Source organism: Ursus arctos, unplaced genomic scaffold (assembly GCF_023065955.2).
Source record: "Ursus arctos isolate Adak ecotype North America unplaced genomic scaffold, UrsArc2.0 scaffold_3, whole genome shotgun sequence".
In the NCBI taxonomy this organism is placed as follows: domain Eukaryota; kingdom Metazoa; phylum Chordata; class Mammalia; order Carnivora; family Ursidae; genus Ursus; species Ursus arctos.
The window spans coordinates 72,468,740-72,540,828 of NW_026622985.1; positions in this window are offsets into that span (position 1 = coordinate 72,468,740).

Here is a 72,089-nt window from a genome sequence, read left to right on the forward strand (position 1 = left end):
TAAAGTTTTAGTTGGGGTGCCTGGGTGGCTCAGTTGGTTAAGTGGCTGCTTTCAGCCCAGGTTATGAACCCAGGGTCTTGTGATTGAGCCCATCAGGCTCCCTGCTCAGTGGGGAGCCTGCTTCTCCTTCTCCCTCTCCCTGTCGCTCTGCCTACTTGTGCTCTCTATCTCTCTGTCAAATCAGTCAATCAATCAATCTCTGTTACAGTTTGAAGCAAATTCCTTTAAAAAAAAAAGTTTTAATTAACTAATTTTGTGTTTTACATAGTTAAGTCCATAGGAAAATCTTATGAATGCATTCTCTGTAACTGCTAATTATCTGATATTAAGTAGATATATTTTATTATTGTAAAATCAAAAAAAAGTATTATGAATTATATTCATTAAGTAATATCCTGGATTATATATGAGACTAACAAAAGAATATGATGATGAAGGAAGAAAAGAGGAAGGAAGAAAGAAAAAGGAAAGGAGGGTTGACGATATATTGGCCCTTTATACTATTGGCTTATCTTTTAGTGAGATATGATTAAAATCCATTTTGTACCACTTTTTATCCGAGTTAAACAATAATAAGTGTTTAATAATATATGAGACAAAAGGTCTCCGGTGTTTTGTGGTTGGAATGTAGATAAGAATAGCTTATTCAGAGGGTGATTGGACAAATAGTCAACCTTTTCAAGTTACATATATATTCCTATTCTCATGAATTTCTCTTGTAAAAATCTGCTATAAAGATAAATTTTCAGAAGTCCATCAAGATATATGAACAAGACTGCTTATTATAGCATTATTTATAACATTGAAAAAAAAACTGGAAAGAAGTTCATTCATACGGATCAAATTATGTTACTTCTGTAGAATGAAATACTAAATAACGTTAAAAAATAAGGTAGACTTATACATATTAATGTGAAAATGTCAACTTATACGTGATTAAATATAAAAAAAAGCCACTTAACACTTGTATTGAACGATCATTTTGTACCTACTTTAAAAATTCAGCATCACAGATTTGCTCGATATATATACTAAATTTGTAAAAATACACAAGAAAGATTTAATGTCATTCCCTCAAGCATATAGACATTTGAAGGGTTTTATACGTATGATACCCAGACCTTTATGTTTTACTTCATAAACTTTTACAAAGTTTAGCATCAGCTTCTTATTTTCTAAATAAATATCTCAATGGCATATAATAAACATAATTGGTAAGGGGACATTTTCTTATTAAAAATATTTTGTTTTTATGGTTGTTAGTTATTCTCCCCTGCCTAAATTTGGAGATGAGCAAGAAGTCCTTTGATCCTGAATTTAGTTGGCAAATTGTGTCATGTGCTTTAAATAATGAAGATCCATTTTTGGAAATTAGAGTAGAGAATGAAACCCAGAGGTTAAGTGTTCTCATTCTCCTGTTGTAAAACGAAGCTTGCATGAAATAGTCTGAGAACTTCTTAACGAGACCAATGAAAGATTGGTAGAGTAGAGATATTTTGGGGTCATAATGTACAGAATGAACAGTGACCCAAATAGAGCACACTTCCAAAATTTAATTCATTACTAAATGATGCCTGATGAAGCTGAATTCAGTAAGAATGAACATAAACAGAAAGATGTCAGGTAAGTGTAGAAGAAGCCTTTGAAGAAGCGCTCATGACCAGGGTATCCTCATAATTCCTCAAAAGACTGGAGATTCTCCAAAATTCAATAAAAAATTACAGTCTTAAATGTTTAAAAATACATGAAATTAATTAACTTGCAACATTGTTATATCCTGGCTCAGAGTGCTGGTGAATTAGTATAACCAGTAGCCCCAGTAGTGTAAGATGTCAATTTTCTGGACAGAAATATTCCAAGTTTTGAAAAGACAATTCACAGTGCTGTCATGAATAATCCTTTTTTTGGGGGGGGGGAGCTAAAAATGATGTTCCCTGGTCTTGCAATTTAGACACCTCCTTGAACCTATCCACTGGGAGAAATTAGAACTAGAATATATATTTCTATATATAAACTATATATTAATACATTGATTTTCTAATTTTAAGTTAGTTAATTTAAGCATGAACTCAGTGCCTTTAGATGAATGGATGAAGTTGGTATTCTGAATTGGACAAACCTGAAGACCAGTATAAAGCTTAGAATACTTTAATAAGATTGAAACACCAGATGAGACCTGGTCTGAGCAGCTGGTCGAACAGCCTCTCTATTACTGTCAACTTATTAACAGAAAAATCCCAGGCATGGTCCTAGTTGAAGGCTATTTGAGATCTATTGAAACTGTATATAGTTTTTTTTGAGGGGAAAAAAAAAAGTTTCCCTTCATAGTGCTCTATCATTAGATAAATTTAAATTAGCTTGTATTGGGTAAAAACAAGGCTAATTCTACTGCCTGTCTTGATAAACATAGTTATCAACAAATAATGAAATAAAGTAATAAAAAGCTAAAACAAATTATTTTTCATTTTAGTGAGGTAACATGTCCAGTGAATATTTTTAAACTTACTCAAAATCAGATTAAATCTAAATTCTATTTTAAACATTTTATCCCCTCCAAAATGTCAAAAATAAGCAATCTTTAGGGACAAATTTGCTCCAGATATCATGTCCATGAACAAGGGGACATTTTGAGATGTGATATGTGACCAGTAACATTGTCAAATCCCAGATCCCAGTCAATATGTGCAACTCCCACTTTTCTTATATTTTATACTCTGAAAAAAAAAATTGCCCTAAATATAGCAGTTTTCAGATATCCTTTTGATTGGGTGGTGGAAGTCATTTTTTGTGTGTAATGACTTGAAACTTTAAGGATTTTCTACAACCAGAACACTCTAATATTCACTTTATGTGTAATTTTGAATTCTTTCCAATTTGTATATCCTGATTAATCCAAGAAATGTAGTATTGCCTGGATGGGTAAATCTTTACAATTCTAGGTTTCCAAGGGGCGGTCATCTAAAGTAATAGTCCTGCCATTTTTTGCCCATCATATTCTGCCATCACAAATTGCAAACTCAGATTTCTTAGGCCAATATTCATCATAAAGACCAGGTGCCTTTCAGTCATGGTTGTTCCTCAAATAATTATTATTCCCTCAGCCTTGTTGAGGCATCATTCAGAATGACATTAAACTCTATCTTATTCTGTGATAAATACTGGGTATGAATTATGTGAATATTCAGTATTGAATTATATGAATCCATATTGCAATCAAGTTGGAGGTATTAATATCAAATCATGCTTTTTTACCTCAAAGGCCAGTATTGGTGTTAATTAAGTGTAAGGGAAAATAAACTGAACAGTGTATAATAGAAATATGCTTTGATCCTTAATCTTGTAGGTTTTTAAAATTATACTGTTTGAACCAGGTCATTAGATAATTTGATACAGAATAAAGTAAATACATGTATCACAACTACTGAGACTAGAAAAGTAATTTGTTCTTACTGCTGATGCTACAGTTTTATTATCAAACACTGGTGATGGTCAAACCAGATAACCAACACTACACTTAATTATTTCTAGGAAGAGTTACTTAACATAAATTATTTTGAAACCATCTGTATTAACTTTGGTGTATGTCATCAAAACCTAATCAATCCAATTCCAAACCCTTTATAGCATGCAGGATAATTAAGTTGCTTAGAGTTACAACTGGAGCTTAGTTGTCATTTGAGGCCTTCTCAGGCACATATCAAAGCAGTTCATGGCCATGATCAGGCACCAGGCCTTCCTTTACTAGTATATGGGCAAGGGCAGGAGCAAGATGGAGTTCACCAAGGCTTAGAGCAATATGAGTCACCTGGTGTCTGAGTACCAGCAGCACCAGGATGCCACAGCTGAGAAGGAGGGCACATTTGAAAAGGAGGTGGCCTAGACCTGTCTGGTACCCAGCTGTGTAAACTCTATTCCCTCACAACTTGTTCTCTGATAGTCATGTCTCACTGTGTGAGTCACAGTTGTTTTTCTTCTTGTCTTGACATCACATGTTGTACAGACACCACCATTAAAGCATTTTCAAAGTGAAAAATAAAAAAATAAATTTCCACCTTCATGTAATGGGGTTAGTGTGTATCCTGGCCTTTTGCTTTCTGCTTAATCTCAAGTACTACAGAACTACTACTGTCTCAAAGTTGCTAATGCATGCAAATGTCCAGTCCTCTGTATTTATCATAGTCTAGAACTTGGCTCTGGGTTAAATCTTCCTTCCTTCAGTTTGAGTCACTTTAAGGATAGAGGATTCAAGTTTCAATGAAGAGTGGATCTGCTTTCTCCTGTCCCCTGGTACAACTCCAACTGATTTGCTGGTTTGATTGTAGTTCCATTTTCCTATAGGAACCAAGCCAGAGGAAGGTGGAGAGAAAGGGAGAAGAGGGAGATTCTAACTTGGCTCATGGCACTATAAATGTTTCTTCCAAAATTCTCTATTGTTCTACTCTCTCCTCAGCTCTAATGATCTTGGTAGAGGCCTTGTATGACTTTTCTCTGTATCGGCAAAACTCTCTTTTTTCTCTTGAATATCCCATCCCTCCCCCCCAGGCAATCCTGTCACGAAGGACAAGATACAACCACACTCATCTCTCCGTCATTGTCATATTTTGCCCATGGTAAATTTACCCCATGTCTTAAGAATCTCCAGGATCCCAGGCTAATTCCAAAACAGCAGGACTCTTTCAGCTTCCCTGACCCCCAAGCATTTAACCCAACACTTCCTTTACCTTCCATGAAAGGTAGATCCCAGAGATGTTCTTCAGGCTTCTCAGGGATGAATCAGGCACCAATCTGCTCTCTCCACGGTGGAGGGAAGACCTTTCATAACTCTTCAAGTGATTCTCTTGAAACTTCTGTCAGAATCTTGAATGTTAGAAGATACCATTGCCTCAACTATATTTCCTCTACTGTGGGTATGTGATGCAGTACAGCAGTCCTAAAAATAGATTTCTAAACAGTTTTTTTTTTCCTCTTTTCTCCAGTTTTTCAATTAATGCTCAGTATCTCTAAAGGATTCCAAAAACAAGGAACAGTTTATTTGAACCATTTGCAAATTTTGTATATCATATATATTGGAGATGTGTCTTTCCCACATTCACATGGGTATTTTGTATGTAAGATAGGAATTGTGACATTTAAACATTATTTTATATTGCTGTATTTTATATCCCCAAATCGCTTATGGAAAAACATCCACACTGCATTCATGAATTAGAATCTGGAACTACAAAGCCCATTAAAACATGATTAATTTCTGTCCTTGGGGTCTGAAAGATAGATCTATGAAAAAGAGCTATACATGCTATAAAAGACAGAGAGGCAATGCACTATGGAAGTAGAGAGGAAGAAATAGCAAATTCTTAAACGTAGGTAGTTAGAAGAAATTTCAGAAGCTACAAAGCCCACTAGGAAGATAGAGCTACAAACCTATTAAAACATGACTAATTGCTGTCCTTGACATCACGAAAATAGGTATTTGAGAAGGAGCTACAAGTGCTGTAAAAAGGACATGCACAGTGTGTTATGGAAGTAGAGAGATAGTAAATCCTTAAAAGAAAGTAACATTTAAATCTGAAGATAATATCTGAGTTGAACCTTAAAGAATATATAGGATTTCAATGGTGCATTTCATTTCCAGTTATTGGGAACATGGTCCCTCCTTACTTTTTTTAATCGTTTCTGATTAGAACCTACTTATCGAAATAATTCCAGGTAAGTGAATATGAGAGTTTCAAGATAAAACAACCCTTGTGTCTACTTATTTTCAACTACTCTTTTAAGGATATTTAATAATGAAAATTTAATGTTGGTAGGTGAAAAAGAAAGAAAGAGGCCTCATTGTGACTAATTATTATGAAATAAGTCATTACATAATAATACCTTCCCAATAATATTCCCTTTGGTCTATTTAATTACGACTCACCATTACATAAAAATCTGTATATCACTGCTACAATGGTTGTCATATTTCCTGATTTTTTAAAATGCTGATTTTGAACACCTGTGACCTAAATAATGGCAAAACTAAAAGATTCTCATGAAGTTGCCAAGCCATATATATTTACTAGGGATATATATGAAAATAGAGAGATTTTATGTGTGTGTGTGTGTGTGTGTGTGTGTGTGTAATAATGCCTCTCTCTAGAGATAGAGAGGGATTATTATATATTAGAGATGTGCTTATTATTCCTAAGATATGTGCTTTTTTATATTGTTATTGCTTTTTCTCCAATACATCTCTGCATGCTATGTGTGTGGTTAAGGAAGGAGGGTGACAATAACTAATCTTTCTCTTTCTCTCTCCCCCATTATGTGTGTGTGTGTGTGTGTGTCTTTCTCATAAGTGTAACGTCATTTCTATATATTGTCTTTTCCTATCCCAATTCCAAAGTAATACTTACACTGAAATAAGTACTGAGTAAATATTTAAAGGCTATCAATGTGAAAGGCATCACACTATCAGCCTGCCCAAGTCAGCTGTATGTTTAGGTCCATCCCTTTGGGGCAAGACACTTTGCGACCAGGTTACACACCCTACTAAAAATGAGAACTGATGTTAGTCATTAGTGAATTACTACCAAGAATGAAGAAGAGGTCATGACAATTTACTTACTGCAAAAGACAAATCAAACAAACGCTGAAAATGCGTGAAACTCTTCTTGATAGGATAGATAATTTTAAGATAACAATTGGTTAAAGTACAACAAAAGAAACTGCGTGTATGTGTACAAATAAGTACACATTTATTCTGACATTTCAGTAACTCTGGATAAGCTTCATTTTGCAGTTAATCACTGCTGTCATGGAAAACCGGCCTATTTTGTTTTAACAGAAATAAATTAGGAAAAGTCCTTCTTTTATCTATACTCAGAGGATAGTTTTTCTTGCAGAGTAAAATGCAAACTATCACAGGAGTTGGTCCTATCAGTATTAAACAAAAATGGTCTGTACTAACATAAATATAGGTGAAAAATAAAATGAATAGACAAGGGGAATCAAGAAATGTCAATGTCAGCTGCCAGCTCTCTCTGCAGTGGTTAAAGGTTGTCCAGCTTATTTGAAATCTATGATTGATTCTCATTTACTTGGAAGAATTTTATTATACCCAAAGGGAGAGTTAAAGGATTACTGCTCTTATCACAATCAAAAACACCAGGAATGAAAATCCCACTGGGGAAACAAATATTTTAATAATCTATTATATATCCACAGCAGTAACACTGCAGTAAAATGTCATGGATAACCGAGCTACTTCACCCTTTAATTTTCACACTGCTTAGGCTAGCATTCTAAATCAGATAATCAAAGGATCCCTAGAGCCCTGTGCTATTAAAACCAAATTTATTTCCAGAAACTGCATTGCCATAGTTTTACTATTCAAAAAAAAAAGCACTTTTCGACAGTTTGACAGTATTGACATAGATTTTATGGTTTCCTTTCTCTTTCACATGTTCTGTAAGGATAGTAAGCTATGAGTATGACTACACAGACTGATTTTAGCATAAATTTTTAAATCCCTACGAAAGCCATTGTTGAATCGATAAGTCAGTTGCATTAACATAGGCATGTTTATGTGCCAATACTGTTTTAAAAAAAGAAAAAAAAAAGGACAGATTCATTTATTTTCCTGGGAGTAACAAAATAGACGACTATAAAAATTTACATGGAAGAAGACAATAAGTAAGTGTCTATTGGAATATTTAGAAAACCTGAAATAAAAGAATGGGATTTAAAAAATTGTCAATAATTCCTTGAAGGTCATATTTAACATCAGTAAACTAATACCTTTCAAGATATCTGTTCTGGAGAATTAGGAACTTAAATAAAGGTGATAATGTCTTGAATAATGACTTTTACTGTCCTCAGCAAAACATCTCCAAATGTTATTTTAAAGGGAATATCAAAACCCATCATCATCATCTGCCACCCTTTTTGCAAAACAGTGAAACTCTACCTTTTGCATGAAGGAAGACCAATGGTGCAAACACAAGGAATCCTGGCCAAGTAATTAGATTAGGTTGGCATAGGCCAGCAGCTGACCACAGTATTTTGGAAATACTTTTCTGGTTACTGAAACTATACAGAAATGAGCCAGAGTGTGAAATGTGCAACCTTTAACCGGGTCATTTCAAAAGCAAAAATACTGAAATTTAAGAGCAAAAATGTGTGTACCTCTGCTGGTATTGATATTGTTAAGCTTCTCTATATTTGAATGAAGCCACAAAAGAAGTTGATCCCCTAAATCTACTCTGTTTTCTTCGCCAATAAGTAGACACTCGGTTGAACCTGTAATAAATAATTAATTACAAATTCAAGTGCCCCTTGCTTCCTTGCAGAAGCACATAAAGGTGGGTTTGCAATTACTCTTCAGTTCTGGAGTAAGACTGGTCACAGTTGTTGCTGTGACCTGCAGACTCCTCTGCAAGGAAACAGAATAAGATTAGAGATAAATCGAATAATAGGCTTTAACTGTTACCATCAAGAAATTTATATCCATAGCTCAGGGCATGCAATATTCTGGAAAATGACACTCACACTCAAGGTCATCAACATTTCAATAAACATATGAAATGTCATAAACATTTCAAATTATCAATAGCAAGAAAAATTTAAAAATAAATAAATAAGAAAAATATAATAAAATATAAACTTCATTGAGGAGAGACAAATACTTCTCAAATGATGCTTTAGAGTTCTCGTCTGGGATGGATCCCTTTCTAGCTTCAATGAGTAATCTGGCTTATGATGATGTATTGTATGCAGTAGAATCGGCAGTGACACATATTCAACCAAACTCAGTCTATCAGGTCAACTAACAGGCTGATATATCTAAGCGTCAACCATTACATATAAAACTTAAGAACTATTCATACTGGGGCGCTTGGGTGGCTCAGTTGGTTAAGTGTCCAACTCTTGGTTTCAGCTCAGGTCATAATCTCAGGGTCATGATATCTGGATTGTGAGATCAGGCCCCACCTTGGGTTTCATGCTCAGTGTGGAGTCTGCTTGAGATTCTTTCCCTCTCCCTCTGCCCCTCCCCTGCTGTGCCTCTCTCCACCCTCCCTAAAATAAATTAAAAATCTTTTAAAAAAGAGAACTATCCATACATACAATTTTAGAGCATAGATCTTTATAACAGAAATGGAGCCAAAATTTATTAGTTTGACATTTCAACTCAACTCATTTTTAAGAATCTTTAACCCTGGAAATTTGTGGACAGTACTCTGTGGAACTTATAGAAGCAATTAATTAAACTCTATTAAGAGAGTAAAACAGGCATACCAACGGTTAGAGTCATCTATGAAGAGAGTAAACAGCATATCAATGATGCTGTGATCAACTACCATTACTGATATTTATTCCTTTTAGTAACACAAAATTCTGAGTGAAGTGTATATGAAATACTTAACTCCAACCTCTGTTGTTAAAGTGGGACCTTGCTAACTAAAGTAACCAGACCATACTTGAGATAATGGAAAAATAATTTAAATGGTCTATAAGCAGCCAAACTGATATCATTATATCTGTTTCTTCTAGAGCATTTTAACTCTTTGAACAGAAGATTGACCCACTAGTTTCCAAATGCACAACAAATCAAAGAGAGGAAAATTTGCTTTAAAAAAAATTCTTTAGTGGTAATTGAAAGGAAAGATGATTCACCTACTACCTAGGAAAAATTAAATTAAAAGAACTAGTAACATAAATATATTATATGTGCATACATATATACATGTATGTTTTATGTATGTATATGTGTGAGTACATATACATATATTGTGTTACTATTGCCTGCTGGCATAGATTTGCATAGTCTCACTTACCTCAGTTGACTTTATGAATATTGTTATTACAGGAGAGTATATCAGATATACAGAGGCAAAATGTTAAATCATTGATTCATTTACTTATATTTTTAATAAATTTTGATCAAGAACCAATGTGGAAGGTCCAGAAAAATATAATGACTAAGCCACAATAGATGTAACACAGACTTTTGAGGAGCTACTGTTAAGAAACTGGGGAGAGAGTATATTTCCAAATTTCCAAGAAAAATAAAATCCAAACTTCAAATGGATTGAAATAGAATATAAAGACAGAAAAAGCTACAGATCAGTGTGAGCCCAGTTTTGTCTCCTTAAATTTTATCTCATTTGGGGAGATTCTAGATTATAATTGTGGCTCAATAAATATGAACAAAAAAGTCTTCTTTTTTGTTCCTTAGTTTAGCCAAGCAAAGCTGGGACTTTCAAAGTCTTTCCAAATACAAAGGAGAACTAACTAATGGAAAGTGAGCATTATGAATAGAAGCAAATAGTTATTCCAGCTTATGAAATATATCTTTGATTCTCCATAAACATGCCCTCAGAGTTTGAGGATCCTGTGCCAACCCAATTTATATGTATGGGTTTTCCTTTGTCTCCAGAGTTTAGCAGACTTTTAATTAGTTGGGTGCTTCACTTCCAAACTCCTGCTCAGGCTCCATAGTAGAAGTTACCATTTCACCAGTTCCTGAGCTAAAGTTGCATGCTAGATATCTTTATTCTCTAAAGTCATTATCAAGACATTAAGCGTTTCATTCTCCAGATCACTTAGCTCCCTTTCTTAGTTTGGATTTTATACACATTCTTCACAAATGGACCTTTAAGTGATGGACCTCATGGATAATTTCACTTTCTCCTGGGACCTTGACTCCAACAATGGCACAACAGCAACAGAAGCAACAAATGGTTCTTCTCTCAGTACAAAGCCAACAACAAAACTAAAACAGAAGTTACAAATAACCCCTAAAGAATCGTTACCTCCTCACATGAAGATAGATTTATAAACAAGAAACCATCATGCCAATAGGCAGGGAAACATGATAGAGAGCTAGTGGAAGGAGCTGAAGGAATCTTTGCAGAAGATGGACAAACCACTAGATCATTAGGAATGAGTGGGAGAGGCCCTTCAGTAACTGGCAGTGAAGGGCATTCTAAGCAGAGAAATAATATGTAGAAATATTTGAAATATGACTTTAAAAAAATGAGATGCTCAGTAATCATTTTTATAACGGCAGACATTTGGAAAATGGATATATTGCATGTAGCTGGAACGTGGGCACGATTGAGAGACTAATGGAAAATCAAGATTGTCGCATCGTAGTTATTCTTTCGGTAATGTGTGATATATAAAGGTGTTTTCGATTTTGTGTGTGTGTGTATGTGTGTTGTTTGTTTTTTACATTTTTAGCAGATGTATTTTTCTTTTCATATTTTAATTTTTTTAATTCAATTTTGTGTTATAGAAAGATTAGAAGCTGTAATGTTGTGGGGAAATGCTATAACACATTGGAGAGTTAAGGGGTGATAGCTGTAATCCGATTATTATGACCTTAATCAAAGAGGTAATAGAAGAAAATAAAGGCAAAATAGATAAATACACACACACTGTACTCAGAATATGTCATTTAAATAAAGGTATAGATAAAATTTTTGAAAGATTTATATAGTTTGATAATATTTTTACATTAAAGGAAGGCTTTTTGTTATAAGAAAATCTTATACTTATCGTCCAAACTGAGATTAATGAAGCAGGAATATGTTATATTTCTAATAAATTTTTTGAGAACCAGTTACATTTTTCGGACATTGCAAATACAGAATTACACATAAATCCTTATACACAAACACATTTTTATACACACACATGCAAAAGTTGCAAATCCAGGTAAATATAGAAAAAAACCTAAAATGAAACATTAGTTAAGTACAAATATGAAATCATATTTAAATGGGTCATCTTTGCAAAATATAAAATTTATATATGTGGAAAATGCTTATAATTAGCATTTAGTAGTTATTATATTCTGACATGATGTTAACTACTGTATACCCAAGTCCACTACTGATAAAATGACTTACCTTAGAATTCCTGTACAGAATGAAAAAAAAAGATAGGTATACTATTTACATAATCTGATGTGAGCAGATTTTTAACAGTATGTTCTGCCCCATTCATCTGTAGTCTATCCACAGACTGGGTTTCTTTTTTTTTTTTTTTTTAAAGATTTTATTTATTTATTTGACAGAGAGAGACAGCCAGCGAGAGAGGGAACACAAGCAGGGGGAGCAGGAGAGGAAGAAGCAGGCTCCTAGTGGAGAAGCCCGGTATGGGGCTCGATCCCAGAACTCTGGGATCACGCCCTGAGCTGAAGGCAGACGCTTAATGACTGCGCCACCCAGGCGCCCCAAGAGACTGGGTTTCATCATGATGTGCCATCTTCCAGTTTGGATTCTATACTCAATGCTTCAAATACTGAATTATATGGTGTGCGTTCTTTAGGATCTTACCAAATAGTGCATGGGGCCAGGGCGGGGGAGGGGTGGTGGTATGAGTTGTAGAGCCAGCCCGGCGTCCAGTCTCACAAACAGATTCTGCAAGTGATTCGGATGTTTAGTAGATTGCCAGTGGGGCCAAAAACTGTTGCATTAATCAGAATTTTTACTGACTGAAGTTGTCTCCAATTGTAATAGTGGCAGCAAGAACATCTGTATGGTTTGGAATCTTTCCTCCTGCAAGTTGAGCCAATTTCAGGCTTTTTTTTTTTTTTTTTTTTTTTGGTATTAGCTCTGTTTTGTGGCTTTATGTAGAATATGTCATAAAGCTAATTAAGTCAAAATAAAGTGCAGAGGTACCTTGCACATCTAAAAACAGTTCTCTCTAATGATGGCAGACTTTCTTTGGCCAAATCCCAATTTTGATCATTTTAAAGCTACAGCATTGGTCATAATGGCAAACACCCAGAAAAGATGGATGGCTCAGGGTATCCATTTAGTCCACATTACTGGGAAATATTCAGACCACTTAACTCCTAAATTGTGTGTTCCTTGAGGCAAGATTCATCTCTTTTAATCTTTGCATGCACTAACACATGCATATAGAAGACCTTCCTTGAAAAAATAAAAGACCTGTGATACAAATATAAACATGCCATTTATTTCATACAACCTGACTAGTTTCAGGGTATTAATTTAATATGTTCACTATAAATATTTAAATGCAGTTTGTTGCATAAACTATGGCTAGGAAATATCAACTAGATACTAAAGGTGCTTTCTTAATTACTAGCAATTATCAATGCTAGTAGGGGAATGTACTATAAATAAAAGTGATTTGTTCATTTAGTTGGGCTTAACTTTGATTAACTTCTCAAGATCTGAAATAGGCTTAACTATGCCAAGTGAAGTTTGTAAAATATAAGGTATTTCTTTCCCTTCTGAGGTATCTGACTCCATGTTGAAACTGTAAGTTAACAATTTCTACAAGTCCTCTGAGGCATCTGGACTGAGAATGCAGAAGTCAGAAATAAGTTATCCAAGTATAACTGGTATCGACATATAATTTCTGTAGTTCCAAGAGTCTCTATACACTGTGCTATTATCTCCAGTTGATTTCCTTTGTTTCCTTTCTGTTTTTGCTCTTATTAATGTTTTGGTTCACACACGGAATTTATGCTAGGAATGCTATTATTTGAGGAAGTTCAAGGCAATACTGGCTTCTGTACATAAAATATGAGCAAATGAATTGTTCCCTTTAGCTTCCTGCAAAGAAGTCATGTAGCAGTGCTGCTCTGAACAAGAATTTGACTCTCAGTAATGTGCCTTTGTTGTTTATTGAATATTTTATTATGTATGAGGACATGTTCTAACTTTGTTTACCAGTCTGCTTCCTTTGCTAAATTTCACAATCTTGAAAGGTCTTGGGAGTTGGAAACAACTGAACACTCTGTTGAGATTTGTGACTGTCATCCGTCTGGTTAGAATTACTCATAGATCTTGCAAGAGTAGCAGAGATGCATCCATTATAACCGTCAGTCAGGATGGTCATTAAGCACTTTCTGCAGTTGAGATTGCTGTGCCAGATGGTACTTCAGGAACAATAGACAATGCACTCCAAACTGCCAAGCATTTGTTCTGTGCCACTTGAGCTTAGGACTGGTAGAAGAATAAAATAAAGCAAAAGTACCTGTGAGAGTAAAAATCCTGGATGTGGCTTTCTAGCCCCAGGCTCTTTTATTTATATACAAGGACAAATCAGTACTTGTATTTAGAAATGTATATCGTCTAATAATATATACACATCTGTAGAGATCATTAGTTAGTTTACCAGAATTTACTTCTCTTTCTGCTATTATACTCCACTATTTTTCCTGAAGTGTCATTTCATAGTTTAATGAGAAGATCTTTTTGGAGCAACATAAGATTGATTTGCATTGTGATAATAAAGTACCTATGATAGTTCTCCCATAATAAGTGATAAATACTTAATGATACACAATGATGGATAAGTGTTACTTGCCCTTCAAAGGTTTAGTTATGTCTTTATAACCATCTGTGTTTCCCAGAATATGCAGAATCTCTGGACAAGTTAAAAAGAATGAAGTGGGTCTGATCTCATGGGGCCAAGACTTGCTTTCTCACCTGATGATGGCAGCCTTCACTCCTGTGGCTCTAATTCACAGAAGTTAGCTTACTTTCCCTCATTCCTTGGTTTACTCTACCAACTCAATCACATTGTCCAATCAGTATCTTCACTGTAATACAAACAGCCTAAACGAGCCTTAATCACCTTATGTTTTCCTGAGTTGGCTTCCTAATTCTATTATGTTCTCTAAATATCCTACATATTTATTAAGTCCCTTCTTTTCAATGAAGGCTCCTCAATCCCCTTTTCAACTGAACCTTTTTTCCAGACCTATTCATTCATTTTATAACACCTTTGAGGCAACTTATAAACTTTGTGAAATGAAAAATAATTATTTTTTGAAAAGTTAAAAACCAAAGAGAAAAAAGAATGGAAGTCCACTCTGACAGACATCAATTCAATGCTGTCCAGCGGGCAAGATGTCCTCTAGTGTATTTTCTAGTACCTGCACTCTTCCTTCAGAGACCTTCTTCTGTTACCCCAGCTCAGATCGTACCCACCAGATGAGATGCACCTTCCTCTTTGACAGGCTGGCCTTGACTTTTAGTACAAAGGGAAGCATGACATCAAAGTTGGGCAAAAGGCCTTCCCTGGAATATTTCCCTCTTTCGTTCTCTTGTTCTCTTTCTCTCTATCTTAAACTTGCATACAGGAAAGAAAATTCTCCTTTTTAAGTATCTAGGAACATAAGCCTGGAACTATCAGTGTCCAAGTATTCATGGTATAGAGAAGTTAGCCTAGAAAATAAAGTCAGTGTGCCAGAGCCAGAAATTAGCAAATGAGGGACTCATGCCATCCTAGCTCTACTGCTCATAATCCAAAGGATGATTGAATTCTTCCTTTCTCATGGCTTGAGTAAGCTGCTTTGAATTTGGTTCTGACCTTTAGATTTTAAAACCCCTGTATAATACCCACCACAAATGTCAACATGATTTCTATAAATAGTACTTAGAAAACATTTCCTTTATTATGGCAAATGTGTTTTGGAAATTGGAAAACGTAGCTTCTCCTCACTGGCAACAAAACTTGTTCTAACTAAAAGGAAAAAAAAAAAAATCACTTGAATTAATATACGACACATTGTATAATATTGGGGAAAACAGAGTCCTTATTAGAAAGTAATGTAGTAAGATATTTCAAATGCCTGTTTGTTTTAAGGAAGATCAATAATCAACAAGTTAATAAAATGAAAATGTATCTTAGGACAATTTAGCTAAAGTGGCATTTGATATGTATAATACACGCAAACACACACACACACACACACACACACACACACACACATACACACGCCCGGAGTCTCTTCCACTCCACAGTACTATTGCTAGAACCAGTAGATATGGAAACAATGTGTTACAAGTCCCTCCTTGTGTATATTGTTTGTAAATATCTTCTCCCATTATGTTTTTTCACTTTCCTAATCATGTTCTTTGAAGCACAAAGTTTTTAACTTGAAGGAAGTCCAATTTAACTATTTTTTCTTTAGTCATTTATTACTAATTTCTGTATTTAGGAGGCATGCATATATTTATTTTAATGGGTGCATTAGTTTAATATATCTGCTGTCTTTAGCTTATACTAAATATTTTTTTTTTAAAGATTTTATTTATTTATTTGACAGAGAGAGAGACAGCCAGCGAGAGAGGGAACACAAGCAGGGGGAGTGGGAGAGGAAGAAGCAGGCTCATAGTGGAGGAGCCTGACGTGGGGCTCGTCCCGTAACGCCGGGATCACGCCCTGAGCCAAAGGCAGACGCTTAACCGCTGTGCCACCCCAGGCGCCCCTATACTAAATATTTTTAAAGGTGAAATCAAACCAGGAGGAGTTCATTTACCATCTCACATCCTCTACAAACATAACCTATAAAAATAGCCTTACAAAACAGCAAGCTGAAGCCTTAAGGTGATGCTAATGTAACTTAGAGATATTTAGGACTGTCTCTGGAAATTTGGGCAGGTAAGGGGGCTGTAATCAAAAAGCAATGCATATTTTAGGTAGTTTGAGGGTAGCTGATAGGTGGTTTAAGTGTTTGTTAAGGGAAGTAAAACCCTAGGGCTAGGGAGATAAGAATGCCAAATGGTGACAGTTTCCTTGGGTGTCTTCTGAAAATCTAGTACTAATGGTTTTGAAACACATGCAAAAGTCTAAATTAAAAATAGAAGACATGTTTGTTAAATAAATGAATGAATAAATACATTAATTACCTTTAACCTGTCCCCCATTTACCTCTAAAATAACTCCAAACACTTAAGAAGAAAGACAGAGAGAGAGAGAGGAACAGAGAGACAAAGGGAGACAGAGAGACAGAAACAGAAAGAGACAGAGAAGTCAATTAGGCTTTATATGTGTGATAATCTTACTAACCCCTGACGGGTTAGTGTAGTAAGGTCAAAAGACAACCACGCCCCGTTCCCCTTATTAGCTCCAGAGCACCTACTCCTTTCTTGTGCTGTTTTTATCAGATTGATTTCAGAAATATGATCAATTCATATCAATTTAAAACCTCTTCACCATTTTGTGTTTTTGCTTGTTTTTGCTTCTGAGGACACATTTTCATATTTTAGTGTGGCAGACAGGAATTTTGTCCTTTCTATGCACCCCTAGTGTCACCACTGTAGTTAGGTTACATGACAAAAGAAACTGAGTATGTAACTAAGGTTACTAACCAACTGGCGTTAAAAGAGGAGATTATCCTGGATTACTTAGATGAATCCTTAAAGGAAAAAGAGAAAGTCAGAAAAAGAAAAGAAATGAGGAAGATGTGATAGAAGGGTAAGTTGCAAGATTCTAAACATGAGAAGGTTTCTCTGTTACTTACTTGAAGATGGAGAGGGCCATGTGGAAAATGTGACAAAGAAATGAATTCTGCTGATAAACAGTGATTGTGGAATAGGAGCCGAGCCCCAGCTGATACCTTGATTTCAACCTCATTAGATCCTGAACAAGAACCCAACCATGCTGTGTTGGACTTTTATTCTACAGAAACTGAGATACTAATGAATGTCATTGAAAGATGCTAACTTTGTGGTAATATGTCATATACCAATAGAAAACCAATGGAAATGACAACAATTGGAAATGGGTTTTTTATTCTAATCCAGAGAACTTTGTGACAACTCACCTAATGGTGTAGATAACTTTCTGCCTAGGAATTAGGAAGAAAATATAGATGACTGAGATCAAAGTCAATAATTTCTCTGTACTCATTAAGTACCAACCAGCTAGTGAAGTGTCTCTGCAGCCCTATACAGAGATTATTTTATCCCTATGCATGAACCCAAGTAGCTCAAGATGATTGTATTTGTACAATTATATGATAATCTATTAACCTGGTCACAGTTGTTAGAACTAGGGAGAGCATTCACCCAGGCTGGACCAAAGTGCCATTATGAGAATTGGAAAATTATCATTCATTTCAGATTTGGAATGATGGAAATGTAAAATCTCAAGAATTATGACAAATCCTGTCTTAATACGGGTGGATTGGTAAACGAGAGAGAACACTGTTTATAGCTCCTGTAGTTTTTTAAACTTCTGTTCAAATACATTTTTTTCTTTTTTTTTTTTTTTTAAGATTTTATTTATAAGTAATCTCTACACCCAATGTGGGGCTCAAATTTATAATCCCAAGATAAGGGTCACATGCTCTACCGACTGAGCCGGCCAGGCTCCCTCAGTACATTTCCAAAGCCTGACATACTGTTCCACAAGATATTCGATATTCTTTTTTTTAAAGATTTTATTTATTTGAGAGAGAAAGAGCTCAAGTGGGGGGTGGGAAGGGCAGAGAGAGAGGGAGAAACTGTCTGCCCACTGAGCAGGGAGCCTGACGCTGGCTTGATCCCAGGACCCTGGGATCGTGACCTGAGCCAAAAGGCAGACACTTAACTGGGTGAGCCACCCAGGCGCCCCTTGATATTCTATATTCTGATGTGACTAATGGGTCAGTGCACTTTTATACAGGGAGAAATTCCAAAAGACTGCTCACTAACACTAAAAAGGGAAGTAGATGAGTCAGATTTCAGTTATGCCCACAAATGGGAAAGAACTTAAGTCAAGAGCTTGCACATATCAGGGGCTCTAGAGAATATAGTTAGAGAGCCCAAAAAGGTGAAAACAGTGGAGATTCATAAAGGAAAGAAGTCTCAGAGCAACATTGGCTTTAAGTGCTGGATTAGACAAATGGACAGAGAGGTTGCAATTTTGCAAGGTGGTGAATGTAGGACATGAGTTACTGAGTGGGCTTCACAGTCCGTGGGGACTTCTGAGGGGAGGGTGAGTGTATGTAGAATGGTGGTTCAGCATCCAGAGCCCTGAGTAAAACAGAGCACAGCTTCCGTGTAGGTTCTGTCAATAGCTCTGTGTCTTAGGAAAAGCTCTTTAACCTTTCTTACTTTTGAAGTTATAAAATGACAAAAATGATAAAATACTTTCCTGAGGTTTGTTGTGAGAAGGGCAAAGATGTACAGAGTCCTGCACAATGACAAGCTATGAATCAATTATTATAATAAATATGTGAGAAGACTTTAACTTTGTGATGCTTGCAAAAAAAAAAAGGTGTTAATACAAAGTATATGAAAAGGATTATGACTAGTACATACATTTTAATTATTACTTATAATAAATGCAAAAAAGACTGATAGATCCAAATAATGAGTCATATATTAAAATTTTGATCAAAATGTAACTTTGCTGCTCTACAATTCATTAAATATAAATATATTCAGAATGTTTTAGCCAAAGGTTAATTGCAAAGAAAATCAATGCCTACTATCATAATGACTTTTTCCTACACTTTAGCTGTGGAAACAATTAAGAAAAATTTATCTGTATTTAAGGTGACTATAAATTTATCATCCAAACAAGGACACTTAAGAAGTAAAGAACATGCTCAAAACAATTAACAGACCCTAAGTGACTTATTCAAGGGTAAAATGGGAATATTTAGGTCAAAACAATTAACAAATACTAACTGATTTATTCAGGGGTAAAATGGGAATATTTAGGTAAATAGGTGTCCCATCTACAGAATCTTAACTGTTTATAATTGCTTGATAGAGATAATAAAAAGTGAAGTGGTACTGGTCTGACTTGGAGCTTTCCTGGTCTTCAAATTGTTTCAGTACTACCCCCATTCCCAAGCACCTCCACCTTCACTGAAAAGTCATAGGCTGTGATTATGGTCAGGTTTCAGAGAGAAAATTCTTTTGTTTTTTTTAAGTAAATGGGATGCAGAGGGAGTAAGAAGAGGATTCTGTGAAGGTGGCAGCTCAAGTATTTCTTCTCTTTATTTTTAACTCCCAAGAAAGCAACCTGTGACCCCAGCAGAGCAGTGTGCTAGACCTGGAATGTATGAGTGACACCTCAGAGCTTACTGAAATCTAATAGGGAGAAAAAGTGCAGACATTTTTCCCCCTCTCCGGTATGAAGAAAAATGTGAATGTCAGTTAAAGCCCCATAATTTCAGAAAGGAACAAATCATTAGTTTAACCATACCCTCAGAGATAAAATTTTCTTAGGGTCCTTGGTCCCTTGGCATATTGGAATAGAGACGAAGCTCACCAAGTTTACCGTCTTCTCCTCCCTGGCTCTAGAGCTGGGAGATGGCATGAAGACCAGGCAGGAGGAAATCCTCCTTCTTGTATCTGGATAGGCACTGGCCACCTGCCTGCTGAGCAAAGCCAGCCATAGACCATTGTCTAGTGCACTTTCCGCACAACACAGTATAAGTCACTTGACATCAAGACCTAATTTCCAAAGAGCAAGCTAACTAAAATAAAATACATTTTAATTCTGAATAAACATAGTCCATGTTTTTTGTCTAGTCTGCAGCTGGGGCTTGAGGTAGTCATAATTAATTTCGCAGCTGTGTTTCCATCTTGGTTTGGAATCAATTGAGACTAACAAAGAAGTACAAATGGGGACAAAAGTATCATTTATTTTACTAAAAATGCTGATGTGAGAGAATGAAGTTTAGATGTGCAGCAAAGTGGGCATGCTAATGCTGAAATCTGGTCAATGATAAGGCTCTCCTTGTGAAGGTCTGTCTCTGAAATTTGGGATTGGCCTGATGCATCCTTTCTATATGTACCAAACTCCCAAAAGAAAGGAGGATGGAGAGATCTGAGTTACACATACCAGTTATTTCCAATATCCATTGAGCAGGAACTCACTTTACCTGAATAATGAAAGAATAACTGATGGAGCAGTGGGTTAAGGGCATTTAGGGAAAATTCATCTTGGGAATCTGGAAGACCCGCTCCCCCAGCTTCCCACTGCCAATCCAGTCCAACATTTAGTATTTAGAATATATACATAATAAATTTTATATTCACAAATGCCTAAAATGATTAAGAATATATTTAATAAGAAAATCAGAGTGCTTTTAAATTCTAGTGAAAGACAAATACTTAAGTTGAATAATAGTAAAACATAACTTGAATAACATATAAGTTTTTATTGTAATGTAACAAATTCAAATGTAGCAATTTAAAACCATATCCATTTATTATCTCACAGTTTCCCCCTTAGCCCTCCTAGCCCCACTTAATGGTAACAGTGTAATTTTAGAGATGGTGAGGGACAAGGGAGACTTTACTATTGCTTTAAAAGCTAGAAAGATGGAGAGTTTCAGGAAGGAATTAGGGCCCCTACAGTGCATATCTTATTTACTCAGATAACATATTCACAAACAAATTCTTCCTGAGGATTTCTCCATTAAGATAAAGTCAACCAGTTGCAAATGAAAGTCCAGTTCCAGGTAAACAAATCCCACAAAAGAAGGCAGTGACATCAATTATATCCACAGCAAATCATTTGATACAGAACAACTACATTCTGAACATCTTTCACAAGGGCATAGGTGGAAGATAGGAGAAAGGGAAATTGGTGACATCTCTGCCTTTACTTTTACTATACTCAATAAATAGCCCTCTCCCCATGTTATAGCATAGAGAAAAAAAAAAAAACACATAGTTATGTTGAAGGTGAAATAGAAATAAACAAAATATACCTTCCATGAATTAAGTTAGCTCACTTAAACCATCCCAAAAAGTATGCTTACATGGACCATTCGATATTTAATATTCATTTTTTTATTATCATGGCTTTGTACAATATAAATTTGGAATAGAGAAGATCTTAGTCAAATTTCAATCTGCCTCTCAAAATGGAGTGTTGTATACATTACTAGAGACTTAAAAATCCCGTTTTTAAAAAAATCAATCTTACTTAAAAGAGTTTTAGATTTACAGAAATGTTGTGAAGATATATTCCAGAGAGTCCCCGTATACCCTGCACTCAGTTTCCTCTATTGTGAGTATCTGTTAAAAAAATAAACTGAGGCATGTTAAAAATTTTAAGAGTTCATTTCAGCAAAAATCTATTAGAATCAAGGAACCCCAAACCAGAAATGGTTAGAACTCTACTGACAGGAGCTGGGGAGAGACTTTTATAGAGGAAAGACAAAAACAAATTAAGGACATTACTGAGTGGCTGTAACTTAAAGCCAAGTTGCATGTTTGTGATTGATTGTCCTTAGGCTTCAATCCGTGCCTTGAGGCATTTCTGGGCTTGGGCTGTGGTTTGTTTACATGAGCTGCAATGGCATTGGAGCCACCTCAATCTGATGGTCTCCTTGTTTAATTAATTTAACACGTCCTACATTAGTATTGCGTTAGCCACAACAAATCAGTTGGTATCAGTAGATTATTCATTACAGTCCATACTTTATCCATATGTCCTTAGTTTTTACCTAATGTCTTTTTCTCTTCCAAGATCCTATCCAGGATAGCACATTACATTCAGTCATCATGTCTCTATAGATTCCTCTAGATCGTATTTCTTAGACTTTCTTTGACTTTGATGACCTCTGTAGTTTTGAGGAGTATGGGTCAGATATTTGTGGACTGTTCCTTAATTGGGGTTTTTCTGATGTTTATTTCATGGTTAGACCAGTGTTACAGACTTCAGAAGGAAGGAAGGCCACAGAGGAAAGGTTCCGTTCTCCTCACATCATTTCAAGTACACATGCTGTCCAAATGATTTAGCACTCTTGATGTTAAACTTGGTCACCACACCGAGGTAGTGTTCACCAGGTTTTTCCATTATTAAGCTGATTCTTCCATATTGTATTCTTTGGAAGAAAGTCACTATGGGCAGATTACGCATGAAGAATAGGAATTCTGCTCCATCTCCTTAAGGGAGGAGTATCTACATAAATTAGTTGGAATATTTCTACAAAGGGTATTTGTTTCTCTCCCCCATTCACTTACTTATTTAATCATTTATTTCTACCAATATAGGCTCACTGACATTTATACTTCGGGTTATAATCCACCATTATTTACTTTTTTACTCAATTTTATTTTTCTAGCTTTGGCTTTGGGGGAGATTTTTGGTGGGTTCTCATGTTTCTCAATATAACTTCATAATTGTGCTTGTGTTTTTCAGCAATTCTTTACTTTTGTGTAGTAAAATTTACCTTGATTATCCAGGATCATCTTTTATGCTCTCCATTCATTTTCAAAGTTACTTAGGTCATCACCCTTTCAGCTTATACTCTCAGATAAAGTTATATGGAATTTTTGTAGTACAGCTAGTTTCATTTGTCACAGTCGGCATTCCACACTGGGATCCCCCTATCTCCTAGATGACTTTTAAAAATTTGCATACACTATAATTCAAGTCTCTGGGCTGTAAAGTCCTATGGAGTTTGACAAATGTATAGTGTCGAGTATCCACTATTACAGTATCATACAAGAGTTTTAATATCCAAAAAAAAAGAAACAATTTGTGCTTCATTTATTTCACTTGTACAACACCCTGTACCCCTGGAAATCCCTAAACTATTGACAGAGTCTTATGTTTTGCTGTTTCTGGAAACTCATATAGATGGAATTATATAGCACGTAGCCTTTTCAGACTGGCTTCTTATCAACCACAACTAAGATTCAACCATAATAATTTTGTGTAGCTTGATAGCTAATTCTTTTCTTTCTTTTTTTTTTTTTAAGTAATCTCTTGCTGATAACCTTTAAAACAGTGTAACAGTTGAGTTTTTCAACTTTTTTTTTTTACTGAGGTGTAATTGATATGTGTTATATTAGTTTCAGGTGTACAATATAATGATTCAATATTTGTATACATTGAGAAATGATCACAAGTCTAGTGCTAATTTATTTTTATTGTTGTTTGATGTTCCACAGTTTATTTGTCCATCCACCTATGGACACTAAAAAGCCGTTTTCATTGCTTGCAGTTCTTGGTAATTAACAATATGGCTACTATAAACATCGACGTAAGGTCTTTTGTGGGGACATATGTTGTAAAATCAGTTGGGTAATTATCAACTGGGAAGATCGTGATTTCTGTATCTTATAGTAGATGTGTTTTCCTGTTGTTTCACACTAGCAACTGATATTGTAAGGTTTATTTTTATGTTTTAGCCATTCTAATAGGTGTTTATTAATAACTAGTTATTTGAATTTACAGTTCCCTAAAGCCAAATGATGTTACATATACTTTCATATGTTTGTTTGCCACCCATATATCTTTGCTGTGGTGTCTGTGCAAGTCTGGTATGTTATGTTATATATGTTATGTTATATTATGTTATGTTATGTTATGTTATGTTATGTTATGTTATTTATTTATTTATTTATTTACGGTTGAGTTTCAAGATTTCATTATGTATTTTAGATACTAGTTCAGTAAGTGATTTCCAAATATTTCTCCCAGTAGTGATTTGCCTTTCCATTCTTTTAAAAGGGGGTTTTCACAACGCAAAGGATTTGAATTTTAATGAAGTCCAACTTCTCAGTTTTTTAATTCATGAATTGTGCTTTTGTTATTGTATCTAAAAACTCGTCACCAAATCCAAGGTCCCATAAAATTTCACCTAAGTTTTCTTTAAAAATTTTTAAAGTTTTTCATCTAATATTTTACTATATGGTCCATATTGAGAATTTTTATGTAAGATATAACATGTAATTTTTTTTTTTTATTTTGCCTATGGATGTCCATGTGTTTCATCATCATTTATTGAAGACTTTTTTTTCTCTATTGAATTTCCTTTTACCTCTGTCAAAATCAGTTGACTATATCTTTGCAGTTATATTTTTGGGTTCTCCACTCTGGTCCATTTATGTATGTGTCTATTATTTCTACAATGAAATGGTATTTTAATTATTATAGCTTTATATTAGATCTTATAATACTGTAAGTCTTGGAACTTTGTTCTTTTTCCTCAGTATTTTGTTAGCTATTCTAAATCCTTTTCCTTTCCATATAAATTTTAGAATCAGTTTGTCAATATCTACATAATAACCTGTTGAGATTTTGATTGATACTGCATTGGATCTATACATCAAGTTGAGAAGAATTAACATCTTACCAATATTTTTTTTTTTTAAGATTTTATTTATTTATTTATTTGACAGAGATAGAGACAGCCAGCAAGAGAGGGAACACAAGCAGGGGGAGTGGGAGAGGAAGAAGCAGGCTCATAGCAGAGGAGCCTGATGTGGGGCTCGATCCCATAACGCCGGGATCACGCCCTGAGCCGAAGGCAGACGCTTAACCGCTGTGCCACCCAGGCGCCCCACATCTTACCAATATTGAGTCATGTGATTCATAAAAATGACATGTCTCAAATTGTTTAGTTCTTTTATTTTTTATCAGTATTTTATAGATTTTCTTGTCTATATTCTGTACATTGTTAGATTTATACCTCAGTATTAGGTATAAAAAAGATATTTAAACAAAGTTATTTTCTACTTCTCAGATTTTATTTGAAAGTAATTATTTTTTATGTCTAAGCACCAGACACTGAAGATACAATGAGCAAGGAATAATCTATTTTAACTGCGTGGTTCTTTGCCTGACTTCTTAATTGACATGAGCAGTGTGGTTGGTTCATTCTAGAAGAGCTAACTCTTCTGTGCCCATTTTCTTTACAAACGTCAATCAATCAGATAAAGATGACTTACATTCATTTCATGCATTTTTATTTTAATAACCGTAGTGTTTAAGGCACAAGTAATACCGAGGTAAAAAGAATAACTTTTAGTTTATTTTTAAATATTTTTATTGTTGATTATCTATTTTAGAATGTTCCAGTTTAGTTTCCTCTTGTTCTTTCATTAAACCTAAATACACTAAGTCTATATTTATGAAAATACTTAGAAAAATAGTAATTCTCAACAAAATAAGAAAGCTAGTAATTCTTTTTCACAAAACTAATCCAACTTTAGTTTTTCATGTATATGTATATATGTGTATAAAACTTGTTGTGACTTTTTTGTAATGTTTAATTTTAATTTTGTCAGTATTGTTGGAGATTATCTTATGGCTTTAGAAAATCTAAGCACCCAAAGATATTTCAGGCTCTCATTTCTACATATTTAAAAACAATAATAATATAAAGAGAGGATTGAAGTTATGTGTGAACCAGAAATCAAAAGGAAAATAAAAATTCAGTTACCAAAAATTTTGTTTTGCCTTTTTGTAGTTCAAATAAGACATTTGCTGCTCTTAAAATGACTTAATTTAAAGCTGAAAACAGGGGAAAAAAAAGAAGAAAAGTTTGATTTTTGTTATGCAGAGTTTGTTTCTGCTATGATAATGGTGCAAAGCCGAAATGTTTTTCCTTCCATTCATTGACTATCTGAATTAAATAATAGCAAGAATAATATAAGCTTAAAGCCTAGCAGCAGGTCTGTGTATTCTCCGTTGAAAGGTGCAAGTTTTTATTTTTCAAATTTTTTCATAGATCTGTAATTTGTTACAATAGAATGCAGCAATGCAGATGGAATTTAGGCGATGCAGATGGGGTATTGCTATTTGGAAGTAGTCAAGAGCCATTCCACTCATTATTTATTGTGATTCTTTCAGGGTTTTATTTTCCTTCCTAACACTTTTGATCAAGTGTTCTTTGAACTTTATATCTGCTTTATGAGTGTTTCATTCCATCTTTGGAATAACTAATCTGTTCTTATTTCTTTGATGAAAACTGCTGAGGGAAATGAAACTGTCCGTGAACAAATAAATGCAATTGTGGTCTCACTTTTCAATTTATGAGTTGCATTGAACTGTTTTGTTTTTTCAGCCCAGATTTGATAGATGAATATAAAATTATTTATTATGACACTGATGACTTAAATTCAGTTACAAAGAATTAAAATAATATTGTTTATTTCTCAAAATTCATGTCTCAAAAGTCTATTAAAAAACTAATTTTGTAAAAAAAAAAAAAAGCAAAACCAAAAAAACCCCCTAATATTTGTAAAAGCTTACTATTAAAATGAATGGCTTTGATATTAAAAATAGGCAAATAAAGTAAATATGCTTTTCTTTATTTCAGAATTAGCACCAATATCAAAATGTGGAAATGTCAAGATCCCCAGCTGAGTACTCTAAAATCAGAGTACTCTAAATTCATAGGAGTTAGGTGCCTCCACTGTGAGCTAATTTGAAACATTTTGCCTTTAGCTATTATAGCAAGCGTGTGTGATACTGACCAAGCCATTGAGTTTTTTGGCTAACAAAAATATGAGGAGCTAGAACTCTTTCTGACACTTTCCTAATTCACTGAAACATCATTCAGATTACCTGTAGATATTAATTTAATAAACCAGTAGCAAACCACATAATTGAATGAGAATCTTACAATGATGTGGTAACTACATGATTCCCATATGAGTATTTAAAGATGAAACACTACCAAAAATAAATCCATCTTAGAGATGTAGAAATTGCTTGGTAATGAACCTACAGAGCACTAAAAGCACAAAAAAAAATGACCCTGGTGGTAATAGTGATTGTGTGTTTAATCACTTCAGTTGAGTAGCTTTTAGAGAAGATAAACACACCGGGAAATGTGTTTTAAAATGTACCAAGGAGGCATTTTGGTTTACTGAACATAGAACTTAATTTTATAGGATTTTTGAATTAATGTTTGTAGAGATAAAATAAATAATTATGACTAGCCTTCCCCCAGAACAGGATTCCCAAAGGGGCAACATTTATTGCCAGTAGATTTTAAGTCCTTGTATTTTCAAAGCTATTATCTGCAACGTTGCCTAACAAAGATATGGATATGGAACCCCTGTCATACTCATTTTAATCTTGATGTTAAATATAATTAGCATCAAGAAACCATGATCAATGTCTTAAAGTCTAAACTAAAACACAAGAAATTAATTAATTTGGATTTAAACTTTGAACTAGAGGGAAAAGGTAATTCTAAAGAACATTATTACATATTTTAATTAAACAATACTAGAAAAGTTACAAGTCATTATTTCATTGATATACTTTATTACTTTGAGAATATTTCCTTCTGATCCTGGTTTGCATAGAGATGTTTTTGTTTTTGTTTGGTTTGGTTTGGTTTTTTTTATCATGGATAGTGTTCAGTTTTGGGAAGTGCTTTTTTCTTCAGCTATTGAGAAAAATTGGACTCATAAAGTTAATAAGGTCTACAGTTGTATTTTAGGAAAGCTCTTTTTTTTTTGGTTTGAACTTAATTGTGTTGATATGAGTTTATTTAAATTCTCTATTCTGCCTATGTCTGTTTTGATAAATTTTGTTTTTCAAGGTTTTTTTCCCATTTTAACTGAATTTCCAAATTTACTGGCATAAATTAGTTCCCATTATTTCCTTTTTATTCATTGAAAATCTATAGAATCTCTTTTGATAGATCTTCTTTCATCTTTAATATTGGTAATTTGTGATTTTCAGTCCTTTTTTCTTGATCTGTATTGACAGGAGTTCATCAGTTTTACTTCTATTTTCAAATTACCTGTTTTGGCTCCAGTGGTTTTCTTTATAGTTTGGTTGGTTTTATTTATTTCATGTTTTCCATTGTTACCTTGTTTCCTTTTTTCTATTTACTTTTGGTTTAATTTGCTCTTGTTTTTATAGTTTTTTAATATGTAAGTTAATATAATTGATTTTACACTTTTATTTTTATTTTTTTCTAAGATGGGCATTTGAGGCTAGGACATCATCAAATAAATTCAACAAATTTTACATTCTGCCTTTTTTTAATTTACAATATTTTAAAATTTTTCTTGCTACTTTAAATATAAATCAGATTATATTTACAAGTGAGTTGCATGATTTCAAAATATATTGAGATTGGTTTTACTTCCCGATTTAATGCCATTGTGCTCAGAGATTATACTTGCCGTGGTTTTGATCCTTTGATATTTTTTGAGACTCATTTTATGACTCAGTATAACATCTATGGGGTAAATATTCCATGGGTACTTCTAAAGGGTTTGAATACTACTGTTGTATAGTATTCTGTAAATATCAGTAAAGTAAGTTGGTTCACATTGCTATTAAAATCTTATTTATCATATTTTTTCTTATTCTATTAGTTATTGACAAGTGAAGTTAAAATCTGCAACTATTAGCATGGCCTCCTTTATCCCTGGTAAGAGTCCTTAACACTGCAATCTTCCTTATCTGATATGAAAATAGTTATACTTACTATATTATGTGTAGTGTTTGCATATTATATGTGTTTTCCAGACTTTTATATTCATTTTTAACTTAAAATGTATCACTAGCAGACAAGTTGCATATGCTTTATTATGCAGATAGACTTTTTCTGTATTTTAATTACAGAATTTAGCACATTTACCGTTCATATAAATAATGTTATGGTAAAATTCAAGTCTATATCAGGGTATTTGCTTTCTATTTTTCTCACCCGTTTAACTTTTTATTCCTCTTGAATTTTTATTATTTCATTTTCTTCTTCATTGGCTTTCTAGATATACCTTTTCTGGTCATTTTTAGTGTTTGCTCTAGAAAATAAAATACACATCTTAATTTATCATAATCTTTTCACATATTATATTACAGTTTAAGAACCTTATAGAAAAGAAAAAAAAATTCATTTATCCCCTATATGCAATTTATGTTTTGTTTTCCTATCTTTCAATCTGTGTATATTATAAATCCCATAAATTCATACTATTTTAAGTATTTATTATTTTTAATTTTTATTATTTTATATAGTTGATAATCTTTAATATTAAAGTGTGGTTGCATATGAATTAAATATATCTTTTTAATTTTAAAATATCTACTTTATGTTTAATCCTTCTAGTGCATTTCATTTTTTTCTTGGAATCCCAGTTCATATAAGAAATTTATGTTTATAATTTTACTTAATTCCATAATAAGCCATGTCTTCTAAATTAAAGTGGTAATGTTAATATGCCACTCAAATCTTAAGTATTTCTTTTCCTAGTACAGAAATAACTTTGTTTAGTTAAAAAAAAATCTTCATAAAGTGAAAGAATGGGGGAATTTGACTACATTCTTGAAGACTCACCAAGGTTTAAGTGTCTGAGAAGTGTGGGAAGACACATATATGTCTGTGAATATGCCTTTTCTAGGTAATTTTGTGACCCTAGCTTGTATTTTTTGGACTGGTCAGGGGGTTGGAGGAAAGGAAATGTACAGGTGGTGTGTGAGTATGGAACCAAATGGGAGAGGGTATTAAATCTATCTGTTAAATGAAGGAAAGGTATTTTAATAAAGCCTATTCTGTACTGAGAACATGGAAAATGAGGAGGTGGCAAAATTTGGTTCTTGATGCTGGTACAACAGAACAAACTAGTGTATGGGACCCCAAGTAAGCTATCTGTCTTTCAAAGCTATATACAGCCTAGGTGATAGAGTCCATTATTGAGATAGAATACAGAGAAAATATGATGAAACTGAAATTATGTTTATCACCTCTCAAAAATAAAGAGAAGAGGAAGCTGACTCAAATGAGAAATTGCTTCAAATGAAAGCCATCACAAGCAGTGTGCCTAAATCCTACCACAAAGCACTTCGAGGGAGAGGCCAGTAGGCACTGGCATTCTCACTTGTGCAAAACAGAAACTTTCTGAAGTTGACAGTAGACAGACTTTTATTTATAATTAGGAAAAGTGCTAGATATTTCATATCATCTCTCTACTTTTCTTCACTCCATTATGTGTATCAGGAATCTAACTTCCTTGGTTTGTTTCAACTCAGCTCTTTTGCCCTCTCCTACTTGAGTGAAGTCTATGCTAGCAAAAGATCAGAATGAGAAGGGGAAGAAGTGGGAGTATTTATTTTCATACTGTCCTTCCTGGGACCTCAGGTAGGTAGTGGTTCCATGTCCTTACCTCAGGCCATATCTCCTGTCCAAGAGTCTAATTCTATATCTACAATTATGTCTGAATTCTTTAACCACATCCTCTCTTTGTCCTTGCAAAGAACTTTTAAAACTTTAATTTGAACACTAAGTAACCTGTCATAAAATATACTTATATGGATGCTGAGGGAAATAAAGAGATAATTGAGAATTTTAGTCAAAATATTAAAGGATTTTATTTTTATGAATTGTTTTTAATTTCTGTTTTTCTCTAATTTTGTAAGGCTTTCTCTGTTATGACTTAAAAAGAGAAAAAAAAAAAAACAATTTTCTAGTATACACCTGTGAGGAGATTAAGCATTGCTTCTCATTTTTACCATAAATATATTGTACTCATAAACAAGAGAGGAAACCACTTGAGGTTTTATATGTACAAACCTAGCTCTAAGATATTTGTACTAAGATTTAGAAAAGGAACTACATCACCAATACCGTCTCATGAGTATTGTGCTTAAGTGATTGTGTCTTATTAGGAGCTAAAGATGTGCGCTATTCCAGTGGAAAAAATAATTTCTGCATTTTCCTCATTATCTTTCAATTATGGGAGCAGTTAGGGAAAGAAACACACTTTTAAAGATTATGTAACTTTTGTCCCAAACAAATTTTAAGGGCACATCAACCAGGAAACAGGAAGCATTTACAGTGTTTCCTTTATGAAGGGAAGGGTGATCTCTCAAGGAACTAAGTAAATTTTGGGGGAAAAAGATTAAAAAAAAATGAAGGAAAGAATATAATAAAGAGGGACAAGGAAGATAACAAGAAACCATTTTTAAAAAATGGAATATGTGCTATCACCTAAGATCTTATTATCAATTCAGACTCACAGAAATTATAGATATTAACCAGCATCAAACTTCATTAAATAATTTTAATAGGATAATCAAGACACTCTGACAGAGCAGAGGGAAGTCTGGAACATCAAGGGGTTCACCAGGTTCTTCCTTGACCCATTAGATATGCATCTTGGCCCAGAATAGATGAGGCCTCTTCACTGACGTTTGTGGGGTTCCTCACATAGTAGGGAACATTTACATTATAAAATATCTCAATATTTTACACTGTGTAGAACCGCATATTTCAAGTGAGATTTTCCAGGGATTCATGCTTCATTGAATCATAGGTCATGGGTCTCATTTCCTTGATATCATCCTATAGCCAAGGATACGTTACTAACAGCATTTTGCAGAGACAGTATTTTCCTCTTAGCAAGTATCTTTATGCAATTTACTTGGAAGTGCAATTGACAGAAAGATTAGACCAGGTGCTGTGCTTTCTTATTTTGTCTTTCTAGACACCTTTCTCTGGTAGAAGAAATAAATGGATTCCAGTTCAGCTGTATTACTCCTCCCTCCTAGAACATAAAAGAAAATGTATTAAGAATTAAGAATTAAAAGATTTTTCTTTGCCTAGAAAAATATAAATTCATTGCATAGGATTCTAACTATATGGATCCATTTATACTACTTTGTTCAAGAGTAACATCTATCAAACATAACATTGTAATGTGTGATTCTTTTGTTCACAGCAATAAGCCTATACACAAAGCATGACATAGTTAATCGGAGTTATAAAATAATATTTAGGGGCGCCTGGGTGGCACAGTGGTTAAGCGTCTGCCTTTGGCTCAGGGCATGATCCTGGCGTTATGGGATCGAGACCCACATCAGGCTCCTCCGCTATGAGCCTGCTTCTTCCTCTCCCACTCCCCCTGCTTGTGTTCCCTCTCTCGCTGGCTGTCTCTGTCTCTGTCAAATAAATAAATAAAATCTTTAAAAAAAAAATAAAACGATATTTAATTCTGTGATTCCAGAGCCAGTGAAGATAAATACATACCTCCTTTTATATCCCACTAAAATCAACTGAAAAAAACTGGACAGAATTCAGGGACAGCAATTTGAGAACTCTGAAAAATACAAATATGAGCAGGCTGACCAGGGAAGAAAACCAGAATTTGAGGTACCACCAAAATGGTGGGTTTACCATTTGTATCCCTCTGGAACCCTCTGGCCTGAAGTCAGTACAACCCAAAACCCAGAAGTGAGCATTTTCAGGCAGATAAAGTGAGTCCAGTAGAACCTCTCTGGCTTGAGGAGTAATAAAATGAACTCTATAATTTCTAGTTCATCATAACTGCCTTACTTTACCATATCATTATATTTACACTGGGAGACAAGACAGAGCTCTCTTGAAAAACATCAGTTACAAAACCAACCAAACTAAAACAACAAAAAACTTAAAGAGTCATTCCAACAGAGGAAATGTGACTTTACATGGATACAGAATACGTTAGGCAAATGCCCAAACAACATATATTTTTCTCTTCTAAATACTGAACTGGAAAATCAAAACATAAATGCGATGTGGGGCTCTCATTGCGTGTTTTGACCAAGGCTCTGAAAAAAGCAGACATAGGCAATGATAAGTTGTGTTATGTGTGTATGGGTAAACACACATGTGTTTCTAAGTAGGTGCTCATGTATTGGGGAAAAAAGCTGAAAAAATATTTATCAAATTTGAAAAAAAAAAAAAAAACAGTGTCGTTTTCCTATAATGAAAGTAGACATAGTGCTCTTTGATAATAACCATCATATTTTACCCTAGTGTTCTAGAAAGGAGCTAAAATTAAAAAAAATATGTGCTTTTAAACATTAGTGTACACTTTCTTTTCAACTTCAACTTAGGATGCAGAAAGCTGGAAGTAACATCACTCCAATCAATATAACAAGAAAAAAAATCCATATAATCTATGTAACCATATTTTTTCTTAATACTATCAGACACCTGAGGTCATAGCATGCTATGGACTGAATCATGGCCACCCCACCACCACCACCACATTAAATTCATAAATTGAAGCTGTAACCTCCACTATGATGGTATTTGGAGATGGAGCCTTTGGGAGATAATTAAGTTTAGGTGAGGTCATGAGGGTGGGGCCCTTGTGATGAGATTAGTGTCTTTATAAAAAGGCACATTGAAGGCCAATCAAAAGAAGGAAGTCAATCACATAAGACATCGAGACCAACTAGACATAATGTGCTAAAGGCTCATAGATAATATACATGGACACATGGAGGGATTTCCGCACTGCCTCCAAAAACCAGTGGGTTGGATTGAATGGAACAAAAGATCTCTACTAATGCTATCCAATAAAACTTCTTGCGATGATGAAAATATTCTGTAAACCTTCCATATCTCATATGGTGGCCACTAGGCATATGGGGCTATTGAAAATTTTGAATATGGCTAGTGCTATTGAGTAATTGAAATTCTAATTTTAGTTAATTCAAATAGCCACATATGTTCTAGTAGCTACTATATTGGACAAGTCAAGATGCCATCTCTTACCAAAAATCACAGTTCCCCCATTAAACATCGCCTAAAGGACCTAGGAACCAATTGTGTCCAATTAGATTGTTCTCCGAAGTTAAAAAAAAAACTGAAAATTGACCTTTATCACAGTAGGCTGCAAGATGTATGTATTCTTTTTACTTTGTACTGTGCAATCATTCTCCTATTCCACATGAATTTAAATAGAAATTTGCAGAATAGATTGTAGAACATTTGGAATACTAGCTAGTTCTTTAAAATCAATAGAAACCCAATTCGCTAAAAAACATGACTTTTTCATCCCCCTTCCCCCCGCCCCCATGGAATAAACATAATCATAGATCACTGACACAACAATATACCTGCTTTATATTCTGAAGATTTCTCGTCATAGTTTTACTCTTCTTCTGCTTCATCCCCACTTTATTTATTTATCTTACCAAAGCAAGTGATAGCTAAATGCTTTTATATTAACAAACAATACAAAACTTGAGTTTTCCTTTACTTTTTGAATGCAATTTACATAATTAGTATTCAGAAAAATGCAAAAAGAAACAATAAACTCTTCTTGGAGGAAATTTTTTTTATCTTTTGTAGGAAATCATGTCTATTTCATCCAGACAATATTATTTTATTTTTAATTATATATATTTTTCGAGTAGAAAAGAATGGTTTTACTAAAGAATTATATCAGCATATAATGTAAGACATTAGAGAAAATCATGTTTTTCTAGGAGCACGGAACATCATTTTTTCCTATTTAATTATTCAGTACTGTTTCACCTTTCACTATCAATACATTTTACATATTTTGTCAGAGCTGTGTGTAGGGTGTGTGTGTGTGTGTGTGTGTGTGTGTGGTATAGAAAGGTCAAGGAGTATGTGCATAGATGTATCCGGGTCTACATTCTTTTTTTTTTTTTTTTTAAGATTTTTTATTTATTTCTTTGACAGAGAGAGACAGCCAGCAAGAGAGGGAACACAAGCAGGGGGAGTGGGAGAGGAAGAAGCAGGCTGTTAGCGGAAGAGCCTGATGTGGGGCTCGATCCCAGAATGCTGGGATCACGCCCTGAACTGAAGGCAGACACTTAAGGACTGCGCCACCCAGGTGCCCCCGGGTCTACATTCTTAAACAAGCAATATTTCTATGCCCATAATGAATATTGGATGTGTGTACATTCCTGATAGTGCCTCGTCGATGATATATATAATTTAATAATGATTGAAGTTACATTTTCAAATGTATAAAACACATCTTTTTCTTTGACCTTAAAGTTCTTAATGATAGGAAATAACGTGCAATGTCTCATTCATGTTTCTCCTTCTTATTACCTAGAATGCTATCTCAGCCTTAAATTTAATGCCTATAGAACAATCAATGTTGAGGCAGTAGTTTGCAAAATTTTGTCTTAAAAAAAACCTTGGAGACAATCTTGTTCATATGTCTGTCATGAACATAAATTACTTTTTTTGGTAGTTGATTATTTGAGCTTATATACATGCCTACTCAAAAACATCAGTATCCTCTATTTTCCTCAACTTGTCCCTCTTCACCCTTATTCTCCATTATAAGCCATACATGGGTAACTTTTCCCTTCCTATGAATAAATCAAATAAATATAGAAGAATGATGTTCAAAATATTTAACAACAGTAATGGTACAGGCAGGATCTTGTCAAAAGCTCTAAATAACCATAGTGCCAGGCATAAATATACTGCACATACTACTATGTCATTGTATTCCAGCTAGATTTCAGTCCTGAAAACATAAATTAATCAGAAAAAATGGAAAGCAGAAGTTTAAAATGTGTCCAATGTTTTGCAAAATTGTATTTGGTTTTCAAAAAAATCATATTTGATTTTCACAATATACTATAAAGTAAATTTTACTCTTTCTGTTGTCCGTATTAGGACACTTAGGGTTGGTGAAATCCATTTACTTTCAAGAGAGTAACTTTAGAAGATAGAATTATAATGTAAATCTTGAATTAAAGCTCAGCCTATCACATCCAGCACAAGAACTGGTCAAGAAGTGAAAAAATTATGCTAATCCCATAATAGTGAAAAGACACACATCATACTTTTTTTTCCTTTTCTTCCATTTTGATTTTATTTCAAGAACATTTGGAACTGATTATGGATTAAGAAAATTTGTCATAAACATATGTGTACACTTTTTCTTTTCTTGGAGTAGAGTGTCTAGCAGGAAAGGAACATCATTAATGCAAATGAATGATCAACGATTGCATCCGAAAGTGCAGATGAAGCCTATGCAAATGTGGTGGGTGGGAGGACAGTTCTGCAGATCTGGAAATGTCACACTGCACCTGGCCGGTCTGTGCAATCACAAGTCTCTTTGTTCTTCGCAGCCAGGCTTCATGGTGATCCCCCTCCCTAGTAAGGTGTCTGGTTTCAGCCTAGACTCCTCTTACTAATTGCACTTCCGCACAGCCATAGTCCTCATGACGCTTCTCACCAAAATGTTCACAGTTACCTAGCTTGTTATTCCCAACCTCTTCTCAGCATATATTTTATATCTTACTAAAGTTACTCAGTATTTCTTCCCACTGTCTGTGTTCTCCACACTTTTAACTTTTCAGAATTGTAATAAAAATGTATTGCTATGTTTATGCATGTATAATTGTACTTTAGACGTTAAAATCCAATCACCTTTCTAAATATAAACACTAATAGCCTTAAGACATTCACATTAATGTTAAAGCATAAAACAAATTTAAGAATTTATAAGATTAGCAGTACTTAAATAAGCTTTTAAAATAGGCTTAACTTTATTAAAAGTATAACTTTTATAATGAAATTGTGGTGTACACAGTTTCCAAGTTATTGATTTGATTCATCTGCAGAAACCATGTTTACATTATAAAAACAACTTCAAAACTCACTGTAATTTTAGTTCCTTTGGAGCTCTCTAGATCTTGTTAAGGAACGGTGTAGGTCATTTGTTGTATAGTTTTTGGAAGACCCAGATTGGAAAAAATGTCAGAAATAATTTCAAAATTTACCTCCACATTAATCTTACATGCAGTAACTAATGAGATATCTTCTAAAAATAGCCTGAAAACCTGAGTGAATGGCAAAAAAAAAAAAAAAGGGAGAAATTTGTTGATAAATGCCATTACAGGAGAGCATGTCTGTAAATAAAAGTACAAAGTAGACAATTAGGGTAAGAAGTTACAATTCAAGTACAATACAATTAGTTGAAAGGAATTTTCTTTGAAACGATTGAACTACTGATGATTTGGCACCAGAAACGGGACTGGCTGAAGCTTTGGAAGTCCTTGTTAAGCTCTAAGATGACAGGTATATGATCACAAACTCACTCACTCAAACGCACTCTCTCTCTCAAACTGGAGCAAGTCATTTCAGCACCATTATATTCAACAGAGCAATATCTACGTGAATCAGTGTTTAGAAGCATGAGCCAACTCAGTGGTTTTCACAGGGCAGAAGGGCGAGGCTAGGAAATAACCTTTTGTAGCAGAATCCGTCAAAGGGAAAACAACCCATCAGGTGGGAGATATCCCAACCCAATTATTGCAAAATCTCCACCTGGCCAACTCAATAATCATTTTAAAAACAATCAAAAATATTGATATTACCCGTCATTGGTTAATGATTCTATTATAGCTACAAGGCAAAAATTTCTTTATGGAATATTACAACATCAAAGTCACATATTTGCATGCAAATTATGACTTGCACTAAATGAATATTGTAGCTGTCAACTAACTGCCTTTTTTCCTGTAGTTGGCAATGACTTTCTTTTCTGAATTGGCAAAGACTTGCCTTTGTTTTAGCTAATCTAGAGCTATTTATACCAAGTTTATTATTTGCTTTATGATGCTTCACAGAAGGCGATTTTTAAAAAACACAAATAAACGTCATATCTCTGAAACAAAATACCATGTAAAACATAAATATAAATGGTCTTTATTGTTAAAGGAAAAAATTAAAAAGTCAGAGAAATCATTATATTTCAAAATTTTAAAAATTTTATCAATATCCCACTATAATTAAGCTGCTACATAAAACCATTCTAAATTAGATTCGTCCTTCTTAATATCGCTTTGCCCCCTCTAAATTTATTTTTTCTAAAGCAGAGCTTGAACATATTATCTAATATTGAATAACAAAATGACAAAACATCAATTCCTGGAACACCTGCTACTTATACCTTAAAAAAAAAAATGAGAGCAGATACAATGTGTATTCTGATTCATTAAAGTTGGGTAGAAAATATATTCCAAATCGTATATCCAGCTTGACCTCGAGAAAAATAATTTAGTAGTAGACTTTCATATTCTCTTTGGTAAGGGACTTTGTTTTATTTTCACACATTTTGATACAATTTTAGTTAATTACTACATGAGAAGTACTTCCCTTATGTATAAAAGTAGAAAGAAGAAATGAGTCTTGAGTTTATTGCATCATACTTTATGAATCTCATGAGTTTGATTTGTCAAGTTTATGTAAAATGTGTTTTCGTATGAGGTGACCATTCAATAGTAGTTTTCTAATGACCCCTGTCAAATGCTTATCAGGGTGACTCCTTCCTCTCTTTCTCCTCTGTCTTGCTCAAGATATAAGCAGAAAAAAAAATAAGTGAGAAGAGTTTACAGATGCAAAAATCTGTCTCAGGTTTAGGCAACAATGAAATAGTGAATATCAAACTTTCAGTTTTCCAAAGACCATTAGTAAGGAAACGAACAAACAAGCAAAAAGTGAAAACAGTGCACGGTGAGATGGAATATTTACGGACATAGAGGAATCGTGTCACCTTCGCCGCTCTACTACAGTCCGAGGGCTTGAGGTCTGAGGATGAGACACTTGCTCTGCAAAACTGTGATGAAGTTTCACCTTTCCAGCACCTTGTTTTCCTGGATGGATTTGATTCACTAACATTAGCCCTTTTATATTCAGTACCCCCCCCACACACACAAAAATGCACTCTGAATAGCAACTCCCAGCTGATTTTAAGGATTATAAATTGATACCAAGACTTTTTATAATTCTAAAACATTTTAAATATATTCTTTAGAAGTTATGTAAGCTACGTGTTATTTAATATTTAAGTCAGCATCTTTTGGCATGATAATTAAATAGTGAAATATATAAGGTTGTCAGCATACTTTTAGTATTTAAAAAGGATTGCCTGATTTTATAATACTTTGGGTAAGAGTCTCAGTATCACTTAGAATGACTTCACACACCTAAATGTGAATGAAAATGAAATGAGTAGAGAGAATTGTCAACTTTTTTTTTTTTTTACTATGCAACCCACTATGCCAAATGTGACATCAAAATTTCACAAATCAAAAAGTACATTAGACCTTTCCTGACAAGGTGATGCACTTCCAAACTCATAGGCAGAAATCCTTTTAAATATCATCACGACAGCCACTTCATGGAGGCTTACATCATTCTGGTGACATGTCCTGTAGTCTAAACACTCTCCTTGCAGAGCTGTTCTGAACATAGCCTGAAGTACCAAAGTGAGGAAGGACATTTGCAAGGCCTCTGCTGTGTCTGGGGAGAATGAGGTTAATATTTTCCGTCAGCAGTGAGGGTCTGCAGGCCGGTGTCATTGATACACAGACTGCTAGGGAGAGGGAAGCAGTGCTGTGAATTACTTTCTCCCTTTTCCCTCCATGGATGGTATGAAGAATATATCTAAAAGAGTAAGACGATTTAGCTTGGAAACAGGGTATAAGATTAAATTTCTTACTCTCTTTCTTCTCTTTGCAGATTAAAACTCATCTAGTACCTGTAAGGCAGCAACTTGTCTTGGAGATTCGATTCTCTGTTTTCCCTAGGGAAATACAAACACTACTTGATCTTTATTTAGCAGTAATCTCTAAAATGTGGCAGATGTACACAATTACAGGGACTTTGTAGCTGCTTTCAGAGTTTCCTCAGCCCCTACAGAGAATAACATACGTGTTGATATTGAACTAGTCAGGTTACTATCATACCCACTGATCTGTTCATTCAGTAGCATAGTCAGTAGTTCAGCCAGGCTTTAGAATTTTCATTCAGCAAGAATCAACTCTTTGTCATACAGGTTGGGATCTGAGAACAGTACAGAGATAATATATGGTCCGTATCTTAGAGGAAAGGTAAATATGTGAGCAAATAATCATAATATGATGCACAAGTATAATGTTTGGAGTGTGAAAAAATAGAGCCTGAAGCACAGGTTTCTAGATCCTTACATTCTAGCCTCATAGGCCACTTATCTATAAATGTTTATGTATATAATTTCATATATTTTATCATATATATATGAATGACAAGGTCAGGAAAACAAAGTTTGTACTTGGGTTTTTTGACTAACATCATTTTTTTAAAGATTTTATTTACTTATTTGAGAGAGAGAGAGAGAGAGAGAGAGAGCATGAGCAGGGATAGGGGCAAAAAGAGAAGCAGACTCCCTGCTGAGTACAGAGTCTGACGCAGGTTTCATCCCAGGACCGTCCCTGAGATCATGATCTGAGCCAAAGGCAGATGCTTAACTGCTTAACCGACTGAGCCACCCAGGCATCCCTAACATCTTTTTTAACTAAAATCTCAAGATAGACTTTGATTGACATTGGAACATAGAATGTCTCTCCGTGTGGATAGTGGCCACATTGGGGCCAAGAAGCAAAGCAGGCCAGGTAGTCTCGTTTTGCTTGTTTTTGTAAACATACAAGTGGACTTTAGTCCTTTGTATTTCAGCATAATGATAGTGAGGAAAAAAAATCTGCCCTGGAAGAACACACCACACAGAAAGAAAATGTAAACACACAAGAGAGCTAGGAGGCTTTGCCTCTTGCCTTGCACAGTACTGATCAGTTGCTGCCCTGAATCATTAGGACAGAAGGATAGAGCCCCATCTCCAGCCATTTGTGCTTTTTATGTCTCATGGAAGCGGGGGCGGGTGTCCTACAAGTTAGAGAGACACAAGAGCAAAGGAGGGGGGTGGGTAATGAGTGAGAGAGGGAGGGAGAAACTGAGTCTTCTTAGCTGAGAGCAGCAGGGAAAAACTCATTTCTCTGGTGTTCTAGGCAGGGGCGGGGACCAAGAGGATGGGAGGAGTCATTCCAGAGACCACTTGCAAGACGAACCGTGATACTTGCATAATTCAGAGTTTTATTTCTACCTACTTTGGAGTGGAATGAGGTAAGGATGGGGGAAAGGAGAGAGATGTTCCCACTAAAAGCCCACAAGTTGTAACAGAGATATCGGCAAAGTGCTGTTGTAGTTTGGAATAGAAAGGGATTATAAATTAACGTTGTGTAGGGGGATCAAGAAAGGCTCCAGCAATAAGTGATAATTCACAATAGGCTTCCCTAATACTTTCAAAGATACCCTGGAACAGCTGTAATCATCTTGGGAATCAGAGTCTGCTAACTAGAAACATCTCTTTGAAACTATTTAGTAGTTTACTTGTATTGCAGTGTATTATAACTTTTACATTACTTTAAGATACACCAATGTTGAAAACAGGTTTACTAAATAATAAAAGCCACAGCAGTCTGATCTGGAAAGCAGTGAATGGTGTTATACAACTGTGGAGTGCTGTCTTTTCCTTTCATCGTTTTTCATTTGCATTTTAATTAAAGTCTCCCCAGTATTGCTTGAGGGTAAATGTGTGTACTGCTACATAGAGCCCTAACAGCTACACAGAACTACTTTGGCCGCATATATGCACACATGCCATGATGGAACCACTAGATAGACTTTCCTTTGTTCTGTTTTCTGATCCTACCAATTGGATACTTCTGTATATGATGACGAAATGTGGCAGGCAGAGGCTACAGTTGGAATCAGAAAATCTCAATTTCAGCCTCGATTTTTCTAGGTTTGGAAATTGGGTAAGTCATGTAATTTCTCTTCTTCACAAAGTTGTTGTGATCATTAAATCAAAGAAACAAGATACTGGTTTATATGCTCATAAGCTAGTAATATTATTAATAGGAAAAAATAGAGTATTCACACTTTCTGAACTATAAGAAATTATGGAGTTTTAAGAAACTTTGTGGAAGGATGGTATTAAGCAAAGGTATTTGTAAATAGATGAGATTATAAATACATTGTTTTCAAGCCTGTCTTAATATATTTATTCAATATCTATTTTCATTATTCGTATTTCTTTTATTAAGTAACTATATTCTTGTATTCCAGGTCTAAGTAATGAAAAGAAGGAAAGCATAGAGGAATATCCACATTATTGCAATTTTTTATAAATTCTAATGAAACACACAATTCCACATACTGTCTGTCAATTTTGGTTGTATTTTGACTTGCAATTTTTATTATATTTGAGCACGTATTTTTAATTTAATAGTTATTTTTAAAGAGGAAAAAAATGTTTAAATAACTAGGGATATTGTACAAAAATTGGGCAAAAGTCAATAAACTAGAAATAATTACAGAATCATGATAATTCTACCTTTATAAATTTCTGATTATCAGCCAAAATTTTTAAAAATAAGATTTATAATTTATTTTAATGCAGCTGAAGTATATTCTAAATCAGAGTTATGGGCGTCTGGCTGGCTCAGTCAGCAGAACATGTGACTCTTGATCTCAGGGTTGTAGATTCAAGCCCCATCATGGGTGTAGAGATTACTCTAAAAAAAAAATCGAGTTATAACTCCAAATACTAAAAAGTGAGATGTTACTATGCCATCCATAATTTTAAAAGGAAAACAGGCCTGTCATTTCATAAGAAGCTTAGAAGTGTTTAAAAACCAAATAAGTGGATTTCTGGTTTCTGATTCCACATGTAAGGAGTAGAAAGTTGCCAGTCCATCCTAACAGCAAGTAAACAAAACAAATAACTAAACAGGATGAAAAATTAACAATTCTTGGATTTATGGGGGGGGGGGCACCTGGCTGGCTTAGTCAGTAGAGCGTGTGACTCTTGACCTCAGGGTCTTGAGTTTAAGTTCCATGCTGGGTATAGAGCTTACTTAAAAAGAAAAAAAAAGAAAAGAAAAGAAAAGAGCAACAATAACAATGAAATAAAAATAATAAAAAAGGGAGGCCACGGGGCAAACCACTGTGATAGGAGAGAAATAGGTGAATACTGGCGATTCCTGCTTACTGGAGATGAGTATAAATTTCTGCAGGAACCAGTGCCTTGGTAGGAAAAACTGTACTCTGTTTGATAAATTGACAAAAGCTTGGTGTGGATGTCAGTGAGAGTTAAAAACTTCAGGGGGCCCAGTCATAGATGGGCCCGCACAGTTTTGTAAGATTTAATTCCAAGAGCTTGACCAGGTTCTCACAGTAAATGTTACAGAAGAATCCCCTGATGCCAGAGCACTCTGTTCTTAACCAAGGCCTGCCTTCAGGAGAAACTAGTTAACCAAAGCCTCAACTGCTGCTGGGGTGTTTATTATATCACAGCATAGCTGACCTGGAGCAAGGAAAATACCCAACTCAGGTCCACTCTAGCCTTCCATGAGTGAGAAGGGAAGTACCCATCTTCAGTCCACTTTAGCCATCCAGTCCCAACTAAGGGGGAGAGGAAAAACTGAGAAACACTTGTGAAGTTCGCAGTCCAAAAACATAGGCTCACTAAAAAATGGGGACCTAATATAAACTATAGACCGTTGCCCCTACCCCCACATCTCACCACCACATTACTAAAGACCTTGCAGGAACAGTTTCTTTTGCCTGGCACATTATGTCCTTCTATCAAGAAAAATTACAAAGCATACTAAAAAGCAAAGCAAAACAAAAACAACAAACAAACAAAAAAACACCATAATTTGAGGAGACAGAGCAAGTTTAGGTGACCATTCCAATTAACACTCACAGAAGATTAACGTGCATCTCACACCAGTGCATGCCTGTTGGTCAAGTTAATCATACCCTGATTATCCTTGAGTTAATGCTCCTTAAACTAAAGTACTTCGAGCCCAACTCTGCTGAAGTCTTCATTAGCCATTTATAATGCATATAAAACAGTATAGGTATGTGGTCATTGTATTAATTTGCTCAGACTGCTGTAACAGTGTACTGCAGGCTAGTTGGCTTAAACAATAGGCATTTATTGACTCACAGTTCTGAATGCTAGAAGTTTGAGTTCAGGATGTTGGCAGGGTTCCTTCTTTTTGAGAGCTGTAAGGCAAAATCTGTTCCATCCTTGTCTCCTAGCTTCTGGAGGTTTGCTGGCAACCTGTGTCATTTTGGACTTGAAATGGTGTTCTCACTGGGTCTTCCCATTGTCTTCTTTCTATATGTTTCTCTCTCTCTCTCTTTTTTTTTTTTTTTTTCTTTTTCATATGGCATTCTTTGTATACGGACACCAGTCATAGTGATTTAGGGACCCACCCTATTCCAATGTAACCTTATCTTAACCAATTACATCTACAGGGACCTTATTTCAAAATAAGATCATATTCTAAGGTGCTAAGGTCTAGAACTTCAGTATATGAATTTTAAGAAAACACAGTTCAACTCCTCAATCATCTTCATCATTGGCTTGTCACTCAACATATCTTAAAAGTTAGCAAAATGTGCCTCAATTTACTTATATGTTCCAAACCTAAATTAATACTTAAGAGATTACTTTTGCCTTACTCTCACTGATGACCGAATACACACACACACATATACACAGACATGTATATGTAAGTATAATAGAAAATAATAGAATATAGAATTGAATCTGTTACTCTTCTGACCTTAATAAAACTTCTAATGTGCCCTTCAACATTATTTTATTTACTAGAGGAAACAAAAACCATCATGTAAATAAACAAAAAATAAATGAATAAAAATTTGAAAATTGAAATTTTTACCTCATGCAGTACCCTATTTAGTCATTACTAATAGACATGCATGTAATTGTAAGATTTTAATATGACATATATAGTTTTTGTATTAATATCTAGATTTATTTGTTATGTAATTATAATAAAATCTATCATTTCACATATAGAAGAGCTCATTAATTAGCACTCAACTTACTGCCTTTCCATATATATTCACCCTGGAGCTCTTAAATACCTTAGTTATGAGAGTTAGAACATATTAAGCTAATAATTTATTCCTGGGCTCATAAAGTCATTTGATGCCTTGACCTTCAGAACATATTTATTAGTCATGAAGAATATACCAAATACCAACTCCTAGTTATCTATAATACCAAAGTAAATTATTAATAGATAAGACAGATGTTTAATCTACCAACACAATTACATTGTGGTAGTTATTTCATTCACAGGTACAGAGATATAAATACAAATGAGGGGAGAATGTAAATTTCTAAACTTTGAAAGTTTTTTTTTAATATATATATTAAAAGAGCTTTAATGTCCTACAGAATTCACTTCAAGGTTCATCTGTTTACTCAGTCTATTGCCTGAGGGAGTGTGGAAGGAGAAAATTTATTTGAGGAGAAAATTAGATAATCACTGGGGGGAGTTGATTGAATGCTGACAAAGTGTCAGCAAGTTGCTTCTTTAATTTATGGTTTTAATCATAGAAAGTTGGCTAGAGCTGGGAAATGTGCACATACTTTAACCAATATGCCAAGTTTCACAGGACTTAACATTAAACTTTGCTCAACTAAAATTTTAATACTATATTCCAAGTTCTATTTGTTCATTCGTCCATTAAATAATTATTGAATATTTGCTGTGTACAATGGTTCAGAGATCTGATTGCCCCACAGGTTAATAAGAAAGTAGGAGTGTATAGCAGGAGCTTTTATTCTGAAGGACATTAAGGAAGGAAGCTTCCCAGAGAAAATTATGTTTATGCTACATCTAAAGGATGATTAGGATTAGCCAGGTAAAGCCAGATGGGATAGGGGAGAAAATGTTGGATGAGATAGGGAAGTGGATATTTCAAGCAGAGAAAATAACATACATAAAGATCTGAAGCAAGCAAGAATACAGCACATTGTGGTTTCAGCTTGTTAGCATATAGGTTATGAGGTGGAACTTTATGCAAGCAGGCCTATATAACATTTCAGCCATGTTAAAAAAAAAATAGACTGTATAGTGATTGAAATGGGAAACTACAGAGGAGCTTTTACTTGTGAAGTGTGTAAGTAGACTAGCATGTTGCAAAGATCACTTCAGCTACAGACTGGAGAATGTATTGAATGGACAAATAACTAGAGGCTAGAAGACTACTAAGTTGTTGCTGTGAAATATTAATGTGTGCCTGGCAAGTAGGTTAAGAATAACAAAGACAGAGGAAGTAATAGTTGTAGAAGTGCATATTGGGTATTGAATTTTTGTGCTTTTGGTATGGATAAGGAAAGAGAATTGAAGTCAAGAAAGATGAGATACCACTTTTTGATTTTGAAAAGAAGTGATGATTCCATCCAAAACAAGAATGACAAATTAATTCTGATTAATAGGTCATTTCAACCTGTAGAATCAGGCTAAGAAGGATTTTTGCTCATCTGTATCCCTTCGTCTCAGTCTGATTCGGTCTGCTGTTACAAGTACCACAGACTAGATGGCTTATAAACAACAGAAATTTATTTCTCAAGAATCAGTGTTTCTCATATTAGTTGTAGTCCTTGGGTTGATGTCCAGAGTGCTGAAATGAATTTTGTTTTTTGAGTTTTTTTGGTTTTTGTTTTGTTTGTGTTTTGAGTTTTGTGTTTTTTGTGGGGTTTGTTTTTGTTTTTGTTTGGTAAATTTTGTCTATCAGTGTGATTGTTTTTGTAAAAAAGTTTTGCTAACTTCCTCAATTAGACATAGTGAAAAATCCCTCACCAGTACTTTCAGATCATAATTTATGGGCCTTCAGTAATTCAGAGTGACTGAGGTAAATGTTTTTATTATGCTAAAAGTTAAAGAACAGTTACAGGTTTTCCAAGGGCAGAATATACAAGACAGTTCAATGAGATAGAGTCACCTTTTTTGTTTACAACATCTGGGAAACATCAAATCTACCTTTGGATGAACGAGGTTTTGAAAATACTTCTAATTTAGTCACCTAAATTCCTACAACTCTCTCAGTCATGGTACGAATGTCTAGAAATGCTAAATGACATTTAACTTTGTCATGTATTTGGTTGTTAGTTCCTGACACTTGCTTACTTAGTGAATGGTCAATATGATACTGGATGGTAGCTGAAAAAACACCACTTCATTTCTCCAAATACCCACTTAGGCTCAAGTGATCATTGGTTTGTTCTCTGCAGGGGAGTGATAAAACCAGCTTAGGAGGAGAAATAAAGTTTGAACCTGAGTAGATATCAACTGATTTATGCAGCTTAGCTTTTTATACAGATAATATAAATAAATAAATAAATAAATAAATAAATAAAATATAATATAAATATAATTAAATATTATATATATATATGTATATATGATACATCCATCTACAGATAAGGAATAAATGTATGGACAAGGACATCTTGTTTGGTTTAGTCCTGAAAGTGAAGGTGACGATTTTCTGGGAAGATATATTTAACTCATATATTTATATTATTCAAATAATAATTGTTTACTGGCACCTCCCTAATTTATCAGGCATTGTGTAAGTGTTAAAGGTCTGAAAAAGAATAGGATATGATCCCAGTCTTCACAGACTTTATAGAAAATAAAGGACCATGTAAATCTGTTATTGTAATTGTGTGTGTGTGTGTGTGTGTGAGAGAGAGAGAGAGAAAGAAAGAGAGAGAAAGAGAGAGAGAATAAAGCTATAGTAGAGATCTTTCAGAGTCTTACTAGGTAATGAAAGGAGAGTGACCAAATATACCTAGAGCAGGTAAAGATAATCAGCAAGGACTCACAAAATCATGTACTATTAGAGGATTTCTTGTGCTCACATGGATCAAGGGAGTAAGATTTTCTTCACATAGTCAGATCACAGACAACATGGCCATTGTTGACATCATTCATAATGTGTATACCCATGCATGTTGTATATGGAATATAGTTTCTATATAAATTTGTCTATGGCTCAGGTACTTGTAGTTTCTTGAATGATGAAACATAATCTTTCCATTGCTTAGAATTTCCATGTGAAAGTAGTTTAGGTACCAGAAATGCTGTATACTTCACTATTAATTTTTGAGGAAATATTATACTTTATTCCTTTAGCAATACCTATTGGTTGAAGATACAGAAGCTATTTTTGCACTCATTCTCTTTCATCTTTCAAGTCTGCCTACCCCCTTTTTATTTCTGCAAATAAAATAACTTTTTCCCCCAATTTGAATCTTCAGTTCAGCTTCAGTGTGCTGTTCCCCTAAATCTTTGTCACATACATTGATTAGCTTAATATTCAATCAAGGATTCAGAAATGAGATATTCCACTTATTAACCAAATATCGATAAATTTCAGTGATGTTTTACAGCAATCAAACCCACTTGAAAATTATCAAAAATATTTACATTATTCTGACATATTATATCTGATGTTGAACATCCTCTTCCTAAAAAGCAATACTATTTCAACCTGTGAAGTCTATATTCCATTCAACTCAGCATTGTTTTCTATACATTTTCATTAAGTTCTTTAAAATAGTCTGTCACACCTTCTAAAGATGTAGAATCATCAGTTACCAAAGATGATGAAAATTATTTTACTTTAAGCACAGTATTAGGTGATGCAAACCATTTAAAAACTTTTTAGTGAATTGTCTCTTAAAAGTTTGTGTACAGTTTGGATTTCAAGCAACCATGCATTGATCTATTTGATTCCAAGTAATCATTATCAGGAAAGCTGACTTGACCCAGTAAAGTTAGAAATGTGTTAATATTTCAAAGAAAGGCAGACATAGTAAGATTACAATATTTACACCTCAAATAGAAATTACAATTAACACTATGGTACAACTATGCTTCAAGTGATGATACAGACCATTCAAGTGCAAACAATCACTGCAGAAAACAAGGTGACATTTAGCAGGTGAACATGACTCAATGAGCTGTGAAAATCAATTAACTAAAAATAGCTTGTTCCAAAGAAATGAAAGAGATCAAATGAATCCTACTTTAACCTTTAACCCATGTTTGTCCTGAATTGTACCTGCTAGACAATACTCATTTTTTTTTCATATCTTTTCCCCAAAGGCCATTTCTTGAGAGCTGTGTGTAAACACCATCCACACACACACACACACACACACACACACACACACACTCATACACCCAGTACTCACATTCAACTACACGCATTTGTGTTTGAATATCCTTTGTCCAGTAATGCAAAAATGTCTTCAACCATGAGATTTTTATTTACATTTGGTAAGAATCTTGCTCTAAGACTTTATTTACCAAAAAGGGCAATTGGATATTTTGCACTTTTAAAGTTACTGCAAATAGTGTTTATGAATAAGATATTCTGCATCTAACCCCATGCTCATTTTACAGAAAATATAAAACAGACAAGACCATGCACAGTCACTATATTTTCTCCCTTACCTCCTCTTTTCTTCCTCCCTCCCTCATACTCTGCATTTCTTTCTTCTTTCTTGCTTTTCTCTTCCTATCTCCTTCATTCTTAGAATACAGTTTTTAAAAGGATACATAAATTCTCAATGGAGAGATACTTTTTATGGAGATTTCATTGGTAGTTATTATATGTGTAATATTATATAAACAAAAATATTGGGGCCAAAACTGAATAAATGATTGAAATTATCCTTATGAAAAGAGTTTAAATTTAGCTATTAGCAACTGATACATGAAAACAGTAAAAATAAATTTTAAATTATATGGTAACTATTTATAGGGTTGCTTTATATCAGTTGTAAATTTTCAGAAAGTCTTTAATTTCAAGCCCAAAGAATAATTTAAGAAACAGTCATTATAATGTAGAAGTTAGTATTAAATTGTAGGAAAGTCCTTAAGTATGTATAAACCTATAATCCAGGGGCGAAGTAAGGACTCAGTGTTACAGTTGCTAATGACCTGCTAGAATATCTTGCTAGAAAACGTATGGCCAGACTCTTTCATTTAGAAAAGTTATTTCCCTTGAGGTATTTTACTGTTATTGTATTTACAGTCTCTTCAAGCATTAGTTTGTATTTACAGTCTCTTTAAGCATTAGTATCAGTTAGACTGCCTTAACTGCAGGGCAGAGGGTATACATGTAAAGGTAGTTTACTACTCAGGCTAGTTTCTCCCATCATACTAGAAGTGGCTGTTGCAGGGTTGGTTGAACATTTCAGGTTGTCCGTGATGTCATATAAGGTCCAAGCTCTTCCTGGGTTTTTGCCATTCTTGGTAGAACAACTTTCTTGCTAATACTAACACTCATGATTATAAAATGTCTGCCGCAGCTCCAAACATGATATTTGCCTAAAAATGCATCTAGAGGGAGAGAGAGAGAGAGATTGAGAAAGTTTTTCTCTTTATTTTTCCTCTTCTTTCTTGTTTTTTTTTCTTCTTGTTCTTATTAATCATTTTCTTGTTTAATTAGGAATATAAAGTTTTCTAAGAAGTTTCATAGCACATATGACCTATTTATTTTTATTTATTTATTTTTGTCAGATAGTTCTGGCATGCTGTTCATTCAAATGATAAAACTTAAATGCTACTAGATTCTAAGGAGGAAGAAGATATAGGTTGGTAAATAGTACCTGCCATTGAATGCTTTATATCCAAACAAACTTGCTTTTAAAGCATTTTTGTAGTAATAAAGAACAACTGATACGTAATAGCATTATAAACTAATAATGTTAATCTCATAAAGTACAAAAGGCAAGAGAGTGGAAGAGAGAAACATCTGAAAGAGAGTGGAAACAGAAACATGGAGGCTATATTCTGGTTCTTAATAGGTATTCCTCTGGTAAGCTGAGACATGGCTTTCTCATCTATAAATGGAGATAGGAAGAGGGTATGCCTGAAATTAGAAATGAAGTGGATATGGGTGAGGATTGTTAGAAGAAATGTAGAGGGAGAATGAAGGGATGATTTTCTAAGCAACACTTGGGAATTTTGAACAGATATGGGACTGCCATGGGACTAGCGATTCTTCAGTGAGTGCTCTCTTCACAGTGAATTGCTGAGAAACGTGCTCTGCAATCTCTAAAATGCCTTCCAGCAAGAACCAGGGATGGTGTAAATAGCAAATCCAAGCTAATTTAGCAACCAGTGTCACCCGCAGGAGTCACAAAGGGCCGCTGGATTGTTACCAAGAGCAACCGCAAGGACTGCTTGATGGAAATAGTGGTGGCAGTCCCATTGCGGGGCTGAAATTAAGCCTCACTACTCCCTTTTAAATATTCAGAATGTGTTACCTTGAGAATTAATCAGCTTGAATCATATTTGTAGGGGGACATTGAATAGAAAATATGGTTGATATTTCATTGTTAATCTCAATGAGAAGAGAAAATTACAACTACTTAGTAGGAATCCTAGTGGGATGAGAAACCCAGAAACATCTATTGAGGGTTTAGATTATCCATATAGACCATAAAATCTGTTTCCGCTTGCTGGATGGAAGCATGTGTCCTGGGAAAGGGACTGATGTACATCTGAATTAATAGCTTAGTATTATCATCATAATTAGTTTTCACAATTAGATTTATGGTAATATTTAAATATTTTTAATGATTTAGTCCATATTTACATGGACTCTATATGGTTTTCTTGCCTTTTAAAAATATGCACTAAGATGATATTTTTAACAGTACCAAAAGTTTTCTCACCAGGAGGCAAACAAACTTTTAAAATTTTAATTAAAAAATTGAGTACATTAGATCATGTTCATAATACTATTTTGATGAAATGAAAGAGTAAAGGCACAACTATTAATAATATATGTAAGATACCTTAATAACAGAATTAAAAACACACTTGGGGATTAAAAAAATTCACCCTCTTGACAGAAATTTAGGGTCAGCTAACATTAATCGTGCCAAAATACATGCCTTATAAAGAGCTATTTTTTTTTTATTTTGACTGGAAAGAACTTAAGATCATAAATATATTTCATATTGAAAGTACACAGTTTGGTTTCAAGCAACACGGTCTTAATATAATTCTGACCATTGTTCAATTGTAACATTTCCATTTTTTTTTAAGTTTAAGTAAACAGGCATAGCTAAATCTGCCCTACCTTTCTAATGTCTTGCTGCCCTGAAGAGTTCTGGTTAGACCTCAGAAATAAGATATAACATTTCTAGTAAGCAATATACTCTCACACTGTGTGATTGTCAAGAGAACATTCATTTTGTTTGAAATGTCTCTCCCTTTCCAGTACACAAAATAGGACTAAAGGACTTTCACATACCTTTGTCAGGTGAATTTTAGATGGAGATCTTGTAAATTTAATAACACAGCGTACTTATGAGTAGATGCATAATTTACATTCCGGTAATTCAAGTACTAAAACACCTATAAGCGTAAAAAGAAAAAAAAAAATGACATACAATTTGGCCCGTTGAATGTGTAATTGTTGGTAGTAATGAAAAGTCAAGTCTACACAGTTTTGACTAATATAAGATTCCTTTCTTTTTAAAGCTGTTCCATATACATTATATCATTAGCATTGCTGTCATTGTCAATAGCATCAATATTGGACAATATCGATGAAAGCCAAATGTCCAACATTGGAATTTGATCATAAAGAAGCATAACGGTGTTATGTAATTATGCTTACATACACATATTTTACACACGCACATACACACAAGGAACTATAGACTAATAGGAATCTGCTCATTTGTTCATAATTTAGATTAGTTCTTTTTATTTGTGATTGGCTGAATGTGATCTAGTAAACCCCTATCATAGTCTTTAATGACTTAGCAGTTTTACTAATGACCAGTAATCTACATAGTTCAGGCATTGATTAAGTCCATTATTTTGTTTCTGGACAGAATTTTATATGACAAGAAATCTTATTATCCCAATATTCTTCCCCTGTTGATGCTACTGGTCCTCCTCCTTCTCTATTCCCTCTTCTTTTATCATTTTCTTTAAATCCAGTTGAGTTGTTTGAGTTTTCAAGGCACAAGCATATGAGCTGAGCAGACCTGGGGTAACTATAAAACCTGTTCAAGATAAAGACACTCCCCTTCCTTACATATATATGTGTGTGGACCCTAGGCAGTTTCCACAGGCTAGAGTATTTTCCAGATTTGTCCTGGTTTTTCGTTTTGTTTTGTTTTGGTTTTGCCATGAGCCTGGATCCAACACTTACCCAATGCTCCCTCACCGTGATCTCCAGTGTTCCGTAGCTGGCCAACCACTAAGATTGTCTCTGATTCTATCGCAATTTCTGTTAGTGATTTATCTGTCCTAATCTCTGTTCTCAGTCTCTAGCCTGTTAACTCAGTAGTGATTCCCAGTAGGTCCACAAGGGGCAATTTTCTTTCACTTTTTTGACTGTAAGTGCTTATTTATGTAAGCACTAATCAAGTGAGGACCACTCCCTTATATTATTCAAACATACTGTAATAAACTCAAATCTGTCAAGTTTATTGATATTATCATAGTCATTAAAAACTGCCTGTCTAGGATTTAAACTGAAACAGGGAAGATTTTACATGGACTTTAGGGACCCATCATCATTTCTGGAAAATACAATTCAAAGTTTTTAAAACTAAAATATATATTAAGTGGCTGGGATTTAACTTTTTCAGTTTTGCCAGACAACTATGTAATTTACTTATAGGACGATAGAATGATACAGCAGATTTGGGAAGGAACTGACATTTACTCATCTTCTAGGGCTTTGTTGGAATGGGAAGATAGCAACAGGGTAATACGACAAAGTGTAGTCAACTGATTAAGGCAAATCTCTGCTCTCGGGATAAAGGAAATCACAAAAACTAGGTAGTGTTATGATCTTAGATGCTTAATAAAATAGGTCACTTACTAGACCCCATAAGGGACACCAGCATTAAAGTCAAAGTTATGGTTTTATATACTGAGGTGCATAATGAAAATCTGTTCAGGCAACACATTGTAAGAACAAAGATATTAGTCTTTGATACAGGGAATAATGCAGGAGTGCCGTGATTAAAACCAACAAATTGTCTCCTTGGATAGACTTAAAGGAGGAATAAATAATTGGCTTCTGAATTGAGGTTTTAAAAAACTCCTGCCTTAAATGCAAATGACCTAGTCTGACAACTGTAATTTAGCTGAGGGCATGGCTGTGTTTAATAGCTGTGCAGAACCTAGGAAAGGCAGATTCTTGGGTAGTGATAGGATGGGCTGCTAATAGGTCATTTTGAATTTACATCTCTTTAACAGTAGGGTTAGAACTTTCCTACATCTCTAAAACAGTAGGGATAGATATTTACTTTGAAGGGTTTACCAACTATACTTTCTTGTGATGCCTGATATTGCTAATCCTTTCCTCTTCATTTGGCAGTATCTACATAATTAGGTCACCTGTGATAATCAAGCCCAGATACATGTAGCCATGGGTATTTTATGTGCATCTTTTATAAATCCTGATTTCCAAATGTGTTCAATAGAGATCATTAGAGCTCCCATATATAGGGATTTTGTTAAATATAAACGAGGAGGTACTTAATGCCTGACACACAGTTAGCCCTATATAAATATTAACTATGACTAATAGTTTGAGTATATGCCACATGTATTAAAACTAAATTAAGTTATGTTAACAGTGATAAGCTGGCAGGACAGAAAATCAAGATATCTTAATTTCACTTATTAAGATGTGTCTTTTCTGTGTCCTCTGTGTACAACTAAATGTACTATTTTATCAAGAAGAGCATGATATTAAAACATCACAAATCTCATGTAAAGATATTTACCCACTGGAAACTTTAAGAGAATTTTGGTAAATGATGGTTTTGACTTTTTCTTAGGATGATACAACATCAAATAGGAGCTTTTAAAAATGAGATAAAATATTTCATGTATACTGAAAAAGTGGAAGAAAAACTAGTTACACTTGTGATAGTTTTTTTAAAATAAATTTTAATCTCTTCAGAAATCAGAAACTCTTCTAAGTTTTCTATGAAATTAACTTATAGTAATACAGAAGTTATTATGTTAATTATTAGGAATCCATTATATATCTGTGCTTGCAATGACAAAATACACACATTTATATTTCATATTATAAATAATGCTATGATGAATTATTTACATATGAAATCCATCTTGGTTAGAGGAAGGATTCTTAAGCAAACAAAAAGTTGTTATCCAAAGAAATTAAGAGGTCTTAAAATGCCAGATATTATAAACAAACGTTTCAAGGGTGCCTGGTTGACCAAGGTGGTAGAGCATGCAACTCTTGATTTCGGTATTCTAAGTTCAAGCCCCAAAGTGGGTGTAGAGATTACTTTAAAACAAAAGTTTCAATAATTAAGGTAACTGCTTTTAAGTGTCTGTAAAAAATACATAAAATAAAACTTTCTCTAGATTAATACCTAAATGTTCTCCAGTGTTTACCTACCTGAGAAGAAATTAAATTATTTAATTGTAAAGAATGATTAAGCAACCAACATGAGGACAAGGTTTCTTTCCACTTTTAGTTCTACTGCGGACCTGAGCCCATAACTGACAGTGTAAACTCACAATTTTCACTCTGAATATAGACAAGTGAATAAATATTCATCTGAGCATTTTTTGTTGGATTTCTTCTGCCTTTTCTTGAACAGAGCTAATAATAATATTTGTTTCACACTCTTAAATAGGAAAGATTCAAATGAAAATATGTTCTTCAGTTACTATATTATATTTTCAAAGCACACATATCAGCTATCAATGAGTTTTATGTTATTACCAAGCGTCTAAGTTTGATTCAATTGTCCCAACAATATCTGCATGTTAGTATCCATGTATTAAGTAATTATACACACACTTATACAATGTTTTTCAAACCACTTCAAAAATAGTTGCATAAACAATGTGTTTCATCTTTACTAAACTGTTCTATATTTAAGAAAATATGAATGACAAATGGAATATTAAATTACATTAGCATATAAAAACTTGACTTCACATTGTAAATTTTCCTTTATAAAATCCCTATAAAACTAACAAAAAAGCCATGCAATATCTAGCTGAGGAAATAACTTTATCACTAACATTTTAGATATATGCCAGCTATTGCATATATTAGATAAAATCCAACCAGATGACATATTTTACAATTTTTCTTCTCTAGATATTTTTTATTAACTTCATGAGTGCCATATAATTTGAATTCAACTGGAATTGACGTAAAATTGATAAATATATATTGAGCATTTACAATAATTTATGTCATCCTATATAGGATTGAGTTGCCTTATGAATGTCAAGGCTGTCTTTAGGGATGAGTTGTCGAAGAAGCCAAAGTGACTTTCTGATATTGTTTGATTCTCATGCTAGTTGCTAATACAGAAAGAGCAAAAACAGCAAAACAAATTCAAATTATAGTGTGTGAACATGGGTTGAAATAGAAGGAATACAAGAATAACATATTTTAGGTAGAGTTGTTAGAAATGAGCTATCAGTGTTGTTATCATGAAACTGAGACTTAAATAGAGTTAAACATGTCATACAGAAGGAAAAATAACATTGTAGTTTGAAGAAAACTATGTACAAAAATTGACATAGGAAAGAAGATTGTCTGGGAAACTGAAAGTTTGATATTGTGATGAAGATGTAATTATCAAGTCAGGAAGTGTGAAAGCATCTGAGATTTTAGCTTATTTGCAAGCTAACAAGTTAGTCTGCCAGATTTGTGTAAGTACCGATAAAAGACATAAGACTCCTGGGTCAGAGACAAAAGTCGGTTTTATTACAGCAATAGCAGGAGCCAGAATAACATAGTGTCAGTTCCACAGAGCAGTGTGATGAGGGTCACATGTTACATGTACACTGAGTGGGGTGTGGTGCAGAAAAGGGATATTGGTATTAGAAACTTCAACACCATATAGAGACTGCTGGCGAACACATCAATCCCCACCCTCTGCAGGGAACGTTATCTGTATTACTCTAGAATATCATGCAGATTTACTCCAGGGAAGGAGGCACCTCTGTGTTTGCTATCCAAAGCTCTCTGCTATGCAAACATTCCTGAAAAGAAAGTACAGGGTAAATTAGCTTTTTATATCTTGAAGATGTGCAGTAATGAACTGGCACTAAAGAGAAGGAAAATGTCTGGATAGGGACAAATTATTCAGTAATTTGTAGGTCATGGAAATGACTTGGAATTTTTTTTTTCTGTTTGCATTGAGAAGCCACTGAAGGGACTTATATTAAAAAGGGTCAGATATATTCCAGTTTATATTGATAGTAATTTATGCCATTATTCAGAGAATCAATTGGAGAGAAGCAACATAGAGTCAAGAAGAATGTGAAGATGCAGTTGATTTATCCACATGAGAAATGATGGCAACAGAACTAAATAGGTTGATATATAACAAAGAAGGTATATTTTAGAAATCAAATTTTGGTGAGAGAGTTGACAAACATTTTTCATGGATTGGACACAGGGAATGGAGAAAGGATAGAAAAAATGAGGGAAGTAGGGGAAAAAAAGTCTAATATAAAATACATGAAAAGCTGGTAGGTGGATAATGCTTCTATTTGATGACATGGCTCAGAACGGAATTTTGAGACTGCATTTGGGAGGGAAAATGTTCTTTAGCCATGTAGATGCTGATATTTTCGTTAGACATCAAAGTGGTGACGTCTAATTATAATTGCATATTTAAATGCAGAGATCATAAAATGTTATTAGTTTGTGAGTCATCAACCATAAGAATAATTTAAAGTCCATAAGAAAATAACCTAATATGGAGGGAAAGAGGGAAGGAGTGAGAGGGAGGGTGGGGGAGAGAAAAAGAGAGCAAGAATGAGCAGAGGAAATACAAAATGGAGTTCTGCACAACTGAAACTATTAAATATTGTGCAAATAAAAATAATGAACCAGACAGTGAAGAAGAAGAAAAAAAAAAAAAACAGGAAAAACTATTTCCAGTAAAGACAAGAAATAATAGTGCCAAAAGAATCAGTATTTCTCTTACTATAGTAATTGCGCCTAAAGATTAAATAAAGTGATGACAGAGAAGAGAGATACATGATTGATTACCTTGACAAGAGGTGTTGGCTATGAAATGGTGGTGGTGAATTATTCCTTCTAGAGAGGAAAGAGAAGCCAAGGTAATTTTATAGTACAACAAATTGTAATGGTCATATGAGGGAAAGAGAAATATATTCCAACTGAAAAAATCTTTGAGTAACAGATTTTTCAATTTTATTGAATATCCTTTCCTGTAATTGTGTGTGTATACACACACACACACACACACACACACACACACACACACACACATATATAATGGAATGGGTTAAACATACTTCTAATTACAGATTTCTCAGATATGCTTTGTATTCTGCTGTTCCTACTGATGGCCTTCCTAAAAATATCCCCTGAAACAATACCTGTGTAATTCAGAACAAAGCATATACAGTACCTATAAGCTTGCTACTTTTATAAAATATCTTTGTAGTATGTCAAGGGATTACTGAAGTTAATGAAAAGTTTGGGATCTAGTTAAGTCCTCCTAAGTAGACTCAGGACATAGTCCATTAAACAATAATTTTTAGTATGATAAAAATTGTTATGTTTCAGTTTTATATTTCCATAGATACCCTCTTAATGAACTGTAAGATTTTGCAGAGCAAGAGCATGGCTTTCCAAATGGAGTACAGAGTGCCTGTCACAGATAACCACTTGGGCAGTAGCTACTTAGAGAAAAAATAGATCAATGGACGAGTGGCCAGCTGAGACAGTGGCATTTTAGATGGAGATTGAAAAAATGGTACAAGTGTAAGTGGAAGGTATAGAGGTAAAGAGAAGGAGAGTTTTCCACTTAGATGGAACACTTTGAGGAAAAGTTCACCAGTAGAAGACTGCAGAACATGTTAAAAAAAATGGTGGCAGCTAGAAGTAAAAGTACATGAGAAGAAGAAAGTGTGGTTGTAGTTAAGCTAAGACAAACTGTAGAAGCCAAATGAACATTTTTAGGCAGTGGAATAGAGCACACCAATTTAGTTTGTAGGCAGACTTAGGCAGTAATGGTGAAACTCCATAATCAGGGCTATAGTCAAAGGCAAGTACAGTGACTGGATTTAACACTAGGCCACTGATGAATACAGCATATGTGGGGGTGGGGAGAGTAGTATATTTTAGAAAATTTAAGTTTGAAGTTCAACTGGGGCATTCATGTAATGGCCATTAGCAATTCCAAAATATGAATATGGGCCTTGGAAAAGATATTGTGAAGCCAGTTTAATTAAAACGGTCATATATTATTTCTTCTAGTACTGCTGAGTATTCTAGAAATTGGTGCACATTAAAAACTTAAATATTAATGTATTCATTGGAGAATCACTTAAACTACTAGATGTCAGTCACTATCATAGACACTAAAGATATAAATATGATTAGGAACCGTTTAATGAACTTGAAAACAACCTTCAAGCTTAAAGACCCACACATGCACATGTATACGTGTGTACACACACACACACACTACAATAATATACCAATTTCAGATCTTACATGTAGTGGTGGGAACTTAATAGGGTATTTCTATTTGTAGCACTAATTAAAATTACAAAAATGAAACGTATAAGGAAACAATAAGTGGAGAAAAACTATTAAAAGAGAAAATCTAAGAGTTTACAAGTGAGTTGTCTGCTGACTACAGAGTTGAAATTTGTGCTCCAGGGTTGGATTTCTTTACTATTTTTTTTTCTTCTTATTTCTGGGAGACTAGAGCCAGCCTACATTGTCACTATCTACTTCACACAATTTCTAATGGCTTCAGTATGCTTTCCAGGGTAAACTGTGCCTGAGAGAGCTTCCCAGACCTGAACTTTTTTAATTGGCTTTTGTACCTGGAGCAGATCAGCAGATTGCCGCCGTCATTGGCTAAGGGCTGCTCATCAATCATATCAAATGACTGGAAGCGTATCTGAATCTCATTGGCAATATCATGTGCATAACATGCTCCTTTAAGAGGTCCAAGAACATTTAATTTTTAAAATAAATTAATCTTTTAAATCTTCATTTCTAATGAGCTAAAATCATTATAATTATTGTAACCACACTAGGTGAGTTGAACTATAAAGAAAAGAACCTTGGCTTATATCTAATGTTTTGAGACTAGCATTGAATATTTGTTTTCTGAATTAATGATAGGGCAATTTAATTAACCTTTTGCACATGATATGTGTTGATACAAGCGATTTATTTTTGCCATCTGTTTCACTTTACAGGATCAAATTCAATGATGATATTACCATTAAATGGAATGGATTTGAATATGTTATTTGCTTAATTTACTTATTTTTTAATATTTGAAATATTTTTCATGTTATCTTAAATGTATATACTCTGTGGTAGGCACATCATTTAATGAAAGTGTAATTTCAGCATATGTATTGGGATACATATTTTAAATATCACAAGACAAACTTCCTCTTAAAATCTACTAAATTACTAATCTAGAGATTCTCTTGAAACTGATTTCCACATTTTTATTTGTTTATGAAGACACTCTCTAGTTGAAGAATAAAAGATAGTATTGATGTGACGAGTATGTATGCGTGTGTAGGGGGTGGAGTCATAGTCGAAAGCAACCCACTGAAATCTAAAAGGATCTTGATTATATGAAAAGTTAAGCCATTTTTGTTTTACTTCTGGTTAGTATGTTTGTTTTACCATAATTAACCTTATTACATTAAGTTTTAGATGAATGTAAGTTTTTTTATTGGTGGATATGATATTAAAATTCCTATGTGTTGGTCCAGAGAAAACAAAATAATAAAAGGCCATTTTTGGCACAGTGCTTATGAGACATATGATATTTATCATGTCACTGTCTCCCATTTTAGGAAAAGCCTGACCTCCGTAACATCTTACCATTCCAACTTCTGACTCCCCTGTTCCAGAACGGGCTGTATCCCCGGCTTCCCACCCCACCCCCCAATTACTGAAAGTTTTCAGGAATTACAAGTGCAGCTTTCATATAGACACCCAGAGTTCAGCCTCAAACTTTATTCAGTAATATGCTATTGATTTTAACAGTGAATATCTCAAGTGTTGCAGTAGATATTTGAGGAAATGCAGATATCTCAATAACCCTCAAATCATTCTGGTCATTTCCTCTAAGGCTATATTTAGTGCTTCTAATTTCACGAGCCATCCCTCTAAATATGTTTACCTGATGTAGTAACTATCTTAAGCGTTCTTTCTCCATGTACAGCATGATAATTTTAAGCAGGAAAAACTTCAAATAATAAGTAACTAAATCTCCAAATGAATTACATAAAGATTCACCAGGTTATATTAGAAAACATTGTATCTGGTAATTTATGTAGAAAAACACTATTAAAATATCTTTAGTCTCTTGAAAATGTGCATATTTAAAGTCTCATTTGATCACCCAATTATGACAAGAGTAGTCTAAATACATTCCAACAAATGTTTCATTTATTCTTTTTCTCCTGACCTGATATCATTTCCCTTTCACTTGCCTCCTCATTAGTTTATCTTCTTTTTCTGGATGATGTGACTCAATTTAGCAGTCTGCCAGAATGCATAAGGAAGATTTCATAGAAATATTGATAATGATTCCACTGTTAAATGCTCTCATTTTTTTAATCCTGAACTGTCAGACATCTTTTTAGTATTTTATCTCTAGCCTATTTTTATTCAATGAACATTGTTACAGGAGTAAATATTTATTACCCTATGCTGAAGTAGAAATATGCCTTTCTATAGAAGAAATGGAATGTTCTGAATTTTACACAGATATTCAGAGTGGTGTTTTTATCTTAAATTATCTACATGCAGCCAGGATAAATTTATTTTCAAATATTTCTCTTTGCTCCAAAATCCATATACCTACAAATTAGGAGCCCAAAATAAGGTGGTGCACTTTTTCACTCTTTGGTGATGAACAGCAATTTAGCTCTCTTTAATTATTCCATTGTAGATGTATTTGCGATTTGTGTCTCTTTGAAATGATTTCTTGAAGGAATTAAATAGCAATTCAGATAATTTTTATGAAATATGTTTTTAATTCTAAATTTACAAAATAGAAATCTTAGAAATCGTGAAGAAAAAAACTACATTGATTATATTTAGTGTTCTGAAATCTTAATCATTAAATGTCTTAAATGAGTAGCCAGTATTAGGTCATTTTGGAAAAATAAAAAATCACACAAAAAAGTACTGACCAGAACTAAGTAAAATCAATATAAAATACAACTGTGAGGCTGAAAGTAACACTCTCACCCAGGTTGTAGTTTCCTTGTAGTTGTTCATTACTTCTCCAAGGTCAGTGATTTTTCTCTTTGAAATAGTGATAATAATTATTTCATGGGATATTTAAAAGAAATACATGAGAAATAAAGTAGTTAGAAAACTAACTAACTATTTTCAGATTTTTCTGGGTCTGATGTCTGTCATCGATTTTGCAAAAATTTCAGCTGTTATTGCTTCAAATATTCATATTCCTTTTTCTCTTCTCTTTCTGGTGTTATCGTTACAAATATATATTTTGGAATCCTCCCCTGTTCTTGGGTATTCTGTTTCATCTTGTACATTCTTTTTTCTCTTTGCATTTCAGTTTTGGATGTTTCTGTTGATATATCTTCTAGCTCACTGATTCCTTCCTTGGTCATATCCGGTCTACTGATAAGCTCATCAAATGTATTTTTCATTTCTGTTACAGTGTTTTGACTTCTGGCATTTCCTTTTGATTATTTCATATAGTTTTCATCTTTCTGCTTATATTATCTATGTTGTCCACTTTTGCATTAGACTCTTAGCATATGAATTGTAACTATTTTAAGTGCTCTGATAATTCCAAATTTTCTGCCATGTCTGATTCTGGATCTGATGTTTGCTTTGTCTTTTTTTTTTTTTTTTTTGAGTTTTTATTTATTTATTTGAGAGAGAGAGAGAAATAGCGAAAGGGAGTAGGAGCAAAGGCAGGGAAAAAAGCAGGCTCCCTGCTGAGCAGGGAGGCCAATGCGGACTCCATCCCAGGACCCTGGGATCATGACCTGAGCTGAAGGCAGACGCTTAACTGACTGAGCCACCCAGGCATCCTTTGCTTTGTCTTTTAGATTCTGTTGTCTTTTAGCATTCCTTATAATTCAGCTTCCCTTGAAAGCTAGAAATGATGTATCCCATAAAAGGAACTGAGGAACTGAGGTATATTGATCTTTAGTATAAGATTTTATGTTTATATGGCCAGAAATTAAACTTTTGTTGTTGTTTTTACCATATTTTGTATTTATGGTGTTAGAAGGTAAACATTTCTCTATTGCACTTGCCTATGTCATCCCTGTTGTCACTGAATTTTTCTAGATTCATTAAACAGGGTCTGAGCCTTGTAATTTTTTAGCTATAATCCCTTGTTATCATACTATACTCCATTGATGTGGTGATAAGTTGTGTGTGTGAGGGGGGCATTCTATAGTCCCATGATTACTTTTTCAAGCTAGGCTACACTGAGCCTCCAGTCATTTGTCAATTATAAAGTCTTCTTGCCAATATTGGGGCATCTGTGTGGCCCAGTCGGTTAAGCATCCAACTCTTGATTTTGGCTCAAGTCATGATCTCAGGGTCATGAGATTCGAGCCCCACATCAGGCTCCAAGTGGGAGTGAAGTCAGCTTGGGATTCTGTCTCTCCCTCTATTTCTGCTCCTCCCCACCACTTTGCTCTCTCTCTCTGTCTCCCTCTCTCTCTCTCAAATAACATAACAACATAACATAACATAACATAACATAACATAACATAACATAACATAACATAACATAACATGTCTTCTTGCCAATATTATTTTCAGCTGTGGGCTTCTGCTCCTGGGGTTCTACTCCTTGTAAGTTGTGGACAGGTATTTGTCTTTCTTTCTTCTGTTTTGAGGACAGAAGTTTGCCCTGTGACCTCAGTTCTCTGATGGATCTAAGAAGACTTATTGACTTTTAGTTTGTTCAATTGTTGTTGCTATTATAAGGATGAAAGTGATGATTTCCATACTCATTATATGTCACATAAGAAAACACTAGGTTTTTCCTTTTAATATTCTAAATTTTCAAACACATTATAAAATCCATAGAATGATTTACTAAAGTAGAACTTTTATACATTTATATTACCTGTTTCAACATTTTAGAACTTAAAAGTTTGGAGCATTAAATCTATTAAGACATTATGAAATACATTTTTCTTTATTTAAACAAATAATTTCTTAATTATAATCCATCATCTAAAAAGCCAGAATTCACAAGAGTGTTTCATGCTTATTATCAAAGGAATTTAATATTAATCTAGATTCAGATTTTGACATTAACATTTAACTTTAACATTATATAAATTTTGGAATGATTTAACCAGGTGGCTGGAGGCTTTTAGTTTGCTTTAGAGAACAAACAAATCTCTTACTGGTTCTAGAAACTTATTTTATAATGAAATTAAAATGTTTAGGTCCTAGACTTCAGGAGATTTTAAGAGCTTAAAATAAACAGGCAAATATGTTTTAAATGCTGTCATGACACAGCTGATCTACTTCTTGCACCCTACAACTTGCATTTTTGCAAATGGTCCACAGGTCTGGTGCCCGTGGCAGTAAATGATTTAACCATTAGATCGTAAATGACTTTGGAAATTAGTTGGAGGTTAATTCTCTGCCTCATTGGCCCCCCAAAATGGACAAACAGTAATTGATTTTGATGGCATTCACAAAGTATCTTCCCCTATTGAATAATGGAATAGCACTCATAGAGACATCCCCAGGATACAGGAACAATTAAGTGGGTATCAATGAGATGTCATTAAGAGTTCATGCTTGTGCACTTAATCAGTTTTTGCTTACCTTTAGCAGTTGTGTTGCTTTAGGGAAACTACAAATTCTAAAATGTAAAAATGGTTTATATGTTATACCAAATATTCTACACTTAAAGAAAATATCCTGAATAGATGCTAGTAACTACTTAAGATATACCAAAATAGGTGTCATGATAACTGTATTGAAGTAATGAACTTAATATATCTCATCACTGGGGACCCTGGGTGGCTCAGTCAGTTAAGTGTCTGCCTTCGGTTCAGGTCATAATGCCAGGGTCCTGGGATCCAGCCCTGTGTGGGGCTCCCAGCTCAGCGGAGAACCTGCTTCTCCCTCTCCTCCGGGCTCATGCTCTCTCTCGCTATCTCTTCCTCTCTCAAATAAATTATAAAAAAATATTTAAAAAAATATGTCTCATCAGTACTGATGTAAATGTATCATACTGAGTTTAATGGAAAGGATAAAGTCAACACTGAATGCCCCAAGGCACTGTGGTATAATCACTTCCTTGCCTCCAAGATATTCACTTTTAAATCCCTCAAACATTTGAATATATTACTTTCCTAGCAAAAGGGTCTTTGTAGGTGTCATCAAGAATACTGAAATAGGGGGTGCCTGGGTGGCACAGCGGTTAAGCGCCTGCCTTCGGCTCAGGGCGTGATCCCGGCGTTGTGGGATCGAGCCCCACGTCAGGCTCCTCCGCTATGAGCCTGCTTCTTCCTCTCCCACTCCCCCTGCTTGTGTTCCCTCTCTCACTGGCTGTCTCTATCTCTGTCAAATAAATAAATAAAATCTTAAAAAAAAAAAAAGAATACTGAAATAGATTATCTTGGGTTATCAAAACGAGCCCAGTATAGTCACTTGACTATATTGTGAGAGTGAATGAGGGCAGGAGGGTGAGAATCTGAGAGAGAGAGCTTTTAACTTTGATGATGGAGGAAAGGACCATGAGCTAAGGCATGTGGAGGCCTCCAGAGGGGGAAAAAAAGGAAGAGAACAGATTCTCTCTAGAGTCTACAGAAAGGATTGACTGCTATCAATAACTTGATTTAAGTGCAGTGAAACCTGCTTCATACTTCTGACCTCTAAGGCCATGAAATAATAAATTTATGTTGTCTTAAGCTACTAAATTTGTAGTAGTTTGTCATAACAGTAATAGGAAATATTTAGGCACATTGAGTTGAAAAATTCTAGGGTACTCTTGATGCCTGAGGGCAACATAATATGAACCTAACTTATTACTATGTGCTGAGCAGTATATCAAATAAATTGTATGCATAAATTTACAATCACATTTTCTATATGTAAATATGGTTATCATCCCCACTTTGTAGATGCCAAAACAGAGACTTTGAGAGTTTATATAATTTGCCTAGGCAGATTTAGTATGGCTATAACTGGAATGTTAACAAAGGGAGTCAGATATGGAAGACAGTTCTCTGGGCCACTGAAATATACTGTCTTCCTCTATAAAATGTTTTAATAGAAGGGAGAGCACTGAGCAAATATATTCATTCTGATGGCTCCCCCAGAGTTACTTATCAGAATTAAGTCTAACTCCTTTCTTTGGGACTCCAAACTCAGTACAGGACAATAATTTAAAATAATCAACTAAAGAGTATTCTATTCCCATGATACTAGAATAGAGATTATGAAGCCTACACATTAAAAAAAAAATACTTTTCCTGTCTGCAGGATTTTTACACTCTATTTGAAAATAGTACAATTTGGAATATTCACATGAACTTTCATATCTTTAATCAGAATCTAGTCTTAAATACTAGCCCTTAGCTGAGTATTTCTATATTTCAATTAAATAATTGGACAGAAGGGAGACATCATGTTTTGCAAAGTATCCAAACAATGAAGGAAAATATTGAATCTAGAGTCCACCATTAGCCCTCAAGTCCCCCCTCCTTAGGAGTCTGATCGTCATGTATCCTCATTTATTTCAATTCCATTTACATGTCCATCTTCTGAATCTTTCATATGATGAAAGTTTGTGTTTGTGAAGTGGGGTAATTACTGAAGCCAAATGTGTCTATGACTATTTCAGGCTATGGGGTGTTTCAGAGCATCCGTTTTATCACTGGTAAAAATGGAGGGAAAAATGCTTACTTTTGTTATTAGTATGTGATTTGAGTGAAGTAATAGTCATAATGCACCTAGGACAGTGCCAGAAACTGGCAGATAATAATAATAGAGTTACTATTATTCTGTATTTCATATCTTTAAAAGTATCCATTAACACAAGCTCCAGTTTCATCTCAGTTTACAGGGTTTATGAGATATAATTTAAGTCCTATTTCTGAAAGTCTCACCAACCAAGTCTGGCTGATTAAATCCTATGTCCTTCTGCCATTTTGAAAGTATTTGTGGGGGAGTAGAGGGAGGGTCTTCCTTCCTTTGTGCTCCTAATTCTTTCACTATATTTGAACTAGGAGCTGAAGGTCTTTAGAGTCTGGGGAGACCTGTCGCTGGTCTAGCTGGCATAATGGCTGGACTGTAACCCTTCCTTAATTCTACAGCTTTACTAGGAGACTATCATTGTTCTCTTAGAGCTCTTTCAGAGCTGGGTGTTTAAAAAATGACATTTTCTCAAAATAGTCCTTTACTGATAATTTTCTTTTTATAATTGCGGATACTGCCTCCATGAACTCAGTTTATTTTCTTCTTTTAGGTGGTTGGAGTTCTTTCAGAGATGCTGCAAACTAATGAGCAGGGTGTTCTTCCTCCCTTGACGATCTCTTAATATGAGTAGTTGTTTTTCAGAGACGAAATCTTACAGGAAAGCATTCTCAAACAATGGATTCTGATTTAATAAAATTTATAATACTATGTACCCTTTTACATTTCATCCTTGAGAATTTTGGAAGGGTGTTTTTCTTTTATAAGTCTTTTTGCTTTATAATTTTAGCCAAAATGCTAACTGCCATATTTTATTTTAACTTTGCTACCTTGTGGTATTTTTTCTTGTGATTCACAGACTAAACTTAATGATAATTTAATAAGTATTTTAATGGATAAATGAATGAATCAAAGCATAGTTAGAACATCTAGAACAGACTTAAAAATCTTTCCAGAATCTGATCCATTTTGTACTTCATCTGAAGAACAAAATAAAATTCCATGTTCTATTTTCCCAGTTGCAGTAATAATCTATCTTTTTTATTTGACTCAACTGTATTGACTTTGAGACCTTCTCTGTAGGTCTGGCTCTCAAATAATGGAAAGGATCATATTTCAAGGGTGGTGTAATGGCAAGGGCAGATGGAATGATCATAATGGTATTTGTTGGTGCTCTATACAAACTGTAATTGTGTATTTACCTTTAATTTATTATTACATAGAATATACTACAAGTAGCAGTGCTTTCTTAGTGTATGAAAGGATGCTTCTGATGGTGTACAGTCATCAAACATTTCACAATTATTAATGAATGAGCTAATAAATGAATGATGTAAATTTATATCAAATTGTGAAAGAAATATTATAAAGGTAGTATATAAGAATTAAATCGATAGATCACAAAATAGCCTTTCTCCAGTGTGCTTAGAAGCAATATTACTATACTTTTACATATTTTACCAATGATATTAATGGCATAAATTGGAGTCAGTGTGATCATATTTACCTTATAGATGTGCAAAAAGAGTAAAGACACAATAGGTATCCACAGTGAGGATGTTAGGTGGCAAAAATGAGGTAATTCCCATTATTGTGAGTGTATTTAATATCTTACCTGGATTAAGTGTGACTAAGGAGGAAGGTGCTTTGATGATTTAAATGTCTTCTAATGAGTATAATTTTAATTTCTTATATGATCTCTTGTTTTCTATGTATAGGTATAAATTGGATCACGTTAAGAATAACCAGACAAATTTCACTAAACCATTTCCCTATCTGCCTAAGGCAAAATATCAGATTCCTTTAATTTCCTTACTTCAAAGTTTTTTGGGTTTTGGTTTTTTTGGTGTCTCAGGGTATGTCATACACATGATCGTGTATCTTTCTACTCCAGTTTTCCTTATTGACTGCTCCTGTCTCAGAAGCCACTTGAGATGGCATTTTGCTACTTCTGCCAGAATCCTCCATTTCAACAATGGACTCTGATGGAGTCCTGCTGTTCCCTGATATGTCAAAGTTGCCAAGCCCACATAGAAGTGGGTGGTACTCTTCTTCTTTCTCTACCTCTCTCTCACACTATTACCTGAACGTGGCAAGGAAGGAAGGAAGGAAGGAAGGAAGGAAGGAAGGAAGGAAGGAAGGAAGGAAGGAAGGAAGGAAGGAAGGAGATGCTCGTGTTTCATAGAGTTCTTCATGAAACATTTGCTGTATTTTCTTTATACAGACTATTTTTATAGGTTTTCTCCAGAGGATATAGCCATGAGGCTGTAGTGACTAATGAAGTTTTACAACTTGAGACAAACCACACAATGATTTCCAGGGCTTCATATAAGTCCCCCTACAACACCTCTGCTTCAACAATAAATTCTGCATCACATACCTTCAGGGTGGCTCCATTTGCCACATCATCCCATCAGACCCGTATTTCGGAATCAGAGATGACAGACAAATTAGGCTGTATTTACACCGAAACCTCATCAGTGATTTGTAAAGTTGTCCTGTTTAGAATATGTGCAAAGGCAAACACCAGAATTAACAAAAGAAGAAATTCTTACACAGAATTTTTTATCTCTTGTGCTTGGAATTTAGTATTTTTCTGAATTTATGCTTTCGACTAAAAAAGAAGCCTTTGGGCTTTCGGGCCATTTCTGTAATAGGCTGACTTTCTTTATCTAGTCTTTTACTCAGCTCTTTCAATAAGAAGATAATCTTGTTTACCCTGGCAGCAATGAACTCTCTAAAAATAAGTTCAAGATCAAAATTATGTTTGTCTTTTTATTTACTCTATTTTTGATGTAAGTTGAATTTATAGCATATATTTCCAAAAAAAATACAAAATTATTCTCAATTTTGCTTTGGTATCTTTCTTTAATAGTTTAAGATATGCCCATGAATTTAATGAAAATGTGAAAAATATTAGTCTTAGTATTTTAAAATTTTTGTATTATTTATCTCTAAAACATTTTGACATTTGTAGTAATTGATTGATTTAAAGATATGAGTAATTAATATATATAGGTGGGTAATAGCTGGATGATACCTTTATAGCTTTTAACACATGACACAAAATATTAGTGCATCCTTTTCTTCGATTTTGAGATGCTTAAAGGATCTTCTGAAGAGGCAACTCTAAATACAGTTCCTAGTTGATACATGTATGTATGGATTCTCTTTATCTACCTGTAGTTTTGCCAGTCTCTTTATCTACCAATGTCTCTCAACTGACACCATAAAGAGTAGATAATGTGTAGAGTAAGAGGAGGATGAGTACTCATTTCTGAGTAAAACTATCATAGAAACAAAATCACTGAAAAAAGAAACCATGTATGTTACTAAGTAGGAATAGTCAAAAAGGTAAGAGAAATAAAAAAGTGTGAGAGATGTCCCAAATTGCAGTACACAACAGTCATTCCCACAAAACATTGAAGTGTACTATTGTTACCGGGTCCCCCAGTTCTTGTCCCAGATGCACCAGAGAATTGGACCCCCAAGACCAGAATGGGGAGATCAGAGCTTATTGAGTAGATAAGTAGAGTGCACTTTCAAGGGAGACAGCGGGACACTGGCAGAACCAGACTGGCAAGGGCCCCAAGAAGATCTAACTGCATCCTTTTAAGCCTGCTTTCTGCATATGCAAATTTGGCTTTGATTGGCATTTTTGACTGACAGGGGTCCTTATATAACATTTTGGCTTGTGTGCATGTGCCTACCCATGATGCATTCTGTTGGAATTATATTTATTTACGTAGTATATATTTATGAATTTCTAATGAGCTTTTGCTGTGACGTTAGGGCACATTGCACCTTTTGTGAGCATGCTCAGCTCTTGGAAGTCCCCTTGTGGCTTTTGAGACAGCTTTGTGCCTAGGCCTTTCCTGTTGTTAGCCCATGGAGGTGGGCCTGAGGATGGGGTGTTAACCCTCGGGGTGGTGCCTAGGGTGTGGCCAGCATCTACTTTGTTCCCCTGCCCCCCCATGCCTAACTGCCTAACATTACATGTTAGACATAATATAGGTTTTACTTATTTTTTCATTCGAAACCATTACTACAGCTGCCACTCAAACTGTACCATCTTCCTGCAATAATGTAAACATTCTTATTAAAGAAAAATAGCCAAATCTGTATTTGTCTCTACTTATTTTTTGAATGTAAACAATAAATTATAGTATTAATTTGACCCTTTTTATGAGTAATATAATGTTCGTTGTGTTTACGTTTGATCTAATTGGATGAGACACTGTAATTTCAATAGAACAATTTGCTGGAGTTTCACCTGCATTATTTTTGGGAGTGTAGGCGAAGACTCATCAGCATGACTTGTTTCAGGAAAATACAAGGCTTTCGTATATGTTGACATCTGATACTTTGCAGGAATTGCTCTTGGAAAGGAATCTTAACTAACAAAGCTACATTGTATGCCATTTATTAGAAGTCTTGGTTCTAATAAATTCATTCTCATTTTAATTGCGTGTTTTATAGAAAAGAAGGAATTTGATGAATACCAGCTAAACATCTGTGTCTTCTATGTGACATTTTGACATGTGCAGTCTTAAGATCATTCAGACTAATATGTCATCTGTTGTGAAACTTTATATTTTGCTTTTTACTTAGGTGTAAAGTAAAGGTTTTAGAAAAAATGCTTTTCTTTAAATATATAAACCAATAACATGTTTGTCCATGGCATTTTATATGTTACCAAGCATGATTTAAGATTTATTATTAAGAAAAATAATAACAGTACAAATGCTTTGTGCAGACATTAGTTCTAAAGAGATGCTGCAGAAATCTCGAATCTTTTCAAATAAGTAGAATTGTCTCTGCTTTCTTTTTTTCCCATTAATCATCAGTGACTAAGTAATAGCTATTCGTTTTCTTTAAGTCAATCTCGAAAACTCCTTGAGCTCAAAATGACCAATTAGTGGCAAAACATTGAAGTCACTTCAGATACCTCCCTTCTGAATCTGAGCTGAATTTTCACTTGTGACTCTTAAGAGCCTGAAAAATACATTTTTTCCCAGATTTTGACTGAATGTTGTCGGAAATACTGGAATTTTATGAACACACTTTCCATTTTGTTAACATTTAAAATTAATTTTCTTGTGTTTTTGTCCCTATTTCTACAGTACATAGTCTTTCGTAAAAAAAAGGAAGTTACTGTTGTGAAAATATTTTAAAGTGACTGCAA